Raw genomic sequence first — 72,089 nt, forward strand, 5'->3', positions numbered from 1 at the left:
TGCTTGAGAGCAAGCGATCCCATCAGGTGGTGAGACTAATGGGCTCTGGCTGCAGGATATTTGCACCGGTCCAGTGGACATAATGAGACAGTAAATGAAGGGGGGTGGGGGAGGAGGGGTTGGAAAGTCCACATCTCTGATGGTAGTTGAATGGGGGTCAACAGGCTCTCTTTTGAGTTGGGGGAGCGGGCAATTGGGGCTCCATCGAGCAGGGATGCAGGGTGGGGGGTATCAAGAGAGAGGGGGGAGAACATCTGATCTTATAGCGGGTTGGCTATTGTTTATTACATCTTGGGAGGAACATGCAGAACGTATTAATGCGCTGAGTTCACTAACGGTACCCAAGACACATACCACAAATGTGACCAGTAGGGCCATATATAGAATGGGGGCACAATGCAGCTTCATACCTAAAACACTACTAATACTATGATGGCAGGACAGACACCAGTGGAACTGAAAGTGATGACATGGAATGTAAATGGGCTGGGCAATAAGATAAAACGGGGTATAGTCCTGCAGTTCATTAAGAGGCACACTCCTGATGTGGATATTGCAGGAGACTCATTTAATGGGGAACACATGTCGAGCGCTTAATCATGGGGGTTACGAAATGAAGATACATGCAGGATACACTTCGGGCTCCAGGGGCATAGGAATCCTATTGGAAAAAAACTCCCCTTGATCATTGACAAGACTTGGACTGACAGACTAGGGAGGTACGCAGCGCTATCTGGATCATGGGCGGGGGAGGTAGTAAACATACTCTCAATATATGTCCCCCAACACTGAAAGAATCCACATTGAAAGATTTAGGGGCTTGATGCTAACACTTCCCCCTGGGAGACTTCTCATGGGGGGGATATGACAGGATGTGAGGATTTGGATCATAGGCCAGTTAGGGCCCACACAGCTAAACCAACACGGCTGATGAAGTTCTTTGAGACTTTAGGCCTCCTGGATATTTGGAGGACCCTAAAGCCGCACCAGTGAGAATAAACCTTCTACTCTAGAGCACATAGGAGCCGATCACGTATCGACTATCTGATTACTTCAGCTGCACACTTCACGCATTTTACTGATGTTGCTGACATGGCAAGGGGAATTTCTGATCATTCCCCCATTTGGATGACCTAAAAGATGGCACAACACGGGACAAGGGCGCAATTCCCATTAACCACTGGTATCTGAAAATATCTTTAATGAGAAAGGGAATTATTAAAGGCACTAAATACTACTTTAAAGAAAACGTTAACTCAGTTGACTCAGCCCAGGTACCATGGGAAGCGTATAAGACAGTGGTTCGTGGGCAGGCTCTATCGTTGATAGCAGGGCAAAAACGGGAACGAAAAGCGAGTTGGTGGAACTCGAACAAGAGATCATAGAGTTGGAACGTCGCATAGTGAATGGTGGAGAGGAAAATTTACAACATAGATTGGAAATAAAACAGCAGGATTACTCCAACTGGGTATCAGAGGAAGCTAAAAACAAAATTTAAGCAACACAACACTAAGACTACGAAGTGGGAGATAAAACTGGGTAGCTGTTAGTGTGGCTTGACCAGAGGGAGCGTGCTAGCCAATGGGTGCCTCAAATAACACTCAAAACGGGAGAGGTCCTGCGAGATCCACAGGAGATTGCAGACACCTTCGCAGATTATTATTCAAAGGTCTACAAGTCGGGTTCAGAGGCAACGACTCAGGAAGCCTTGGAATTCCTAGCAGATATCCCTCTCCCAATAGTCACAGCGGAGGATAAACTACTTTAAGAGGCCGAAATCACAGTAGAAGAGGTGACGCAAGTGCTTAGAGGCCTTAATTCGGGCAAGGCGGGGGATCCAAATGGACAGCGTCTGAAACAATGCAGCATCTCTGAACTATGTTTGAGAAGAGTAAAACGAGGGGTTGCCTCCCTATGGGCCAACGTTTGGGGAAGGTGGTAGTGATTCATAAAGCAGGGAAACCCAAGGACCAGTGCTCTTCATACCGGCCAATCTCGCTTCTTAATGTAGAAGTGAAGATTTTAGCCAAAGTATTGGCCATGAGGTTGGGCCCACATTTGTCAACCCTGGTACACCCTGATCAATCAGGTTTCATGCCCAGTCACTCCACTGCGTTAAATCTCAGACGCTTACACGGGGCTATGGGACAGGCCCATAGAATCCAGGAAGATGCTGCAATCCTTTCCCTTGATGCAAATATGGCCTTCGACCCCATTGAATGGCCATAAATGTTAGCTGTCTTGAGCCGAATGGGTTTTGGCCTGCAGTTTTTGTCCTGGATAAAGCTGCTCCATGAAAAACCCAGAGGTAGTGGTCAATGGAAGAACCTTGCGATGCTTCACCCCGTGTAGAGGCAAGAGTCAGGGTTGCCCATTGTCACCACTAATCTTTACACTAATGCTAGAGCCGGTAGCAACATGAATAAGGGGGGATCCTATAATTAGGGGGCTCCACTTGGCGGAGGACTGGGAGGATAGAATATCGCTCTATGCGGACGATATATTGTTATATGTGGCCTTTCCTAGGGCATCGATTGCGAGAATACTTAAAATGTTTACCTCCTTCAGTAGATACTCGGGAAATACAATTAATTGGACGAAATCTGTAGTATTTGTCTTTAGTGGACAAAGGCCGAATCTCCCAGCAGAATGTACACTACAGGTCATGTCGGGAGGATTTCGATACCTTGGGATATTTGTAAGGCACTATCCCAATTGATTCTATGATAAAAACGTGATGGGCCCTCTTGTAAGACTCCAAAACGATGTCCAGCATTGGCAAGCTGTCCCACTGTCGCTATTGGGAAGAGCGGCGCTCTTCAAGATGGTGGCGCTGCCAAGATTTCTGTATATGCTACAAAACACCCAGTATTGGGTACCGGAGTCTTATTTTAAATTAATAAATGAGACGGTTAGAATGCTCCTTTGGGATGGGAGGTCCCCCAGAATTGCACTGGTAAATGTAACCCGTGGTTTGTATGACGGAGGAATCGCCCTTCCTCACATAGAATCTTATTATCGGGCGGCCCAATTAGTGACGGTAAACCAATGGGTACACCAACCACATTCTGAACCGGCCTATAGAATGGACCACTTAAATTTTCACCTGAGAGGATACCTCCAAGCGCTATACACTAATCCTAGGAGTCAGGTCCTGGAAGGCCCAACAGCGCTGACAGTGAAAATATGGCACACAACTACCACTAAATTGGGGTGGAAAAATAAAATTACTAAAACATCCCCACTGTGGGACTTGAAACAGCATGGGCACAATGGGGTTGAAAGCGGGAATCGAAAAGTGGGATTTCATTGGAATCTCAAGAGTGAGTGATTTACACACAGGCACACACATGAAATCATTTGAGCAATTGCAAAAATCAAATGATTTAGACTCTAAGGAGGTTTTTCGAGATCCACCTCTTTCTCCCTTGCACGGGTGCCGCGCATCTGCAGAAGCAAGTCCTTCATCGCTGCCAAGAACTGGAATGAACTTTCTCAACACATCAGGACTGCTACTTCCTTTTCCAATTTTTTGCAAGAACTTAAGACCTTGCTGTTCATCTAGGAGCACCGCCCAGCCTACGCATCTTCTCCAGCGCCTGGATACCCTCACTGGTGATGAACTGCTTCATACAAATCGAACAGAACATACCATGACAAAACAGAAACTGCAGAGTGCTCTTATGTTGCATGAAGTAAAATAGATACAGATAATGCCTGGGCAACCAAGAAAGAGAGACTGATTAATTAATTCATCAGCTTCTCAATTTTACCTGTTTGTCAATATCCTTGGATTTATCTTGGGATTATTTCTAAACAAACATGGGACTGAGGCATGTAGGCAGAGCTTAATTTGAGCCGGTGCCTTCCGGTGCTCGGCATCCGAACTTAATAGTCAACACCAACGTTTATGACAGTATGCCACATGGTGGTGCTGTCTGTCTAATTTACAAATGAGCACAACAACAGTAGTATATGAATTCATTATACAATAAAAATGGCTAATAACTGCTTCCCAAGCCATAGTTATAGCTTTGGGGATCTGGAATAGTCTGAATTATATCACTTGTTTTTTCTTAAAACATTAAATGTGAAATGAGGGGGCTGTATCCTGAAGACTCAGACCCTCATTCTGTACCAATTAACATGCACAGAATTGGACTGTGAACCATTTAAACAATGGAATTAAGCTGTCTCTCACACATGCACAGCAAACAGAGAACAGGCATATTGAGAATTCCTTCATACAGCACGCTAAGCTTTTGTGCAGCTGGTTCCAGAAATACCCAGCAGTGAGTAAACCACCACTTTGCTAAGCTATCTGAGGCTATGGCGGGTACACCCAGAACATTGAGATTTTGACATTGACCTAAAAAGATATGACTGCTGAATATTTTCTACCACCAAATTGTCAATGTAAGTATATATAGTTATGCTATGCAGATATGTATAGAACAAAATTACCAGAAATAGGTAACTATAGATCTGCTATGCTTAACTCCACATCTGTGTACCTTGATGACATATACATCTTCAAGATGAGCAGATGTGGAGCTAATAGAAAATCCACACTTACCTTTACATACCTTGATAATATAATGGTAGTCTGAATTCTGCAGTCGATATGCTTCTAGGTCGATATTTGCGATGTCAATATTCTGACATACAACCGCACTAGCTCTGACTCACAGATTTCATAAATTATTCCATCCACTGCAGCTGCAGGCAGTGCAATGTTATATTTTTAAATGGTGTACATCCACGTTTTGCACCTTACAGACCTATGCATTTTCACAATATAATCCTAGAAGCTGGGAGTAGAATCCAGGACTTACGGCTCAACTTTGGTAATTTAGCCATTGGCCATCAAGGGTAGCAGTGATATTCTAATTAAACCCAAGGGCATATTACCAAGCCCCTATTGCTACCACAACGTCACTTTTTGTGACGTTGTGGTGGCAATATGGTTAGCGCCCTATTACCAAGGCAGCGTTAAACCACATAATGTGGCTAAAAGCCATGTTAAGTGGCTTAACGCTGCCTTGGAAATAGGGCCCCTTTCACACTAAAATCAGCGTGAAAGGGGCGTGCAGTCGGTGGTGCGGCATTCCACCGCAACACCCATTCACTTCGACGCTGCCACCTATTATCAAGAGAGGCAATAATAGGTGGCAGTGCCGAAATTAAGGTATTATAAATGAGTAATTTAAATGTCCTCCCGGGTCATGTGCGTTCTCCACAATGGTAGAGAGGAACACACAGTGTTGTTAAAATACCCCTCACACACCAAAAGGGCCCTTGGTGTCATGCTTCATCATAGGGGTCTTCCCGCCACTCTACGGGACGGGGCGTGCTACTACCTACGACTACGTGGGAGCACCTTTTGGTCTGTGAGAAAACGACTATGTGTTTCTTGAGGAGTGAGTGTGAGGGTCAGAGGTTAATGGGTATATGAAGTTAAAAAATACCTGGCTCCTCAGTTATAAAGAATTTTTAATGGACTTGTGAGCTGGGATCAGTAAAAATAGGGGGGCGGAGGTGAATATGCCTCAATGAGCTGTTCCTCCTAGGTATGTCTACATGCTTCTTCAGGACTTGAAAGATCCCTATCTACACTCACGAATGTAATATGTGCTGCAAAATTATGCTAAGAATCATGAGGATTAGGGTGCATATCGATTCCCAATGCAGGAACAGGAATGACCCATCTCTGTAACCACCTTCAATATGCATTCCAACCAGATTACTAAGGTGGTCAACAAGCACTGGAGACTCCTCAATAGTTGCCATTTATATTTCCCGAAACCAATGTTTGCACATAAGAGAGGGAGCAATCTGAAAGACATGCTGGTAAATACCAGACCAAAGAAGAAGCCAACCATAAGACCTGCGGATCGACTTCTCCCCCCAGTCCAGGGCCACTACCCTTGTGGCAGCTGCAGTACCTGCCATTTAACCTGTAAAAGCAGATTTTACAATTCAGAAATGGCAGCCAATGGGAACAAAGGAGTTTCACGAATGGTAATAGTAAAAACATCATCTAAATTATCACATGCCCATGCCACCTCGAATACATTGGAATGTATTCTAGACCTGTTAAGATTCGTATTGGGGAGCATAGGAGCAACATTCACTGCAAACGTAGTACAACTAAGATGGCCACCCACTACCTAACCGAGAATCATGGGACAAATGACCTGAAGTGGACTGTGATTGAACAAATGAACAGTGAGGTTGGCCTCCTGGAGAAAGAGCAAAGATGGGTTTTTCGTTTGGGCACAAACACCCAAGGGCTCAATGATGAAATACCGTGGAATCAATTTTCATGATCCACCTCAATAAGACCACCTGTTTTGCGTGTAAAGTTCTTCCTTGCCTGCACCCAATGGGCTTACTTACCCGGAAGGACTACACCCCTGCACTCTTTGGCTCCGATGCTAAAAGGGGTACACTGCCAATTTTCCCATGTGTTTTTTTTTTTTTTGTCATATCCGGTCCCCCCCTTTTTTACTGTTTCTTTGTAGCACCCCCCTTTTTATTTTGTACCTAATTAGGTTTTTACGTGCTTATTTTCGCCCTGAGTTCACCCATGGGATTTTTTCTTGAAATGTCCTTTTTTCTTGAAATGTCCTCTTTATTATCGTTTAAACACCCTACCTGACCATGGAGGACTGAGATGTTTTACACGTCTTCTTTTCTGATAACAATATTAATCTGTTTAAATATCATAACCACTTTTTTCATGGCACTCGTTATCACGTGCCCCGTAGCTTCATGACCCCAGCGCACTATCCATTAATTAACCTATTAGGTTAAGGCATTGGTACGCTTTCACCAACAGCGCTCTTTGCGCTGCCTTTAGCAACCTCGCGCACCTTTATGTCCTTTGTCTTCTGGGCGACCCACGAACCGGAAGTATTTTCCAGTACTCCGCCGGTCGGCGTCCTAGCTTTCCGCCTTTCCTTGCCAGGGCGGGAACACCAATCAATGATAGTATAAATAACCTCCACCCACTAAACCCCTTGTCCATCGGAGCCGCGGGGGGACCTAAGACTACGGGGCACTATCCCAGTAACAGTGAGTACGGCACAGCCGCTGACCAGAACTGCTCAGTCATTTTGACGGCACGCCGGAGTTCCTTTTTCCGATACCGAGGTCATTACGCTTACTTTTGTTTTCTTCTTAGGTCGACTATATAGGCACCCCGTTAAAAGCTCATGGGGCGATTTTACCTCGTAGTTTGAGTAGGTGTTTCCTTTCTTTTCCCTTCCCTCGCCCCCCATTTTTCCAACATTATGCGCTGGCGACACTGGCATTAATCCTTCTTCTTTTTTAACAACATAATGGATATTCCTAACACACCTAGGGATCGTGAGTCCTGATCCTTTGGCATTAGTGTGTGTGCTTTATGTTTAATGTTCGTGTGTCTTTGTGTGTCTTCTCTTTCTTCCTTAATCACAGCGGGATGTGCCGCCATTGAACTGCACTTTGATCAACGATATAGATATACATGATCACTTATTTTCACTTCTTTTACAGGCATATTTAAGCTTATCATGCTTGGCTATATTATTTGTCGCACTGTAAATATTTATGTACCTCCCTTCTTTATTTCAGAAGAGCTACTTCATGATACTTATTTAAGTATCCAACCAATGCATTGGGATTCGATATGCACCCTAATCCTCATGATTCTTAGCATAATTTTGCAGCACATATTACATTCGTGAGTGTAGATAGGGATCTTTCAAGTCCTGAAGAAGAACCTTGGGGAGCTTCGAAACATGTAGACATACCTAGGAGGAACAGCTCATTGAGGCATATTCACCTCCGTCCCCCTATTTTTACTGATACCAGCTCACAAGTCCATTAAAAATTCTTTATAACTGATGAGCCAGGTATTTTTTAACTTCATATACCCATTCACCTCTGACCCTCACACTCACTCCTCACGAAACACATAGTCGTTTTCTCACAGACCAAAAGGTGCTCCCACGTAGTCGTAGGTAGTAGCACGCCCCGTCCCGTAGAGGGGCGGGAAGACCCCTATGATGAAGCATGACACCAAGGGCCCTTTTGGTGTGTGAGGGGTATTTTAACAACACTGTGTGTTCCTCTCTACCATTGTGGAGAACGCACACGACCCAGGAGGACATTTAAATTACTCATTTATAATACCTGTTCTTAAGGGTGGATCTTTATGGTTTATAAACTATTGAAGGAGGATGTATCCACTTCCTACTACTGTTGTTAAGTAGTACCTCTCCACTCCCCTTTTGTATTTTTCGGTGCTGAAATTAAGACAAGGAAAATCTTGATCTGAAGGTGGCGAAACAAGGAGAAATGCTTCATTTCTCCTCGTTTTTGCTTTTCCCATGTGTGCTGCCTTGTGCAGCACACATGGGAAAAGCAAAATGCCAAGGTTTTTTATGTACAGGAAGGTGTCCCTTCCTGTACATAAACAAACCTATTTTTTTAAATGCCATTTTGCAACTTACATGTGTGCTGCATGAAGCAGTACACAAGTAAGTTACAAAATGGCATTTTAGGTTTGTTTATGTACAGGAAGGGACACCTTCCTGTACATAAATAAACCTCCCTGCTCGCAGACACCCTTGCACACTGGTGCAAGGGTGCCTGGGTTGGCGTTAAGTCATGAGACTTAGCGCCATCGCAGGGGGAAACGCCAGGCTGCACCACATCCTTGGTAATATGGTGCAGCCTGGCGCTTCTGAAGTGGCGATGAGAGGCGTTAAGCCTCTCACCACCACTTTCTAGATAATATGCCCCTAAACGTTTTATTTACATATAAAATGAACTGTAATGAAATAATATAATATCCATCTGTAGCGCTAAAACACACAGGGGGATATGTACAATGAAGTGGCGGAGCATGTCATTAGCCTCCTTGGCTTAACGACACGCTCCGCCACTTCGGAAACGCAAGGCTGCACCATATTTACAAGAATGTGGTGCAGCCGTGTGTTTCCCCCTGCAATGGCACTATGTTCAACAACTTAGCGCCAACAAAGGGACACTTCCACCAGTGCAAGGGTGTCTGTGTGCAGGGGAGGATTGGTTATGTGTAGGAAGGTGTCCCTTCGATGCCAGCAAAAAATGCCTGGGATGGTCTTAAAGAGAGCACCAGCAGCACCGGCTGCCACTGCTTGAAGTGTCTTTCAGGGGTTTTTCTCAAACACTCAGTTAATGAAGGAGACCGGATTGGGATTCTGCAGTCTTACCGCTGCCATTTCAATGTAGATGTTTTATCGTGAGAGGTGATTTTTTACCAATTGTGATAAAGATACTCCACGTGGGCAGTGTGTGAGGTGTTTGACGCGCATGGCCGAGTGTGAGAAACTTTGAGGGGAGCCCGAGCTTGAGTCGCTTGACGACGGTGTGAGAAGCTAGCCTAGCTCGGATGTAGACGACATGTTGTGTCGGGAGCTTTATACTTACGTTACGGACACTATGCGGTCTGCGGAGTATTCAGCACATAGCGCGTGTGGCTTGGGGCAGAGTGAGGAGTTAGGTTAAGGTTAGGCGTGGAGGAATGGCGTGAGGAGTTTGATGCACGTGAACAGCGCGGGGAGCTCGCAGACAGTGTAAGAGCTACAGCATGTCCGACGCAGTCACGCAGGTAACTTAGTCTCCGAAGAGTCCGAAAATCAGCTTACCCTTTGACAAGATGGCATTTTCATCTCCAAAAATATGTATTATTATTTAATTTTTTCAGTTGTATTTCTTTAGTACATATTTCCTTATTGTTTTCTCATTATACAGTACTTACTTCAGCCCAGGTACTTTTATGCAGTGATATCACGAGTTTTTCACGACGACACACGACGAGTCACTCAGTCACGACGGGTCCTGACTCTGAACGCACCGCCGCCACGAGGTTATGAGCAGACAGTGTCGCACCACCGCGTGCGTGATGACGCGACCGACTGCTGGAGTGCGCACCTCATGGCCAATCACTGTCACTGTGTTCAGACATAAGCCACAGTGATTGGCCATAGGTGCGCGGCACCCAATTAGCAGTTACTCGTTGCTGTATCAGGCTCTCAGCCAATCCAGAGACGCTGCATTATCAGCGCCTGCCCTGGATTGGCGAAAGAGCACGGATAGGGCTCGCCCGGATACCTAGAGGGGGGCTGCTGCAGAGGCAACCCTCGGCCTCTCGGCCCCCTCCTCTCAGTACAGTAGTCAGTGGCAGACAGTGCGGCGAATGCGCATGCTCGTGCTTGTCGTGAGACAAACTCGAGCATGCACAATAAAATTGCGAGCCGCTGCCTGTCTGTCAACTCTCAACTGTCAGTGCTCGCCCCCCGGCCCCACCCCCTTCATGTCTGACGCAATGCATCATTTGCATTGCCATTGCTGCCGGTCTGGGGATTGATTTGCGTGCATGTGTGGTAAGTGGGGCTCCGCCCCTGCGCCCCAATGGACGCACCGCCGCTGATTTCTCCTCGTTTTGCCAACTCAAGACCAGGATTTTCCTGGTCTTAATTTTGGTGCTACCTCCTATGTACGCCACCCTTGTACATAAGAGGCAGGGTCAAATACAATGGGTGTTACGGTGGCACGCCCACAGCAACACCCGTTGCACGCCCCTTTCACGCTAACCATAGTGTGAAAGGGTGCCTTATGTACAAGGCAGCGTTAAGCCATGTTAAGTGGCATAAACGCTGCCTTGTATATAAGGCAAGGCTGCTATCGCCACGGGAACATCATAAAAAGTGACGTTCCCGTGGCGATAGGGACTTGTACATATGCCCCACAGTTTCAAACCGCTGGCAGACCTAAAAGTTACCCATCTTCTCACAAACCTTTCTCTTTTGTGTGAGGGAGCAATAGTAAAGTGGGAAATGAAAAGATGTTGGCATATCTAGCTGCAGGCTGACCTCATTACGTTATACCATTGTTGATTGTACGGAACCAAGTGCAGTATGCTGAGGTATGTTTTTCAATTATCTGCAATAAAATATTTGATGAAGATCTGCAGGCGATATCATAGACATTCATTCGGGCTCTTGAAAAGGGAGGCTGATTTATAAATAATGCCATCTGTTATCTTGGCAACAATAAGATGATTAGATGATTGGTACCGAAATAAATAATTGGAAATCCAGAGATATTGGCAGCTGTGAGCTAGTGGCAGTCAGTCTGTCCAAATGTTGTTTAGATCAGTAGGAGGCCGGAACTTTAGTTCCAGAGATGCTAGGCCATTTTGTCCTGGAGGTGGACAGCATTACAAGATAAACATTGAGCTACTGTTAAAGATATGTGAACACTTAGAATGATCAGTTGATTACTACGCCATGAGAGTTAAGTAGAGTGATCAGATTTTCAAAACAAATAGAAAGATATTTTGCAAAAATAGAAAAGGGTCTAGAACTGTACATCATGCGTGGAGCACAGAATGTGCTCATTAACACTGCGAGCGTGCAGGTGCGTGATTTACAATTTCCCATCTGATGGATCTTTTTAAGCTGACTGAGATGCAATGGAGATAACAATAATAAAACAAAACAACTTTTGTGAAGCCCAGTTGGCCCCACAATAAAGACCAGGAATCATTAATTCCCATTTAATAATCAAACCAGTATATTTGCATATCAAGAGAATATTAAAAAGATACAGAATTCCAGCTGGCAAACTGAAATATCACAATAGGTTCAGTCTCAGTAAAATAAAATATTAAATATTAACACCAATACAAAAACTGAGAAATAGAAAATAATGTTCCTTAAAGAAATTCTGATTCTTTCTCCTAAACATGAATATGTTCTAAAGTTATCTAATCAAGGCTCTAAGTTTAGCATAAAGATGGTTTGTAGAAATGGGGTCTCAAGGAAATTTGAAAGTGCGAGAAGGTGCAAGCTTAATAAAAACCCAGTAGAAGTCTTTCATAATTGGATAAGTGTTCAGCTTGAAGCTTAACACCTGCAAGAATAAAGTAAGCAGAGAAGTCTGCACCCCTCAAATTCCAAGGGAATCTGCTCGAACTTCCAACAGTGAGAGCACAAATTAAAACTGATAAAACTTCAACAACAGTAACATCTCTTCCCACATCACCAGGAACCAATGATATCAGCTCTCATGTTGTGCATTTGCAAAATTACCTGTGTTTCCCATCCCACAGAACTTGGACAGTTACTGCAACTTGAACATTCTCCATTCCTGATAAGCGCTGAGTAGGAGGCTTCACCTGCTTATTAGGTCTTCACGTTTCTTGCCAAGCTGTCTCTTCTCAGGTCAAACTATCAAGAAACTAATACAAATAACAACACTCCTTTCTATAGCTAATGAAACCTTGAGAATGCACCTGGAAAGAAAAAGGACATTCTTACCAAGAAAAATACATTTCAAAATCAAGGCCTTTACTGGCACATGCATCAAAAATGCCATTTGCAATTCCTTATTAGCGAAAAATAAGGATTTGCTAATAAGGAATTGCAAAAGCCTATGCATGTAGGAATTGCTAAAAAAAATAGCGATTCCTACAAATTCCTTAATTGTGACTCGCAAATTGCGAGTCGCAATTAAGGAATGGCTTTCCATTCATTTCTATGGACCTAGGAATGAATGGGAATTGCATGCGCAATTTGCGAGTACCCATTGCAATTTCAAGGGTGCAAGGGTGTCAAACCCTGTTGCACCCCTGCAAATGTAAGTTAAACCCCTGTTGCGCACACACATGCGCAAGGGCATATGTGTGGGTAACATGTAACTTTGAAAAATGCACTTTAGTGCATTTTTCAAAGTTTTTGCAAATTACCGACCTGTTTTATTTTTTGGTAATTTGCAACCCCTGATAGCAAAATCGCTATTTTAAATTGATTCTAGCATTGCATTTAAGAAATCGCAATTTTTGATTCCTGAAATGCAATTGCAATATGCGATTGATGCATCCCAAATGCAAAAAAAACAGTCACAAAGGGGCAGATTCTGAGAATCTGCCTGTTTGCGACCGGTTGATGCATACAAAATTACACTTTCAAACTTGACTTTCAGAATATATACAAATGCGACGTCAAGTATAAAGGCACACATGAATACAGAATACATCTTCATGTTTAAACTGAACATTAGTGCACATGTTTATAAAACTCTCATTTCTACAGTAAATACATTTCATTAATGAGTTCAAATGTTCACACAAGTTAATAAAATAATGGCACACAGTAGGTACATAAGGGCAATTCTGTGATGTGTAAGGGTGGAGTCTAACTTGTGCTACTCCAATACCCCCTCTGATGGCGATGTTAGCCATCACAATATAACAATATGAATCCTTATCAGGTGAAATCAAGACAAAGCCTTGATGTCCACAACAGCTTCTGTCTAGTGTTTTCCAGGTGCGTCATGTCATCATAAAATCTACACTGATTCTCCTCCATTTCCATATCCTGTCTAGTCACTTTCAATCCCTTCCCATGTTGTCCTTCCTTTCTCGCTTTTATACTCTTAATGTTCCTTTGAAGATAATGAACAGCCATATCACACAGATAACTATGAAAATAACAGGTCTCAAGATAAAATACACAATTTCACTTCCTAGAGTTCCAAACCATCTGTCTATTGCAGAAAATCCTTTTCTAGCTGCTTCTCAAGCACCTGTAGCTTCAAAATTCCTTCAACTCTTCTTTTATATCAGTAATGTTCTTAATATAGTTTTTTTAAGTCCTCACTCTTGTCAGGTATATAGGTAAAGAATTGCAGCACCTTTAACATCTTTCAGACTATGCCCTCTTTCATGACAAGGATGTCTAATGCAAGATGATTCTGCAAACACATGTCTCTCATAACTACCATTTCAGTTTCTACAGCCAACAAGGAACTTGCTGTACTTGTTGCCAATTTAAACACTGTGGTGGAAAACTTTCTAATCATGAGATCATTCAAGATTACACCTACAGATGGAATAATTTCCCCAAAAATGTCTCCCACACTTTCAGCACCACTACTACCTCCTTTAGTTCTAGTTTTTGTCTCCCACACAGGATCATTCAAATGTTTCACATGATAAATCTTTGCGAAAACTATGCCTAAATAACATGTATCATACCACCCCTTGGGCAGTTTGAAGTATGCTTGCTCCCTACAAACAAAATGAACTCCAGGAAGAACAGTTCTGGTTCTCTGTGCAGACTTGTATTTGTGCTTATTTGTGCTTATTGTTGTTTTTCCGCCGTATTGCCTGTAGAATTGTATTTGTGTTCATTGTTGTTTTTTCCGCCGTATTGACTGTCTTTTTCCCGCCTGTTGCCGCCCTCCGTCTTCCCTCCCCGCTCCCCGCTTCCCGCCACCAGCGCTGACCCCGCCCCTTTTTTCCTTCTGTTCCCTCCCCGCTCCCGCCTCCCAGCTGCTCCGCCCACCCGCGCACTTGGCCATATATGGCGACCGTGCGACGCAGGTGAGTGTGACCTAGTTTTAGGACACCCCCGCGCCGCACGGCCACCAGCTGCTGCGTGTGCCCCCCCTTCCTTTGTGCCTCGCTGCCCGACTGCCGGCTCGTGACCACGCCCCCTCCTTCGAGCGGCGTGGTCCGTGATCAGCGCTCCTCTCCCTGTGCCCCTGGTTCTCTGTGCAGACTTGTATTTGTGCTTATTTGTGCTTATTGTTGTTTTTCCGCCGTATTGCCTGTAGAATTGTATTTGTGTTCATTGTTGTTTTTTCCGCCGTATTGACTGTCTTTTTCCCGCCTGTTGCCGCCCTCCGTCTTCCCTCCCCGCTCCCCGCTCCCCGCTTCCCGCCACCACCGCTGACCCCGCCCCTTTTTTCCTTCTGTTCCCTCCCCGCTCCCGCCTCCCAGCTGCTCCGCCCACCCGCGCACTTCGCCATATATGGCGACCGTGCGAACGCGCAGCGGTCACGCGCAGCGGGCGCGCCGATTGTGCGCCAAAGGCGCGCCAAAGGCAAGCCCGTCTACGCCCGTCCGCGCCCAGTGCCAGGACCCCTGGCCCACGAGGACCCCGGCCAGCCCGCCTGACGTACACCGCCGCCACCCTCAGCGCACTCAACACCGGTCGACTCCCAGGATGCTACCAAGCCACCCCACGACGCACCCACGGACCCTTCAGCTGCCACGCCTGCAAGTTCACCTGCATCCAGACCTGCCTCGCCAAGCCGAAGCCGAACACCAGCAGCAACCACCTCAAGTGCATCCTGCTCAACACCCGCTCCGTCCACAGACACGCCATCGAACTCTGGAACCTCCTAGACGCCACAGCCCCTGACGTTGCCTTCATCACGGAGACCTGGATGAACGCCTCCTCAGCGCCCGACATCGCCATCACCATCCCAGAAGGCTACAAGATCACCCGGAGGGACCGCAACGCCAACCAGGTGGGAGGAGGCATCGCCATCATCCACAAGAACACCATCCGCATCACGACCAGCACCGACAACACCCCACCCTCTGCCGAACACCTGCATTTCCAGATTCACACCGACCCGAAGACCACCCTCAGAGGCACCCTGATCTACCGACCTCCGGGACCACGCACTCAATTCAGCGAGGACATCGCCGACTTCGTCAGCCCGCACGCCCTCCCCTCCGCTGACTACATCCTCCTGGGGGACTTCAACTTCCACCTGGAGAACAACAACGACTGCAACACCAGCACCCTGCTCGACAACCTCGCCAACCTTGGACTCAAGCAGCTGGTGTCCACCCCCACCCACCTCGCCGGACACACATTCGACGCCATCTTCTCATCCAGCAAAGACATCGCCTTCAGCCACGCCACAGAACTCCACTGGACGGACCACAGATGCATCCACTTCACCTTCAGAAGAACGATGATCCACCACCACCAGCAACAGGTTGCCCGAAGAAGCTGGAACAAGATCACAGCCGACCAGCTCGCCGCTTCCCTGAGCCAGCACCCTCCGGCCAGCTCAGCGAACCCCAGCCAGGCCGCCGACAACCTCTCGAAGTGGATCAGCAAATGCGCAGACGAACTCGCCCCTCTGAGGACCCCGCCCAGCAGACCCGGCAATAAGAGAGCCCCATGGTTCACCGACGAACTCAAGAGCTCCAAGAAGAACTGCCGAGCCCTCGAGAAAGCCTGGAGAAAGGAACCCACGCCGGACAACAGGACCACCCTCAAGCTCGCCACCCGGAACCACCACCAATTGATCCGCACCGCCAAGAAAACTGCATTCAAGAACCGACTGGACAACAACGCACACAACTGCAAGGAACTCTTCAACATCGTGAAAGAGCTCTCCAACCCCAACGCCGGAAACAACGACATCACCCCATCGCAAGACCTCTGCAACTCCCTCGCCTCCTACTTCCACAACAAGATCGCGGACATACACAACAGCTTCAGCACTCAACCGACGCACGCCACGACCGCAGCAACGCCACCCACCACCACCCTCCGCGCCTGGACCCCGGTCAACACCGAAGACACCGTCCACATGATGAACTCCGTCCACTCCGGATCTCCGACCGACCCCTGCCCTCACCACGTCTTCAACAAAGCCGACGCTGTCATCGCACCCCACCTGCGGGACATCATCAACACCTCATTCGACACCGCCACCTTCCCCGAGAGCTGGAAGCACGCCGAACTCAGCGCTCTACTCAAGAAACCTACAGCAGACCCCACCGAACTCAAGAATTACCGCCCCATCTCTCTACTCCCGTTTCCAGCCAAAGTCATCGAAAAGACCGTCAACAAACAGCTGGCCACCTTCCTCGAGACGAACGGATCCCTCGACCCATCGCAGTCCGGATTCCGTGCCAACCACAGCACCGAGACCGCCCTCATCGCCGCCACTGACGACATCCGAGTCCTGATGGACAACGGAGAAACAGCGGCCCTCATCCTCCTAGACCTCTCCGCGGCTTTCGACACGGTCTGCCACCGCACCCTAGTGCAGCGCCTCAGCAACGTCGGAATCCAGGAGAAGGCACTGGAATGGATCGTCTCCTTCCTCGACGGAAGAACACAAAGAGTCCACCTACCACCGTACAAGTCAGAGGCCACCGAAGTCATCTGCGGCGTCCCTCAAGGATCCTCGCTGAGCCCTACTCTCTTCAACGTCTACATGAGCCCCCTCGCGGCCATCGCACGCCAACACAACCTCAACATAATCTCCTACGCCGACGACACCCAGCTGATCCTCTCCCTGACCAACGACCCCGCCGCCGCCAGAGCCAACCTGCACGAAGGGATGAGAGAGGTAGCCGAGTGGATGACGACGAGCCGCCTGAAACTGAACTCAGATAAGACGGAGGTCCTCATCCTGGGCTCCTCGCCCCCCGCCTGGGACGACTCCTGGTGGCCCCCCGCCCTGGGCACCGCACCCAAACCGACGGACCACGCACGCAACCTGGGTTTCATCCTGGACTCCTCCCTCTCCATGACCAGGCAAGTCAACGCCGTCTCCTCGTCGTGCTTCAACATCCTGCGCATGCTTCAGAAGATCTTCTGGTGGATCCCCACAGAGACCAGGAAGACCGTCACCCAGGCCCTCGTCACCAGCCGACTGGACTACGGCAACGCACTCTACGCCGGAACCACCGCCAAGATCCAGAAGAGACTCCAGCGCATCCAGAACGCCTCAGCCAGACTCATCCTCGACATCCCACGACACAGCCACATCTCCGGACACCTAAGAGACCTGCACTGGCTCCCGGTCAACAAGAGAATCACCTTCCACCTCCTTACCCACGCACACAAAGCTCTCCACGATCAAGGCCCGAGCTACCTCAACAACCGCATCAACTTCTACGCTCCCAAACGCCACCTCCGATCTGCCAGCCACGCCCTCGCCGCCGTCCCACGCATCCGCAGAGCCACTACAGGAGGAAGGTCCTTCTCCTACCTGGCCGCCAAGACCTGGAACTCCCTCCCGGCCGACCTGCGCCTGACCCAAGACCACCTCTCCTTCAGGAAGAAGCTCAAGACCTGGCTGTTCGAGCAGTAGCGGCACCCCCCCCCCCAGCGCCTTGAGACCCTACGGGTAGGTAGTGCGCTCTATAAATGTCTTTGATTGATTGATTGAGTATCTTGTCCTCCCAAGAAGAGAAGCCAAACACCTACATATTCAAAAATATGACCACAGTCACTTTTACCCATGAACTTAGTGTTGAGTGACAATTTTTCTCTACTCACACATAATTTCCCTTTATGTTGCCAATCTAAAAGTAGTACAGGCATAACTCCTGAGTTATGTGTTATGTTAAGAAGCTTATATAGCATGGCAGCTATCCACTCAGGTTTTTCTGGCACATTTAGCAACAGGTAAGGTTCCTCAGGCCCAGCTAGTTCAGAAAAACCAAGTCTTTAGTTGTCTGCGAAAGGTGGTCAGTGAAGAACAGAATCTCATGTGTTCTGATAAAGTGTTGAAGAACTTAGGGCTGAGGAACGCAAAAGAGCTCCCTCTCATGCGGATCAGTTTGATCCTGGGAACAGTGCTCAAGGAGAGTTTGCTGGAGCGTAGATAGCGAGCCAGCTGATGCAGTTTTATCAAGCCAGTGGAATGGTGGGTGTAGACTTTGCCCTTGCTTTGTAAACATAGCATAGAGCCTTGAATTGGATGCATTTCTCCAACCTCAGCTAGTGAAGCTTCAAGAGGAGAGAAGTTGGCGATGCGTATTATGGCAGTCTATAAATGAGCCTAGCGCTGCATTTTACACCACCGGTAGACGTCTCAAGGAGGCTTTATCAGTGCTCAGTTACCATAATCTGGTTGGAACAGAATAAGTGCCTAGATGACAGTTATTTCATATTGCCCAGTTGGTTGACCAGGTCTAGTATAATGCCTCATGAGTGCATTAAAAAAAAATAGCAAGGGTTAAATTTGATATTAACCCTTGCAAGTTTTTTAAATGCACTCTATGGGGCAGATTTATGAGGGACTTGCGCCCCTTTTACGCCGCTGTTGCGTCACTTTTGTGACGCAGCGGCGGCGTAAACCCTGCGCCACGTTGCGCCACATTTACATCGTGACGCATCTATGGGATGCATCACGGTGTAAAGCCCTGCGCCACGTGAAACCTGCGTCAGGTTTCACGTGGGCGTTTCGACTCAGGGGGGGGGGCGTTCCGTCGCAGGAACGCCCCTGAAAAGTGACTCAGCGAAATCTATAAGATTTCACTGAGTCACTTTCCCAACGCTGATGCGTCAAAACCCTGCACCTGCTTGAAGCAGGCGTAAGGCTTGACGCACCATGTTAGGGATAGGGTAGGTTGGAACAGTGCTGGAGTTGCGTCGCGCTTGCGACGCAACTTCATCACTGCGCCAACCTTACGCTGGCAGATGCGTCGCGTATCTGCTTGCGCTTGCGCCACGATGCACCGCATTGTAAATGCGGCGCATCTGCGGTGGCGCATGGGCAAACTTGCGTGACGCATCTTCCCTGGCGCATCCATGCTGATTTGCAGGGATGCGCCAGGGAACATAAATCTGCCCCTATGTCTGATGCAAAGCGGATCATGTAATATGCAGATGACAATATTTTTACTTTATGTTGCCAGATAAGTGGGTCACTGCTTTTAACACAGAGATAGTTGTTATCGACAGTTCATAAATCGTAATCCTTCTAATATAGCACAGTGAGCTATAAACAACATGCAACTCTTACACCTTGTGTCCCTCACTCACTTATGTAACACAACCTGTACATTCATTTACACACTCATTTTCATAAAGCGCAACTCCTTACCCATAAGTGTTTCAAGCAGTTTGGGGGTGAGGGGAGCGGGTGAGGGGAGCTGCGGTTCAGTCGAAGAGCCAGGTCTTGAGGTCCTTCCTGAATTGGTCCTTCCTGAATTGCGGACGTAATGGTGATTGCCGGAAGTGGACAGGCAGGGAGTTCCAGGAGTTAGGAGAAGGATCTTTCTCCAGCAGTGGTCTTGCTGATACGTGGTATGGTGGCCTGGCCCAGTTGGATGGAGTGGAGATGTCTGGTGTATGTGTAGAAGGAGAAGTGGTTGTTGAGGTATCAATCCATCATGTGTTTGTTAAACGCGACTACTCACCAGTAAGGGTCTCAAGGAGGAGGGGATGTGCAGGTTCCAGTCCATCAAGGAGGGGGTCTGTCGAAAAGCCAAGATTTTTAGGTTTCGCGTGAAGATGGGAGTGATAGTGTCTAAGGTGGAGCGGTAAGGCATTCCAGGCTCTGGCCGCGAGGAAGAAGAAGGAGCGGCTTCCCGATCTGGTTTTTCTGGCACGGGGGACAATGGCGTAGGAGAGCTGGGCTGATTGTAGGGCACTTTTGGGTGAGTGGAATTTGAGTCGGCTGTTTAGGTATGCTGGTCCAGTGTTGTGGCGGGCTTTATGTGCGTAGGTGAGAATCTTGAAGGTGATTCTAGCCTCGATGGGGAGACAGTGGAGTGTGAGCAGGTGCTGGGAGATATGGCAGTGTCTTGGCAGGTTGAGGACCAATCTTGCGGCGGCATTCTAGATGTTTTATAGCTTGCGGGAAAGGTTTTTGTTTATTCCGGCGTAGAGTGCGTTGCCGTAGTAGAATCTGCGGGTGATGAGGGCGTGAGTGACGGTATTTCTGTGCTTGAGGGGGATCCATTTGAAGGTCTTAGATAGGAGGCAGAGGGTGTGAAAGGAGAATGCAACGGAGTTGACCTGGCGGTCCATTTTGAGCTCGGAGTCCAGGATGATCCCAAGGTTGCTTGCGTGGTCCATGGGTGGGTGGGCTTCCGAGGGCGGGAGCCACTAGGTGTCGTTCCAGGCGTCAGGGTGTGGGCCCATGATGAGTACTTCTGATTTGTCAGTGTTGAGTTGTAGGCAGCTGCTTTTCATCCATTTTGCAACAGCTTTCATGCCTTCTTGAAAGTTGTGTTTGGCTGCATTGGGTTCGCTGGATAGGGATAGAATGAGTTGGGTGTCGTCTGTGTATGAAACAATGTTAAGTCCATGGGTTCTGACGATGGGGCGAGCGGAGCTATCTAAACGTTGAAGAGCCTTGGGCTGAGGGAGGACCCCTGGGGGACTCCGCAGGTGGTTGGTGTAGGGTCCGAGACGAAAGGTAGGAGTCTGACCCGCTGTGTTCTGCCGGAGAGGAAAGAGTGGATCCAGTCGAGGGCCTTGTCCCGGATCTCTAAGTCATGGAGGGGATGCACTGCAAGATCTTATGAAGTAGATGGAGCGTGCGGAAATAGGAGGATGAAACGGCGTTGATTTGGGGGTTTATTGAGAGCGAGGAGTCCAGGAAGATGCCAGGGTTTTGCGCGTGGTCAGTGGGTAGTGGTCATTGTGGGCCCCCTCTGTGTGTATAGGGAGGTGCACTGGGGGGTACCATGAGTTCCATGCACCAAATGGCAGGCACTGCACGGTGCCTGCCACGTGGTGCAGGGAAATGCTGGGCATGCTCTTTTGACATTGCAGACGGTGCTGCAGCCAGCAGCACCGTCCGCAATGTTAAAAGGCCAGGATGCACCCGCAGTATGGCTGACACATCCTAATTGCACTGGTGGGACTGCCGCACGTCTGGCGGGTGGTCAAAACCATCATAATGAACCCCTTAGGTCTTGTTTGAGCTAAGCTTGAGGCAGCTGTCCTTCATCCAGGTGGAGACTGCTTTATCTCCTTGTGGAAGTTGCTCTTGGTGGCTGTGGGTTCTTCTGTAAGGGAGAGAATCAGCTAAGTATTGTCGATATAGGAGACAATGTTGAGACTGCGGTTTCTGATGATGGCTGCAAGTGGAGCCCTGTAGATTCTGAAGAGGGTGAGGCTCAGGGAGGATCCCTGAGTCCCTTTGCAGCTGATCTCAGTGGGTTTTGAGTTGAATGGTGGAAGTCTGACTTTCTATGTTCGGCCGGTGAAGGAGTTGATCCATTCAGGGCTTTATCGCGGATGCCAGCGACGTGGAGTCTTGCTCAGAGGTTTTGGTGGGAAACGGTGTTGAAGGAGGCTCAGAGGTCCAGGAGGATAAGGGCAGCTGCTTCGCCTCGGTCGAGGCATTTGCATTTAGGTGTGAAGCTCTAGATAGCTCCCTGGAACAAAAGAATGCCAATGGCCCTTTAAATTTGGCCTGATAGAATCTGATAAGCCCCCCCACCCCCTTTGCACGTTGCTGCTTGGAATAAAAGCAGACAACCTGGAGACGCTGCTGAATGTGTACCTCTTACAAATGGGGATTTTGGTTGGCTAGGGTATACACCTAATCCAGCAATAACCCACCATTATAGTCAGATTAATTCAGATACACATGTAAGATTACCTCTGGTCATCGTCTGGTAGCTTGGCGAAGAGCAGGCAGGCTTATCAAAGAGGCAATGTGTAAAGTATTAGTGCAACACATAGTAAAGTAACACAGTAAAAGACACCACAAAAAAACTTCACACCAGTTGTAGAAAAAGAGGCCATCTTTATCTAATTAAAGCTAAGCCTAAAGGACAACAGTCTAATAAGTGTATTAAGAATTATGCCAGTAGTAAAGTTAATTGCTCATTCTCCAGGGCCATCACAAAGCAAAGATGCAGGTGCTCCCTTTGAGGGAGTCATAGTGACATAGTATCCTCAAATGAGTCCACTGGTCACCTCCGCCTCGGAAAGGTCTTCAATGCAATGGGGGTTGAAGTCAGGCCGTGGGCCCTCGAGAGAGTACCTGGGGCTTGGAGTCGCTGCTCTGGCTGTCTGCGGTCTTGCACACGGAGTCCACGGGGCGGGAAGTTGAGTTGGGTACCAGCATGGCCGAAGGAGCACAGTCAGGTCTATGGCCCCATACTGCTGTGTTGGAAGGCCTCACACATGGAGCCAATGTTGGTAAGAGGCACAGAGGCAGGCAGGGCTAGGGTTCAGCCACAGTAGAGTCACATGAGGTGTTCCCATGACTCTGCTCACTAAACCAACAGGATTCTAGAGTTCATGCACAGCACCACAGGCACTCACTGCAATGCACACATACTAAAACATACACACACATTGGTTCACATATATTCGTTTAAACGTGTATGCACTTCTTTGCAGAAACCAGCAACTTTACACAAAATTACACAAATCACAATGCTTGCAGAGACCCAGGATCTCACTTGCACTCATGCACATTCTATTAAAACCACCTGAATTTATTATCTTAAATGTTTGTGTTTATTTGTTTTGTGTAAAAGAGTATTGTACAGGTAGCACATTTGCTAGAAACATTACATGAATACAGTGCAGTAATTGTTGGTAATAATTCTTGTTTTAATTCTTTTAGCACATGAGAAATTGGAGTTAAGACTGATCGTAATATAATCACATTCAAGATCGGTACTGCGAGATATCGAAAGAAGACACGTGGTGGCTCCGGCCCTGCGGCGACAGAACCTTTATCGAAACTCAGCTTCCTGGTCCTAGACCTCAGGCCAGAAGGTAGGACATGCTTTTGTATTTCCCGCAAAGGTCCACATTCAGCTATGTATGGGTGCCAAGTGTGTGGTCTTTAGGTGTGGAGGCCTGTTGGTTTATCCTAGCAAAACAGTGCAGAGAGTATGAGGTTGAATTTTAAGGGGATAATTTTGTGTTTTTTCATGATTAACTATGAGAAGTTCAAAAATGTTGATTTTTAAATCTTTTATTATTGTATGCTCTCTTTCATTTATCTAACTAGCCTAATAATCCCTTACTATCCCTTAATGCTTACCGTCCCTAAAGATATTAAACCCCAAACTGCCCATACATTCTGTCGTTTCTTGATGCTTAATAAATGGACTACTCTTTAATGCTACCCTGATTCATAATAGCCCTGAACTACTCCTTAGTGCTACCCTAAAATCCCATAATTATCCATTAACGCTAACTTGACCTGAATCATTACAATTCATTGCTAGTCTCCTGACCCTTATTTTAGATGCTCCTGTCTACTTTGGGAGGATGGCCCTTAGCCCTGCTACGAGTACACTTATGTTTCTTGTATAATGCATGAAAGCCACTACTTATTTTCATTCTATTTTTTCAGTCAACAATGTTTTTCACACCAATGTTTTTCAGTCTACTTTTTCCGTACCATGGGGCAGATTTACGTTTCCTGGCGCATCCCTGCAAATCAGCAGGGATGCACCAGGGAAGATGCGTCACGCAAGTTTGCCCATGCGCCATTGCAGATGCGCCGCATTTGCAATGTGGTGCATCATGGCGCAAAGACAAGCAGATGCGTGACGCATCTGCTGGCGTAAGGTTGGCGCAGTGCTGAAGTTGTGTCGCAAGCGTGACGCAACTCCAGCACTGTTCCAACCTGCCCTATCCCTAACATGGTGCGTCACGTCTTACGCCTGCTTGAAGCAGGCATAAGGATTTGACGCACCAGCGTCGGAAAAGTGACTGCGTGAAATCTCGTAGATTTCACTGCGTCACTTTTCCGAGGGTTTTGTCGACGTAACGCCCACCCTGCATACATTAAACCTGACTCAGGTTTAATGTGGCGCAGGGCTTTACAACGTGACGCATCTCCCTAGATGCGTCACGTTGCAAATCTGTCGCAGCATGGCGCTAGCTTTGCGCCGCCGCTGCGTCACAAATGTGATGCAACGGCAGCGCAAAAGTGGCGCACAGGGCTTGTAAATCTGCCCCAGAGTATGTACAGTGAGTAGGATATATAAAATCTATCTAATGTGTTGTGACAGTGTGACTCCTGTCCATTTAGTAACAGGATCACTGATATGAATAGCACTGTCTAAAGGATGTAATTATAGTCTGTCTTGTGTGTAGAATACCTCCATCCATATATTTTTTGAATTTGGAAATAGTCTAACTGCAATGGTAAACTCTTAATTGGAAAAATATACATTTATTTTGCTGTGCTTGGTACAGACGGCTGCTGGATATATCAGAGATCTGCCTAGAACTCTTTTAAAGGGTATTGCTCAATGCAAGTCGTATGCTTTTTACAGAAAATTTCAACATGTTTTGTATTATTTGCCATCTAAAGTCAAGTCCAAGTGTATAAGTACTTTGTTTTAGGTTTACTCCTAACATATACTGATTTTATTCTTCTAATAGTAATTCAAGGACCCCATAATTGGAATATACCCTTTAAATTCTAGGCAGATCACTGAATTGACATGCTTAAGCTTTTCAATCGCCACTGGTGTTGTGCATGCAATGGCACCTAGCCTCAAAGCTTACATCATATTTTAATTATTAACAGGATCCCAGGAGGAATTCTGAACTAGTTACAAGGCTATACCGCTTGGGGGACAGCTGTACGTGCTGCTGCAGTTGCATTCCTGTCAGAATGAGGATGGATGACTAATTGCTGTTACTATTGTGTGCATGACAATTCATATTAGTGTATTCATTATTTTGCGTGATATAGTTTTTGTGTCTTCAACCTAGGGAATATTTAAAAACAGGTTAGGTTTTCTATTTCCAGTCTGATCTATTGCTAGATACAATGAACACAGTTGACAGTTTACTCGTAAACCCCTTTTTGGGCTTGACACATGCTGATAAACTGCAAGTGAAAACATTAGGAGCTGATAAACCTGAAATTAAAATTGAGCAGTCTGCAAAAGATAGGGGACAGGGTTATACACGTCGGTTTACCAGAACATGGTATGATAGGATAGAGTGGCGTACTGGTAGAGCTTCTAAAAATGCTTTATTCTGTTTCCCTTGCTTACTTTTTGGAGGTGAAGTTGCCTGGACAAAAACAGGAGTTACTGACCTAAAGCATCTGGCTGAAAAAATAAAAAAACATGATTCCTGTAAATCTCATTTGACAAATATGTTGAAATTATCTCTTTTCGGAAAATCGGACATTGTACAGCAATTGAACGAAGCATACCGTGTGGGAGTAAGAAAACATAATGCAGAAGTAGATAAAAAACGATACTATTTATCAAAATTGATTGACTGTATTCATTTTTGTGGTGTCTTTGAATTGGCATTACGGGGCCATGATGAAACTGAAGAGTCTCTAAATCCTGGCGTGTTCAGGGGCCTTGTTGATTTTGTCTCCAGCATTGACAGTGCTATGGAAACACATTTAAGAACAGCCACAGTGTTTAAAGGCACGTCTAAAACTATTCAGAATGAATTGCTGGACTGTATGCTGGAAGTGATAAGAGAATATATTACACAGCAGTTGAGAAGCACTGATTATGTAGCTATCCAAGCTGACGATACAACTGATGTCTCTACTAAGACACAGTCAGTTCTAGTCTTCCGCTACATTGATGGAAATTGCAAGGTAGCTGAACGATTTTATTGTTTCACACATCTAAAAGACTCATCTGCAGAAACAATTGCCTCAGCCATTCTTAATGAATTAAACATTGTTTTCCCTGACCAATGTGCTAAAGGAAAACTAATTGCTCAAAGCTACGATGGGGCCAGCGTCATGCGTGGTGCAACAGGTGGGGTGCAAAGGAAAATCAGGGATGTTTACCCAAATGCACATTATATTCATTGCTATGCCCACCAACTTAACCTAATTATGGAACAGGCTTCCTCCAAAATATCTAGAGTTAAAATTTTCTTTTCAGAGATTGGAGGTATAACAGCATTTTTTGCACGTTCCCCGAAAAGGACTGATATTCTTGAACAAATAGTTTCAAGAAGACTTCCAAGAGGGTCTGCAACTCGCTGGAACTTCAATATTCGAGCAATATTGATAATTTATGAATACAGAGACGATCTTCTTGAATGCATGTCAACCATTGCAAACAGTGGTGATTTTGAGTCAAATACTATATGTGAAGCTAAGGGATTTAGTAGAACATTAGATGATAGAGAGTTTATATTCTTTCTGTTTCTTTTTCACTGTATAATGCCCCAGGTAGACATTTTATATAATCAATTGCAAAAGCGAGACATTGACACTGTATATGTCCAGAAATCTACTACAGACTTTGTGACAAGCATCACCAAAGTACGGGAATCCATTGACAGTTTGGATTCTACACTGCCACAAGAATGTACATTTGTAAACCGAAGACTGCAAATAAATACTTTGACCCAAGAAGCAAAAGAAGTCTGTGACATTATTGTGGTCCATGCCAGAGAGCGCTTTGCATTCACAAAGCATCTTGTAAGTGCAACACTATTGCGAAGTGACCTTTTTGAAAGACATGACAAATCTTTCCCAGCTGAGGCACTCGCAGAAACAATAGAAGCCTATCCTATGTTAGACAAGGCTAGATTGCGTACAGAACTTTCGGTCCTGTATGGAAGACGTGACTTCCGTCAAACTACTGGTGGTGCCATGGCTTTATTTAGCTTTTTGTGTGAAAACAACTTAGAGAAATCTTTTTCTGAGACCATAAAGCTTTTAAGAGTTGTCATTACTACACCCATGACAACAGCAGAGTCTGAGAGATGTTTTTCCACACTAAAGAGGGTAAAAACGTTTTTGCGAAACACTATGACTCAAGCTAGACTTAATGCATTGGCTATGCTGTCAATGGAAAAGGAGCTAATAAAGGAAATACCAGAATTCAACAAAAGAACAATTGAAAAGTTTGTTCATATTAAAGATCGACGAGCAAACTTTCTATATAAATAGAAAATATTAATCTGATGTGTAATCATAGTTTCAGGTGTTTATAGCTCGGTTTGTTTTGTTTGATAACATTAGGAAGTACTGTTGGACATGTACTCATTCCATTTAATATTCATAAAACTCCTGTACAGTTGATATGTATTTATATATGTGTGTTTATGTATCTGTGAATTTATAGATATTTGTTTTCATATTTTATTATTTTTTAAAATATTTTTGTTGTTAGTGTTTAAAAATATGTTGGTTTTGAGGGTATATGTCTTTATATGTACAACATTTAGTTATTTTCGTAATTTATTTTTATTTAACTGTTTTCTACTGTACTAACAGGGACAAGAACCCTTCTACCTGTGATTGACATGCAAAGTATTTAAATATTATTATTATTTTTTTAATTGGTTAAAAATATCATATTGGTTTTGAAAGTTCTTAAAATGTACATTTATTTATTTTCATAATTTCTTTTAATTCAATTTTTTCTGCTGTGCTGGCTGAAGAGCACAAGGACCTGAGTGTGGCATGCAACGAATTTATATAGTATTATTTAAAATAATTGTGTTTGTGTTTACAAATATCATATTGGTTTTGAAGGGATATTTCTTAAAATATACATTTATTTAATTTCATATTTTATTTTTATGTAGCCATTTTCTACTGTACTGACAGGCACAAGGGACTGAGAGTGGCATGCAAAGTATTTAAAAATAAAGTAAAACGTTTTTACCTAGCCTGATTATACATATAAAGTTTGTGTTGTTTCTTTCTAAAATAAATTAAAGATTGTTGATGGATATTTCTTATATTTTAAGCAATGCATATTACACTCATTTCATAACTCATTTTTATTTAGTGGTTTTCTAAAATACTGATGGACCTAAGGGCCTCAGAGCGCTATATGAACTATTTTAAGTACAATATTTACTTAATTTTGCAAAATTGCCTCGCTCAAAAATGCAAAGCTTTTGCTGACTTCATAAAAATTAAATGTTTGTTTCGAATGGATATTTCTTATACTTGTAGCTATTTAATGTCATGAAGATTACTGGGCAATCAACATTGAATAGCTGATGCAGAAAAGGAAGTGGCCAGCCTTCATTTCGGGTAGGAACAAAATTACAAGTGTTTTTCTTTGCGGATGTTTATGCACCTATGTTAGGTGTTTTCTATTGGAATGGGTAGAGACAAAGCGGTTTTGCTTAGTACCCCTAGCCCTCTTCAGAAGTCAGACTTGCTTGGCAACACAGAAATTCTCTGAAATAATGTATGAGTTTTCTTTTATGAATGCCTAGAAGAACTGATTTTTCAGTCCATTTATCACATAAATAGTGCTGAAAATTGCACCAAAAAATGCCAATTTTTAAAAAATTTCTTCACGGGGGGAGAACCCCCCCGAACCCCCTTATTGCCGTCGGGCTCGCTCGCTACGCTCGCTCGCTCCCATACGTTCATGCCTTTTGAAATACGCCTCACCAGTTTCAAATTCCACCAGCCGCCACTGCAAGAAACTAATACTAAAACTAATACAAACAACAATGCTCCTTTCTCTAGCTAATGAAACCTTGAGAATGCACCTGCAAAGGAAAATACACTGTAATGGAGCAAAATACATTTCAAAATCAATGCCTTTATTCAGACTAACTTTAATAAAACATTTAGATGTGCACTTCAAATACATGGTTATGTCTGTGCACATGTAACTCAAGAACAAATGCAATACGTGACTAAAAGCATACATGATTACACTTCAAATATGCAAAATGACAAAGTATAAATGCAAACATGAATACAGAATACATCTTCATGTCTAAACTGAACATTAGTGCACGTTTATAAAACTCTATGCTCTACAGTAAATACATTTCATCAATGTGTTTAAATGTTCGCACATGTCAATAAAGTTATGCCGCACAGTATAGTGTCACATGTAGGTACATAAGGGCATTTCTGTGACGTGTAAGGCTGGAGTCTAAATTATGCTACTCCAACACAACACAGAAACACAGACAATGAGTACAAGGAAATAACACAATCATATTTTTCAGCCCAGCATCTTACCTGTTAATTTAAATGCTGGCTGATGAGAGATGCTAACTGGTCCTACTGTAGAACACATAAGAAGTTGCCTCACACTGTTTTCAGTCAACCTCTCTGAAAACCTAGACATGAGTCAAATGTGCTAAAATCTGCCAGGACAGCTGGTGAAAAACCAGGAATGTCCCAGCAAATCCTGAACGCCTGGGCACCCTAGAGTTAAGTGCATTTAAGGCATGCTCACTCTGACTTTGACCATGAGATTCAGCGATTGGGGTTAAAACATCTCCTTGTTTCAAGAGTACTGTGTCAGTGCAGTATCTGCTGGCCATCTCAAAAAAGCCTAATCTCCATTGATTTCACTGGTGCCCATGCACCTGCTTTGCACGCACCACTATATTTACATTTCTAACACCATTCCAATCACAGTTTTTTCACACGGATGCATTTTGAGTGCATTCACTGTTTCCTTGTACTTTACATCATACTACCATAAAAAAAATGCTAGCAAATATTTAGTTTTTAAATGATTTTGGCCTTTCCTTGAATCTCCCACCCATGATCCTTTATTAATGTAAAAAGTAAAGTCGAATATAAGACTCACCCCACAAAAATAAGGAGGCCAGCTCTCTGCATTGAACCTTAGAGGTCTGTGTGAAAAATGCAACGTAAAGGTTTTTTGTTTATTACATTGTTGTTTGTCGGAAACATTTATATAGCTAAATACTTCAGATGCACAAATTGCCCTTTTCATGGTAAAGATATTCACCACTGTGAGAAAGTGGTTTAGAAGGTGGTGACGATTGGTGTCCACCACAAGTAATAAACTCACTACCTTTTAGTAATTTAAACCTGCATTTAACCCCTAGTAACTATGGAACAGAACAGACAGACTTAATGAAAAATGTGTAACGCATTTAGAAATACCAAAATTGCTAAAGAAATTAAAAAATACAAAACAGTAACAATTCCACTTCAATCTATACAAATAGATAAAAATTGAATAAGCAAATTAGCGCCACAGCAACACAAATCCAAAAAGGGAAACCAAAGATAAGAGTTTTTAGAAATTGAAGTAAAAAATGTGCGAAGTACAAAGTAAAGCCCCAATCATAGTCAGTGGTCACAGTAGACCGGGACCAAGGTGCAATTTCAGGTTGTCCGTGATGGAGCCTGGGTCAGATACACCAAGTGCTTTGGTCCTGGTGAGAGTCTGGAAGTCTCTTATAGATTGTTGTGTCCCTATAGCCAGAAAGGATGTCAGCTAATTTATCCTTTGTGTTCACTTCCTCGGACCTGATATTTCTCGCCTCGGTGTCTATTCTAATCATGGGTCCCACTCTGCAACTCTGGGCAATAGCTTGCTTAATCTCCACAATGGCCCCAACAGCGCTGGGATGCCGGGCTTCACCTTGGGGGTACCCAGGAGTGAAAATAACTGTTATGTCCTTGTCACAGTAGGGACATATTAACATATATTTTCTACATTTCCCACATTTAAATACCATGCACCTTACATTGTGGGCTACAAGGCTTCATAAGGGGTGCCGTCCTAGTATTTAAGTGAGAGTCTTTTATCAGTCAATAGGGATAATTTAAAAGGCTGCACTGCAGGTTTAAAGTGCAGCTGCCAGGATAAAATGGTAGGGCTGAAGCCATGTTTTCCTTCTTACACTACTGCATGGCACAGTAGGAGCTGCCATCCAGAAGTGACATTTAACTTTCCATGCCATAGGAGCAGTTTCTACACCACGTACACTTTTTAATTTTTTTTATTAGTCCTCATACATGACACAGGCCCAGGATCTAAGGTGTAAAAGATCTAACTGGGGCGAACATGACTGAGATTTGCTCGACCACAGCATTCTCCTTCAATAGTTGGGATGTGTCTTGATCATTGGACAGTTAGAGATGTTTCAAGTAGGTATTCAAATAATACATTTCCTCTTGAGTGGGTTCTAACTATATGTCCTGTAGTGGAGCCCACATTCGTATCCTCTTGGCAGGCTTTATACCATCAAACCTGCATATATATCTAACAGATGTGATCCATTCATACAGTGATGGTGCGTTCTGAACTACCCATTTCGTGCAGATTTCCCTCTGTACAATTATTATCATTTCATATAGCCGGTGAGCCTGAGATTTCTTCAGTAGATAGTTTCTACCACCCCCAAGAGAGATCCCAAATATAACCAGTTCAAGGCTTACCTCTATTTTGGCCCCAAACATTCTAGACACAAAATCACCCGCCTCTTGCCAGAAGCGTTGGATTGCCGGACATTGCCATAGCAGATAATCATCATCCGCATTTTCCAGCATACACTTGGGGCATTCTCTTCTCTTGCTTCCACTCATCTTAGATAACTTCTTTGGAGACCATTACGCTCTGTATGGAGTAAAAAGGTGGTTCCTCCTCAATGATGGGGATCTAACTATTTACCAAAGTGTAGCCATTGGTACTTGCCATAAACTTTGTATATCTGACTCCGGCATGTCCGTCCTCAATATCTTCTCCAGCGTCTTTAGGGTGTGATCCTCGGTTTCCACCATTATCCAATACCAATTGGATACCTCCTTCACATAACTTTGATCTTTCACTAACTCTCCCACTCTGTTTCCAGCCCAATTTATGGCTGATTATGTGACCAGCTTGTTAACTGATGGTCTTTAAATCTTGATAGTGCGAAGTTGGTTGCTGCTGCTAATATGTCCCATGCTATCAATAAGCCTTGATCGAAAAGCTGCCCCCATTTTGTTAAACCTGCTGCTAATAAAGGGAAGGCTAAGGCATCCAAGAGACACTCAGGAGTGCCTGTTGAGTTCCAGATCGGGAATTATAGCTATGGTAAGGTATTCCCAAGATCCGTTTAACTTGGACCCATATTTTACAGGCTGCTAGTAGCACCTTGAACTTGATTTTCTTAAAACAATTGGGGTGCCCGTACTTAAATAAGAAGGAGTGTCCTTTATCCAGGAGATTCTTTCTCAACACCCGTAAATGAGGGGGAATACTTTGCGTATTGTCCATTAGGATATGTCTGGTGTTTTTTAGAAAAACAGCTCAATGATACAATCTGCAAATGCTTTCGCACCGTCTATTTTCTTTTCGCACAATTTTTTCCAGGCTATTCACACCACTTTATTTTTCCCTATGAAACTGCTCAAATCTCCTTGCAATTTCCTAAACCATTCGGTCTTAAAATGTAGCGGTAAGGTATTGAAGATGAAAGTAAATTTGGGGAGGATCATCATCTTAACCAAATTTGCTCTCCCCAGAATTGACAGAAGTAGATGCATCCATGATACCAAAAGCTTCTTAGTTTCCAAATAAATTCTATTAAGATTGATGAACGCCATGCTGTCCAAATGCTTGACTATTCTTACACTAAGATATCTGATCTCCGGCTTTTCTAATAGAGAGTTTGCTAAGCCATTCCATGTCATGGTCTCCATTTTGTCCTTATTTACTAAATAGCCAAAGATTTTCCCAAAAGCTTCCATTATTGCCATTATAAGAGGTAGTGATGCCTCCCTATTGGATGTGTAAATCAACAGATCATCAGCATATAATGCTTCCTTTTTTGCCCAATCCAGATATCTAAAAGGAGGGATCCTGTTTTCTGGCCTAATTCTCCTGGCATGGGGTTCTATATCCAAATTAAAAAGTAGTGGTCACAAGGGGCGCCCCGGTCTGGTGCCACGTCCTATCATGATCTTAGATGAAAGGGACCCGTTTACCACTAACCTTGTAGTTGGCGCATCATATATTGATAGTATGGTTTCCAAAACAATGCTGCCTAGGTCGTTTTGTTCAATTACTCCATATAAATAAGGCCAGCTGACTCGATCAAACGCTTTGGCCATGTCGATCATTATGACAGTTGAGGGAGACTTATCAGTGGTTGCTATGTCAATTGCACTAACCAAATCATGTGTTGGGTCATGAAGCAGCATGTGTTTCATAAAGCCTTTTTGGTTCTCATGAATAATATTACCTAACACACTATTTAACCTTGTGGCTAATATGTGCGTTAAAAATTTGTAATGACTGTTCAACAAAGAGATCGGTCTATAAGACTCACACTTTAAGGGGTCTTTAGTTGATTTAAAAATTAATGTTATAACTGCCTCTTTCAATGAGGCTGGAAGAAGTGCATGATGAACATAGATGCTATTCAATAATTTATTCAGATGTGGAACCAACACTTATTTTAAGACCTTGTAGAACTCATTAGGAATGCTATCTGGGCCTGCCGCTTTTCTTCTTTTTGAATGGGGAACATGGCGGCCAGCTAGCGAAGGAACTGAATTTATATCTGAATTAATTTCAAATAACTAATCCCACACACCTTTGTTTATGGCCTTTTCTTTCTGCGGGGTTCTGAGAATCGACTTTGGCGTCCCGGACGCCTACGACGCTACTTGGGAGTGCCTGGCTGTTCTGCCTGGGGTTGGCCCCTGTAAGACCTGGGGTCTCCAGGCCCTATGGGGCGGTAACGTGACACGAGCGGTCGGGCCACCAGAGGACTGTGTGTAAAGCAACCATACAACACGCACCTCACATGCGACGAGGAACACACACAATAAGTGACGCCACACTGTAGGAGTTATGTAAATACTCAAGTTTATCCAAGTAGATCACGTAAGATGCAGTTCATGAGGTAGCAGTACATTTCATAAGCTGATAATACAATAGCTAGCGATGTACATATCAGTCAGGAGCTATAAAGGCGGTTCGTACCATGTAAGACCTGGGGTCTCCAGGCCCTATGGGGCGGTAACGTGACACGAGCGGTCGGGCCACCAGAGGACTGTGTGTAAAGCAACCATACAACACGCACCTCACATGCGATGAGGAACACACACAATAAGTGACGCCACACTGTAGGAGTTATGTAAATACTCAAGTTTATCCAAGTAGATCACGTTAGATGCAGTTCATGAGGTAGCAGTACATTTCATAAGCTGATAATACAATAGCTAGCGATGTACATATCAGTCAGGAGCTATAAAGGCGGTTCGTACCACATATGCAATTCATGAAATACCAGTACAGCCTGGGGCACAACTACCACTCACGTAGCTGTACACGCGCGTTGGGTGCGCTAACCGGTGACGACCTCAGAACGGGGCACCTAGCATGGAGAACTACTCGTAATCTCTGGCACATAGCACTGTAATAGGGAATATAAATAACAGAGCGCTACTCGTAATCAATAGCGTTCAACACTTCAATATGGCACATGAATAATAGCGCGCTACTTGGAATCAATAGCACGTAACACTTCAACACGGCATATGAATAACAACGCGCTACTCGGAATCAATAGCACGTAACACTTCAACATGGCATATGCATCACAGAGCGCTATTCGGAATCAATCGCACGTAAGACTTTAAAGCAGGGCATGTAAAAACAAAGTGCCACTCGTAATCAGTGACTCTCAGTACTTTGGAGCGGAGCGTATAACACAAGGCGCCACTCGTACTCAATGACTCTCAGTACTTTGGAGCGGAGCATATAACATAAAGCGCCACTCGTAATCAATGCCTCTCAGTACTTTGGAGCGGAGCATATAACATAAAGCGCCACTCGTAATCAATGCCTCTCAGTACTTTGGAGCGGAGCTTCCAGCGGGGAGCGCCACGGGACTTGAGGAGCAAGTCTCTGGGCTCCGGTGCAGTTCGTCGGGCACCGCGCTTCAGTACCGCTCGAGGGGGGCACACGGAAAGGATCCCTCGGCGGGGTCTCTTCCGTCGCGAAGTCAGGGGGGGGAAATCCCACGGCGAGGAAACCCGGCTAAGGGTGCGGTGTGGCTCCCAACCCGCAGGGGGCACACAGGGGGCGATCCCAGCCTCCGGGCTTACCTCGATCTCGGCATCAGCAGGCGTCCGCTCCCACGATGATGGGGGAACTCGGCCCCGGCCTCGCACACCTCCTCCCGCAGCTGCGACGGCAGCGACGGGGCCCCGGGCTTCTCCGCGGGCCTCGTGACACGGCAGGGCACTTCTCCAGGCCTCCAGGCCACGGCGGTGAGCGCGCTGGCTTCATCGTCACCGGGGGGGGCTCAAATTAAGGATGGGGTTCTGTGCTCAGCGGAGCACGCTGCCGGGGGTCCCAGGCCAGGGCAGGGAGCGCAGGGATCACAGCGCTAATACCTGGTCGATCCCCGGTGGTTCTCCAGTCAGCTTTGCATCAGGGTTCAGGGGTCAGTCTGGACACGCAGTCTCAGTGCTTGGTGGACAGGTTTTAGAGTTCAGTCTGGACACGCAGTCTCAGTACTTGGTGAATAGGTTTTAGAGTTCAGTCTTGGTTCTCAGCTGTTAGATTAAGTCTTATTGGCGCAGATGTATCTGGCGCCCTTAAGGGGTTCTGTTACAGGGGGTTAGGAATGGAGAGGGCGACTAGATCCTTCCTAGTCAGGCCGGGCAGAGAGTCTCTGGGTCCTCCTACTGCTGGGCAAGATCAGTGGGTTTCACAGGGTCCCTCACTCACTTAAGAGGCAGCACCTAGATCCTGTCACTCTCAGAGGCATAAGTCCCTGGCTAGGCCCTACCGCCTACACTCCTGGTGGATTCTTCCAGCTCTGCTTCACCCCAATGGCCAACTCACCACAAAAGTTTCCCTCCCTCTCTTAAGTAGCCCTAGGTCAGGTGACCTCTGGCCAAGGCGGCAAAAGAAAAACCACACCTCCCTTCTAGAAGGTTCCAGCACATTCCAGGAGCTTCCCCACACTACCTATGGGATAAAAAAGGCGGGCTGGAGTCGCAACATTGTTGTGGGGTTCCAGCCGGCTCCTGGCAGCTAGGGTGCTACTATGAAAGACCACTCTGCAGTAGCAGGGGCCTGTGGCAGCCATCTTGGGAGAAGGGAGCACCTGCACCTTAACACTGATTGGCAATGAAAAGGCGCCCGGAGACCTAGTCCAACATAAAAATGAGGGTGGAAAAAATGAGGCACGATACAAAAATAGAAGGGGAGACCACCCTAGGGCTGACAGGTCCAACATCCGTCCCCCCCAGCCGAAAGAGGGGAGAGCTACCCAACCTCTAGGGAGTTCTCATCACTAAGGCGGAAAAACCTGGAGAGACCGTCAGCATTGGCGTGGTCAACTCCGGGCCGATGTTCTACCCGAAAGTCCATCCCCTGTAGGGAAATGGACCACCTCAACATCTTGGGGTTTTCGCCTCTCATCTGCATAAGCCAGCGAAGGGGCCGGTGGTCGGTCTGAATAAGGAAGTGAGTGCCAAAGAGATATGGCCTCAACTTCTTCAGGGCCCAGACCACCGCGAAGGCTTCTCTCTCAATGGTGCTCCATCGCCGTTCCCGAGGGAGGAGTCTTCTGGATATGAAGGCCACTGGTTGATCTTGGCCCTCGGCATTGAGTTGTGAGAGCACCACACCTATGCCGTGCTCTGAGGCATCTGTCTGTACAATAAATTCCTTGCTGAAATCTGGTGTTGCTAGTACTGGAGCGGTACACATCGCATGTTTCAGCGTGTCAAAGGCTTCTTGGCATGCAGCTGTCCATATGACCTTGCGAGGTTGCTTCTTTGAGGTCAATTCCGTCAAGGGGGCTACGATGGTACCATATCCCTTGACGAACCGGCGGTAATACCCAGTGAGGCCGAGGAAAGCTCGGACCTCTGTTTGGGTCTTGGGGGGCTCCCAAGCCAAGATGGTCTCTATTTTGGCCTGGAGGGGTTGCACCTTACCTCCACCCACCAGGTGTCCCAGGTACACGACAGATCCCTGTCCAATCTGGCACTTGCTGGCTTTAATTGTTAAGCCAGCGCGTTGCAGCGCCTGCAATACCTCCTGGAGGTGTTGCAGATGGTCCTCCCAGGTGCCACTGAAGACAGCTATGTCATCCAGGTAGGCCGCTGAGAAGGACTCCAGGCCAGATAGTACCTGATTCACTAACCGCTGGAATGTGGCCGGAGCATTTTTAAGCCCAAAGGGCATCATTTGAAACTGGTAGTGGCCCTCGGCGGTGGAGAACGCTGTCTTCTCCCTTGCTCCGTCGGCCATGGCAATCTGCCAATATCCGGATGTCAGATCAATGGTGCTGAGGTACCGGGCTGCTCCCAGCCGGTCCACCAGCTCGTCTGCACGTGGGATGGGGTGAGCATCTGTCTTCGTGACAGAGTTCAACCCCCGGTAGTCCACACAGGACCGAAGCTCCGGTGTCGTACCCGGTGGGGCCGTTTTCGGCACCAACACCACTGGACTAGCCCACGGGCTGCTGGAAGGTTCTATCACCCCCAGCTCCAGCATCTTTGCCACCTCACGCTGGATGCTATCCTTCACTCGGTCAGAGAGCCGGTAAGACTTGTTCTTCACCGGGGGGCTGTCCCCTGTGTCCACATCATGGGTACACAAATGAGTGATTCCAGGCGTGAGGGAGAACAACGAGGCGAACTGTCCCAGGACATGGCGAATGTCCCTCTGTTGCTCTGGGGTCAAGGATGGGGAGAGGACTACATCTTCCACCGAACCATCCTTCTCTTGTACCGCTAGAAGGTCAGGAAGAGCCTCACTCTCTTCCTCTTCGCTCCCATCCGTCACCATAAGGAGAGCAAGCTCTGATCGCTCATGGTGCGGCTTCAGGCGGTTGACTTGGAGCACCCTGAGGGGCTGACGGGGGGTTTTTACATCTACAACGTACGTGGTCTGGCCTCGCCGCTCCACAATGTCGAACGGGCCAGTCCACCGGTCCTGGAGGGCACAAAGCTCCCCAGGTTCCATAACCCACACCTTCTGTCCAACGTCTAACTCAACCGTCCGAGCGTTGCGGTCATACCACTCCTTCATCACGGTCTGGCTAGCCTCCAGGTTCTCTGTGGCTGCCTTCCACAGCTTGGCCATCTGGCTGCGGAACGCCAGCATGTAGCTGACAATGTCACGGGGAAGCTTCTGTGAAGTCTTCTCCCACCCCTCTTTCACTAAACTGAGGGGATCCCTAACGGGATGGCCATAGAGCAATTCAAAGGGGCTGAACCCGACTCCCTTCTGCGGTACCTCCCGGTAGGACAATAACAAGCAGGGGAGGAGGACGTCCCATTTACGCCTCAAGCCCTCTGGTAGGATTCGGATCATCCCCTTCAATGTCTTATTGAAGCGCTCTACAAGTCCGTTAGTCTGGGGATGGTAAGGAGTGGAGAACCGGTAGGTCACCCCACACTCCTTCCACATGGCCTGCATGTAGGCCGACATGAAATTTGTGCCCCTGTCCGACACCACGACCTTGGGGAATCCTACACGGGTAAAGATCCCCAACAGTGCCCGCGCCACCACCGGTGCAGTGATGGTCCTCAGAGGAATAGCCTCTGGGTACCTTGTGGCGTGGTCCACCAAAACCAAAATGAACCGGTGTCCCGCTGCGGTCGGAGGGTCCAATGGCCCAACAATATCGATACCGACCCTCTCAAAAGGGGTCCCGACCACGGGGAGCGGTTCCAACGGGACCTTCAACTTAGTCCCAGTCTTGCCACTGGCCTGACAAGACTTGCAGGTCTTGCAAAAGGTGTCTGAGGCAATCCTCATCCTGGGCCAATAAAAATGGGGGACCAACCGTGCAAAGGTTTTGTCCTGACCCAGGTGTCCGGCTAAGGGTATCTCGTGCGCTAACTCCAGCAGAAAGGCCCAGTAACATTGGGGGACCACTATGGCCCTCGAAGATCCATGTACCGGCACCCTGGGCTCACTGTATAGGAGACCATCCTCCCAATACACGCGATAACCTCCCAGTTCCTGACTGGCCACTTGGGCTACGGCCTGCCGCCGCATGCCTTCAAGCGTGGGGCACGCCCTTTGTGCCTGACAAAATTCCTCCCGGGTAGGCCCTCCTTCCACATGCCAGTCAGCAAGGGTCGGCAAGTCCTCCACAGGAACGACATCTACCTCCGCGGACTCCGGGGGCACCTCTGCGGCCTCCCCATCCATCTCACGGGGCAAGTCCTCTACCACCTTCTTCTTTCCACGTTTGGCTTTGGGTTGGGCCATGATTCCAGGCTCCAACCCAGGGTGAGTTCCATGCCGGGCAGCCATGGACCGCGTGCTGACGCAAGTCCACCCTGGTAATCCCAGCATCTCGGTGTGAGCGTGAAACTCGACGTCTTTCCACTTGGTGTGCTCCAGGTCGTTCCCTAGCAAACACCCCACAGGCAAGGCAGGGCTCACAGCAACTCTCAGTAGGCCTCTGACTCCTCCCCACTCAAATGGAACACGAGCCACTGGATAGTGACTCATACTGCCGTCAGCCAATACGGCCGGATGGAACTCCTCGGGGACTACTTGGTCTGGGGACACCAGCCGCCGCACGACAGTGGTCATGCTGGCCCTTGTGTCCCTCAGAGCTTCCACCTCCTCCCCATTAATTCTCACCCTCTGCTGATATTTAGCAGTGTTCAGGGGCAGGGACACTACGGGGACCACCTCTCTATTCCCGAGTGAAACCAGCGTCAGGCCTGTCCACTCCCCTTCCCTATCTAAGGGCAGCTCCACCCCAAGCGCTATACTACTCACCCCGGGACTTTTCCCGCCCGTTGGGGCTGGTGGTCGCTTGCGACACTTGGGATCTCCCCTGTAGTGTCCAATCTCCCCACACTCGTAGCACCGCACAATCCTAGGCTGCTGACTCCTGTCAGGGTAAGTGGGTCTTGTGGAATTGGACGGGGGTGGGGTTCCTACTCCCTTCCCAAACTTATTTTGGGGACCTTTCGAGAACTCCACCTTTTTATCTCCCCCCTCTTTCTTCTGGGGGAAACCCTGTCCGCCTCTCGAGCCATCTCCCCCGGGGCCCTTGTGAGACACCCGGGTGCTCACCCAAATATCTGCCTCCTCCGCAAGCTCACGGGGATCCATTAACTTGCGGTCCACCAGATGTTGGCGCAGCTCCGGAAAGCTCTTATCCAAGAGGTGCTCCCTTAAAAAAAGATCGTACAACCCTTGGTAGTCCTGCACCTCGCTGCCACGCACCCAACCATCTAGTGCCTTCCTCGCATAATCAAAAAAATCTACCCATGTCTGGGTGGACAGCTTATGGCTGCCACGAAACTTTTGCCTGAACCTCTCGGGGTTGAGACCAAACTTTTTTAACAAGGCCTCTTTCATGGGGGCATACCTTACCTGATCCGCCTTGGCCAAATATAGCAGGGTGTCCCTAACATTGGGAACTATATACCGGTATAAACCACCTCCCCAATTACTCTCGGGTACCCCATGGGCCGTCAAGGCTACCTCGTATGCCTCCAACCATTTCATGATGTCGTCCCCCACTGTGTAATTGGCAATTACCTCTTTAGGTAGGTAGAACTTTGATTCTTGAGGTTCCTTAGGTATGCTGCCACCATTGTCCTTATTGGACGCGTTCAATTGGAGGGCGCGTAGCTCCAGCTCTTTTAGCTGAAGCTCGTGCGCCAGCTTCTTCTCCTCCATTGCCCATTTCTTGTTCTCTCTTTCCCTTTCTCTTTCATGTTCTAATTTCGCTAGCTCCCATTTTAGTTGCCTCTCTTCCCTCCTGTCCTCGTACTCCTCTGGGGACGCGCTCCTTCTAGACCCTGTCCTACTACTGGCCCCAGAACGTCTCCCTGGGGGCACATTTTCCGACATATCTACATTTAAGATGGCTAATTCTTCCTGGGCGCTCTCCTCCTGAGGTGCATCTGGCGCCTCCTGGCCCTCATCCTCTTTCCCTTCTGGGTGGGCCTCTACCCATGCCCTAATGGCGGTGCGGAGTTCCGGTCCTTTGGCCCTCCGTACCCCAGGCACCCCCATCCCCTGCCCGAACTCCCTTAGTTGCTTCACCGAGTACCCCTCGAGGTCAGCTAACCGGAATTCCATTCTGGCAGGTGGGGACCTAGACACTAAGGAGAAAAATTCCTAGGGGATAGGCAACAGTTCTCAGCTAACCAGGCTTCTTGTACTCTCAACCTGGACAGTGGAAATAACAATGCAGCAATCAATGGTTTCAGAGCTCTGGAACAAATAGGCGTTTAATTGTGGCGCCCTCCGCCTCACGGAAGGGGGCTGTATGGTCACAGGTCCTAAGGATCCCACCGCTCGCCAACAATGTAAGACCTGGGGTCTCCAGGCCCTATGGGGCGGTAACGTGACACGAGCGGTCGGGCCACCAGAGGACTGTGTGTAAAGCAACCATACAACACGCACCTCACATGCGACGAGGAACACACACAATAAGTGACGCCACACTGTAGGAGTTATGTAAATACTCAAGTTTATCCAAGTAGATCACGTTAGATGCAGTTCATGAGGTAGCAGTACATTCCATAAGCTGATAATACAATAGCTAGCGATGTACATATCAGTCAGGAGCTATAAAGGCGGTTCGTACCACATATGCAATTCATGAAATAACAGTACTGCCTGGGGCACAACTACCACTCATGTAGCTGTACACGCGCTTTGGGTGCGCTAACCGGTAACGACCTCAGAACGGGGCACCTAGCATGGAGAACTACTCGTAATCTCTGGCACATAGCACTGTAATAGGGAATATAAATAACAGAGCGCTACTCGTAATCAATAGCGTTCAACACTTCAATATGGCACATGAATAATAGCGCGCTACTCGGAATCAATAGCACGTAACACTTCAACCTGGCATATGAATAACAACGCGCTACTCGGAATCAATAGCACGTAACACTTCAACATGGCATATGCATCACAGAGCGCTATTCGAAATCAATCGTACGTAAGACTTTAAAGCAGGGCATGTAAAAACAAAGCGCCACTCGTAATCAGTGACTCTCAGTACTTTGGAGCGGAGCGTATAACACAAGGCGCCACTCGTACTCAATGACTCTCAGTACTTTGGAGCGGAGCATATAACATAAAGCGCCACTCGTAATCAATGCCTCTCAGTACTTTGGAGCGGAGCTTCCAGCGGGGAGCGCCACGGGACTTGAGGAGCAAGTCTCTGGGCTCCGGTGCAGTTCGTCGGGCACCGCGCTTCAGTACCGCTCGAGGGGGGCACACGGAAAGGATCCCTCGGCGGGGTCTCTTCCGTCGCGAAGTCAGGGGGGGGGGGGAATCCCACGGAGAGGAAACCCGGCTAAGGGTGCGGTGTGGCTCCCAACCCGCAGGGGGCGCACCGGGGGCGATCTCAGCCTCCGGGCTTACCTCGATCTCGGCGTTAGCAGGTGTCCGCTCCCACGATGATGGGGGAACTCGGCCACGGCCTCGCACACCTCCTCCCGCAGCTGCGACGGCAGCGACGGGGCCCCGGGCTTCTCCGCGGGCCTCGTGACACGGCAGGGCACTTCTCCAGGCCTCCAGGCCACGGCGGTGAGCGCGCTGGCTTCGTCGTCACCAGGGGGGGCTCAAATTAAGGATGGGGTTCTGTGCTCAGCGGAGCACGCTGCCGGGGGTCCCAGGGCAGGGAGCGCAGGGATCACAGCGCTAATACCTGGTCGATCCCCGGTGGTTCTCCAGTCAGCTTTGCATCAGGGTTCAGGGGTCAGTCTGGACACGCAGTCTCAGTGCTTGGTGGATAGGTTTTAGAGTTCAGTCTGGACACGCAGTCTCAGTGCTTGGTGAATAGGTTTTAGAGTTCAGTTTGGACACGCAGTCTCAGTATTCAGTCTTGGTTCTCAGCTGTTAGATGAAGTCTTATTGGCGCAGATGTATCTGGCGTCCTTAAGGGGTTCTGTTACAGGGGGTTAGGAATGGAGAGGGCGACTAGATCCTTCCTAGTCAGGCTGGGCAGATAGTCTCTGGGTCCTCCTACTGCTGGGCAAGATCAGTGGGTTTCACAGGGTCCCTCACTCACTGAAGAGGCAGCACCTAGATCCTGTCACTCTCAGAGGCATAAGTCCCTGGCTAGGCCCTACCGCCTACACTCCTGGTGGATTCTTCCAGCTCTGCTTCACCCCAATGGTCAACTCACCACAAAAGTTTCCCTCCCTCTCTTAAGTAGCCCTAGGTCAGGTGACCTCTGGCCAAGGCGGCAAAAGAAAAACCACACCTCCCTTCTAGAAGGTTCCAGCACATTCCAGGAGCTTCCCCACTCTACCTATGGGATAAAAAAGGCGGGCTGGAGTCGCAACATTGTTGTGGGGTTCCAGCCAGCTCCTGGCAGCTAGGGTGCTACTATGAAAGACCACTGTGCAGTAGCAGGGGCCTGTGGCAGCCATCTTGGGAGAGGGGAGCACCTGCACCTTAACACTGATTGGCAATGAAAAGGCGCCCGGAGACCTAGTCCAACATAAAAATGAGGGTGGAAAAAATGAGGCACGATACAAAAATAGAAGGGGAGACCACCCTAGGGCTGACAGGTCCAACAGCCCCCCTCTGCTACGTGCAGCGTATCAGCTGTGGAGAGGTCGGCGGGCGGTGGCGCGTTTGGGATTTCAGGTTGCTGGGGCTGCAGGGGATGTGAGCGAGACCAGTTGCAGGAGCCTGGGCCGGCGGACAAAGAACCACAAAGATTACAAGGAGGTGAGGGGGGCTCTTGAAAGGAAAGAAGAACCCAGTTTTCGTACAACTTGAGCAGGGCAAAACCTCCCAGCCCCAGTGTCTAAAAGGAGGTGGGAGTCATAATAACCATATGACTCCAAAGAAAGGCAGCAGAGGACCCCCCCAGGAAGAAAAAGAGTCTCCAAAACCCTGGTGACTCAGGTGTACAAAGAAAGGGCGTAGAAGAAGCAGGGAAGTAACAATCAAGCATTGATACAACCACCAACCTCCCAGGGGTTAACTCTATAACTGAAACTGTTGGGACTTGTAAAAACAGATATTCTCTATGAAATTTAGAATGTGCATGCTTATTAGCCCAAAGAGAGGGGGAACCAAATAAGGACAAAGGTTTATGTTCAACACTAGTCTTCCCCCCTTGGTAGTGCAAACGAAGACTGCCTCACAACGGTTAGACAACATTGGAAGACCGTAGAGGGTGTCAAGAAATAATAACATCGATTTGGGGACAACTAGAGTTACACCACCATTAAGGTCGTACCTCAAAATAAAAGAAAAAGAGCCTCTAAACAAAAAACCCTCTCCAGACCCCAAAACAGCTAAAGCAGTTAAGGCCATGATAAGGTCTCCTGGGGCTTGACAACCACAGCCAGCAGCCTTTACTGACCTTCCCACATCCAATAAATATACTGCTCTATCGGAAGACAATATGGGTGTATGTGTCGGGGTGCCCCCAATACATACTTCCCTGGAAAATGTAATGGTTTCCAGTGATCAGCTATCAAATTCACAGGCTCCAGATATGGGACTGATGTTAATATCACTTTCAAAGGAGATTAAAGAAAAGTTGGCGATCTCTGAAAACAATCAAGCTAAAATTCAGGAATCTTGTGAGAGTTTGGATGCTAAAATGGCAGCTATTACAGCAAGGCTAACAGTAATAGAGACAGTGATTGGAGGGTTGCAGGAGGAGGTTAATGCCAATCATAGCGAAAATCAAACTCTAATAGGCATTGAAAGGGAGATCAGAGACAAGCTTGAGACACCAGAAAATAACTCAAGGTGAAACAATTTGAGGTTGCTAAATGTCCCGGAAGGATTGGAAGGGACAAATCTGAAAGACTTTGTGGTAAGCATCCTTAAAGAGTCAATGCTGGAATTTCAGACCTGGGACTTGCACCAAGCTATACAAAGAGTACATAGAGATCCATTCAGACGGGATACAAAAAGGGACAAACCAAGGAAAATTCTGTGAATTTTCACACTTATGTCATGAAAGAGGCAATTCCTGTCAGGTGTGTTGTGTGGGTTGACCTGGCACTTGTATTTTTTACTTGCCATGTGTCAGTGGGGTGTGTTAGGTGTGGTTGCCTTGTTGTGTGTTTCCTTTCGACCACCATTACTCTTCCCGAGCGACTGCAGCGGTCGGAATACAACAGCCCTTCCCCCTGCTCTCCCATTCATCACTAGTTGCGATTGGGGCGGTCTGAAACAGCTGATCGTTCTGCTCTCACCGCAATCGTATCCTAATTTCATGAGCGGTCAATCCACTGGCCGTGGGGCAGTTTTGGGTCTTTCCGCATCAAATCCGACCACCGCGAACAGATTTTCGCCTGCTCCGCACACTCCCAGTGCACTTTCGTGGAATCCGCCCGCCGCGGTCAGATTTTTCTGGCAGTTCATCCCTAATCTGACCATCGGTTTTCCCGTGGAAAATGCAGGCAGTTAATTTATGCTACGATGGCGGTCGGAATGCTTTTCTGACCACTATCCTAATTGACCCCTAAGTGTGGACTTCTCCACAATTGCCAAATTTGTCAATGACATAAAAAAACTCATTGCCTCAGCCTGTGTCCTTGTAACAGAAGTAACAACTACTACAACCCTGCCCACAAAGTAAAACGCTTTCAGAAAGACGATTGGTCTCACACTATTAGATCAGACATAGCAAGAACAACACAAAATCATCAGTGGGAACTTAGGAAATACACCCAAACCTTGAAAACATTGGGGGCAACGGCGCAGCTAAAATTCCCTGCCACCTTAAAAGTTATGTGGAGAAAACAAATGCATAACATCAGGGAGGTCTCGGAAGTCGAGAATTTGATTAGTCAGATTAATGCACAAAAATAGGTACATGAATAGGTACATGAAATTGGTCGGAGCATCAGGGGTAAATGTACTACCCATATGGATCAAGGGAGGGTTCACTAGGGTTGGTGGGTGGTGTGTTAAAGCTCAAGGGGTCCACACTTTCATTTGTAATTATGAGCACTGGGTAGGGAGCATTAGGGAAAAAAATATGAAAAGATTATTCTCATACATGACATTGGCCAGCCTACTAGAAGGAGGCGACAAGAGGGCAAGAAAGAAATAGGAGATGTATAATCAGCAAATTAGAATATTATCTTGGAATGTAAACGGGCTGAGGGTGCATAGGAGAGAGAAGAAGATCTTAGAAATATTTAGGCTCCCCCAAAATTATATAATAATATTACAGGAGACGCATCTTCGACAAGAGGAATGGGATGAAATTCTTAAATCAAACATGCGGATAATGTAGTCAGTATGCACTAAACAGTCATGTAATGTCAAAGGAGTAGCTGTACTATTTAAAAAAACCAGCAAATGCTAAAATAGAGAGCTCTGTGGTGGACAAATCGACAAGCTAGGATTTACCTTGGTAGGATATTATGGTCCCAATATGGATGACCCGTCCCCCCTTAGTGAGATATATAGGCACCTTTTAGATGCTAAGTATAATATTTTCATGGGGAAATTTCAATATTTTGATGAATCCTGCAGTGGATAGATCTTCAACCAAACACACAGTTAATGCCCCAAAAATGAGAAAGAGCATACAGCAGTTTGTAAAGAATCTCGGTTTATTGCATATTTTAAGACGGAAAGCGGGCACTAGGAAAGAGTTCACGTATAAGAATAAGAAGCATTCGCATGCTTCCAGAATAGATGTATTTCTTGTTGACGTAGGATTGAGTACAAACATTCTTACGGTTACGCATCAACCAGAGCACCTTTCAGACCATGCGGCAGTGAGGTTAGTAATCTCCATGAAAAAACAACAAACCAAGTATAGATGGACATTAGATAGAACACTTTCGGGGAACCAGGAGTTGGTAGATGCTCTAAAAAAAGATGTACAGTCAACTCTTTTATCTGTCCGAATTGAATTTTTATTAGACCATTCCTGTGTCTTATTAATTAAAAAATTGATCAAAACAATTTTTGGGACTGAAAAAGAAACACAGACTTATCAAATTCACACATGAACTTACACGTATATACAATTCACATTAACATACACTTAAAGACAAAAATGGTCTTAGACACTGTGAAAAAATGATGCAAAAACAGCATCAACCCGAACTAACTCTCTCTCTTGTACATGTAACTAACTTAGTGAGTACCTTTTTTTCTAGAGATGGAGCGACCGCTCCAGCTCGTTTGCTCCAAGAGTTTTTGGCTTTTCTGCCACTGGACTCGTTTCCACTCCCGTAATATCCTGATTCTTCTTGCCCCGTGATCCCGACCCGTGTGCTGGGGTGTCTCCGGGGGTCCCGAGGCTCCAGCCGACCCAGCAGAGAAGTTTGAGCCCGATTGGGGCTGGTGCTGGGGCAGGGCTCCGGTCCCCGAGATCTGACCGCTGGCCGGGCTGTGCAGGGCTCGTCCCGGCTGGGGAGAGAGACGACGTGAGACCGCGGCTGCGGCCTGTTTCCCCCGGCGGCGGTGACTTGAGGCTCGGCGCCTCTGGCGGCAAGGAATTTGAACCCGCCCATGCCTGGGGAGTGCCCTATCGCCCGGAGACTCCAGTTGACCCGCCGGATAGAATTGGGCAGCGGAGCGCCGGACCCGGGGAGCGAGCCGGTCGGCTGCCGGTGACCGGGAGGTGAGGTGGCGTTAGGCCGCGGCTGTGGACGGTCTCTCCTAGAGGTGGGGACTTGGGGCCTGGTGCCGGCGCCGGTGCCGCAATTGGGCCCTATGCAAACGGGCAGACTTCCCCTTTGTTTGAAATAAGTGGACATTGCTGGTTGCTGTGGGGCCCTGCCGGGGGGGTGAACCCGACCGTTACCTCGGCGCGGCCTGGATGGATGGCTGAGGAGATCCTCTCATGTGGCCGTGTGTCCCGCTGATGATCCAGGGACATCGGTTCTGGTGCAACTGGCGTGCTGGCCCCGGGCGGTGGGAGTGTGCCCCCTCTTCTGGCTCCTTTGCCCCGGTGGTCTAGTGGTGCAGTGACCCGCGTCGTTTAGGAGGACCCCGGTGGGGCAAGGACATCCTGGGGTCTGCCCAGCTCCGGTGCAGCGCTCCTTGGGCGCGGTGGGTCGGGACCTGCTGAGAGGCCCTTGGTTCCCAGCTACCACTGCGTAGCGGACCGCGGACGACGACTGGGTGTGGGCTCAGGGCGGCCTGCTGATCTACGAGATATCCCGGGAGGTGGCGACTCTGCAGGACGATTCGGCGCCGTGACGGAGTGCTCGTCGACGGCGCCTGGCTTCCCTGGGCCAGCAGTGACGGCTGGAGCGCTAGAACATTGGAGAGACGTGTTGCCCGTGCAGGGAGCGGGGGCCTCCCCTATCTTTGATCCATTACTAGGTGTCCGGGCCTTGGTGGAGGGTCCCCCCAGCGGAGGTGTATCCAGCGAAAGCCGACAGGCCGGTTGGCGTGGTCCACGGCAGGCGGCGGGGCGTAGCTGGTGCGCCCAGAGGCTGGGGATCGCCGCCTAAGTTGGGACGATGCAACCGGACGGAGTGGCAAATCAGCGGCACAGGCTAAGTTGGAGAAGTTCACGTGGCAGCACCCACAGGGTGGAGAGCAGGTTGTGGCGCCGGCCTCAGACGGCAAGGTGGAACCGACGAACAAAACCTTCTGAATGCGATCACTGCAATCAAGGCTTCCCTTGAAGCACGGATAGACACTGTGGCCACGGATGTGGGACTGATTCGTGAGGACGTGAGGAAGATTGCCGACCGTGTGGGAGCGGTGGAGAGTGTAACCAAAGAACTGACTAGCGACACTAGCCTTCTTAAGCGAGAAGTCGCAGACCTACGTGCTTCCCACGAACTACTAACTCGACAGCTGGATGACTATGAATGCAGGATGCGCCGGAACAACGTCCGCATTATTGGGGTCCCGGAACACGCGGAGGGGCCGGCAGCAGACCTCTTTGTCGAGGAGTTGGTCCTCAAGCACCTACAGCCCCGTGGGCTTTCCAAGTGTTTTTCGATTGAAAGGGCCCACCGGGTGCCGGGTGGCCGCCCTCGGCGGGGGGCGCCCCCGCGTCCGCTCCTTGCCCGAGTGTTCAATTTCCGCGACCGGGACACCAATCTTCAAACTGCAAGGACGGCCCCGCCTCTCACTGTTGAGAACAGCAAAATCACGTTCTTTCCTGATTTTACACAAAGAGTCCAGAAACAGAGACGAAGCTTCCTGGAGGTAAAAAGAGCTCTCCGTGACTAGGAAGTTAAATACGCAATGATGTTCCCAGACAAACTGCGTGTGGAGGCCGAGGGCAAATCATGGTTCTTCACACGCCCGGAGGATGCTTGGGACTGGTTGGAGGGCTGGCGTACTGTGGACAAGGGGAAAAAAAGGGGCCATCGGCGGCGGAGAAGGCCGAGGATTGGCGCCATCGGAGACAGCCTTCGTCGCACTCGGACTCTGATGCCCGGGTCCGCCGGGGAACACTAACTCTGGATGATGGTAAGAGGGTGTACTGCTGGTGTGGCTCTGTTGGAACTCACTGCAGCGTTCCTGGTGATGATCTCGTGGGACTCCTGCAGTTATGATGAACGTGATGGGTTTGTCCTGGGAGGGGGGTAATACTCACCCCTTGATACACTGACACTAAAGACATCTATTGATGACAATGGGGGGATGATAGTCTGGTTTCCACCATTATGGAGTTTCCTTTCATCGACTTTCCAGTTATTCATGAGAACGGTTTCCAGAGTAGACACTGCTGTTGTATGTGTTGTGACATTGGGGCTCTGTTTGAAGGGTTCTGATTATCCGGGCTGCGCTGGGGGGTTTCTGCTCTGGTGGTGTTGTGGTCGGGCGGGGGGTAGGATTTTACGAAATGTCAGTTAATATGTAGGGAGTGGGGCGGCACACGTTTCCTCGAATTGTTCTTGGGGGGGCGACCGGTGCTCTGCATGTTGGGGGAGGCGGGCGGTTTTAGTCCCGTTGTGCAGGGAGGCAGGGTGGGGGGTATGTTCTTATGGTTTTTGGTTTGTTTGATTTGGGTTTTTGGGGGTGAGGTTTTTTATTGTTTTCTTGCAGCAGGGCTGACTGGCATTCTCTATCAAAATGTGGTACGAGGTACTTACCTCCAGTCTACTGGTCACATCTTCTTTATCCTCATGCAGGGCAATAAGACGATGAATACTGTATTTATAGCAATGGCTGAAGGGCATTCTTGCATGGGTCACTCCGAAAATTTCATCATACTGCTATCAGGGTCCTATGGCAATGAGTCAGAGACTTAGCCTCAGGACCTGGAACATCAACGGGCTTGGGGACAAACTTAAACGGGGCATAGTACTGCAATATATTCATAGGCACCAATTAGACTTCGTGCTGTTCCAAGAAACTCACCTCATAGGTAACTCCTGCAAGGCCCTGGACAGAAAGGGATACCGTATGGTGGCACATTCTGGTTTTACCTCAGGATCCAGGGGGGTGGGGATCCTCCTACGTAAGGGCTGCCCCTATGTGATTCAAACTATACGGACCGAACCACAGGGTAGATATGTTGCTTGCTCGGGTAACTGGGAGGGGATGGTCCTCAATGTGATCTCTGTGTACGCCCCACCGGGCCTTCAACGTCAGACTTTAGCAGACGTGGGGACGCTCCTTATGACCTTGCCCGAGGGTGTCCTGGTGAAGGGCGGTGACTTTAACTTGACGATGGACGGCACCAGGGACCGCGCTCCACCTCGACGAGACGCTCCACATGGCTCCCAACTACGTCATTTTACTGACGCTTTAGGGCTGGTAGACATCTGGAGATGGTCGCATCCCCGAGACACACTTTACACTCTCCAATCTGGTGTCCATGGCAGTCAATCACGGCTTGACTACCTGTTCACCCAGGCGCAACACATTCAAAACTTCACTGAGTCCACGTGTTTAGCACGGGGAATATCTGACCACTCCCCGGTAATAGCTACCTTTGGAGCCCATCGGGCACGGCAGCCAGGCCCCATTATGATCCAACCCTGGTTACTAAAAATCCCACACATTCGGGATTCCCTGCGGCAAGACACTGATCACTACTTTGAAGAAAATACTGGGTCGGTGGCGTCGGCGATAACGCTGTGGGGGGCATACGGGGCAGTTATTAAGGGAAGGGCGTTGTCCGTGATGGTGGGACATAGGGCTGAACGTAGGCTTGAGTCAGCGAGTTGGAGGCAGAAATACTTAACCTCGAGCGCGAGATTTCACAGACCTCATCCCATGAGACCCGGCACACACTCAATGTCAAGAGACAAGATTATAGGCAACTACTCTTCGAGGACGCTAACCGACGTGCCCTTGCTACCAGACACAGAATATATGAGCTTGGGGAATGTACTGGTAAACTGTTGGCATGGCTGGAACACAAGGAGTCCGCGGCGCGGTGAGTGGGTGCGATTAAGGGGCCGGATGGTGTACTGATCACTGACCCCCGAGACATTTGCAACATACTACGATCAGATCTATACTACGCCACAGCGCTCGCAAGCACGGTGGGCGGCGGACCTCCTTGCCACTATTGGAATGCAATGTGTCTCGCGGCAGGATAGGGAGGCGTCGGAGGCGGATATCTCGGTTGAGGAGATCCAAAAAGCCATATGGGATACCCGGTCCGGCAAGGCCATGGGCCCCAACGGAATCCCGATAGAACTCCTGAAACCTATGGCTATGAAGCTTGCGCCCCACTTACTAAATTTGTATAATGTATGTTATGAGACGGGCATCCTCCCTGCAGATATTCGCACTGCCACTATAGTGGTTATCCGTAAGCCTGGTAAACCAGCAGACGAGTGTGCATCGTACCGTCCCTGATCACTGTCGAGGCCAAAATTTTGGCCAAACTGCTGGCCAATTGTCTGCTTCCATATCTCACTGCATTGATCCACCTGATCAGTCGGGATTCATGCCAGGCCGTAATACTGTGCGTAATCTCCGCCGTGTCCACGGGGCACTGGGTCGGGCTGCAACACTCCAAGAGGAGACACTTCTACTTGCGCTCAATGCCAAAATGGCATTTGATACAGTGGCTTGGGAGTATCTCTTTGCTGTCCTGGCCCGTGTTGGGTTGGGGCCCCGGTTGATCGGATGGATCAGACTTTTATACCACTTGCCCATGGCCCACGTATCAGTTAACAATCACCGCTCGGGCTCCTTCTCCCTATGCCGCGGCACGAGACAGGGTTGTCCGTTGTCGCCGCTTCTCTTTGCTTTGGCCCTTGAGCCGCTCGCGGTCTGGATCAGGGGCGACCCGGAAATCAGAGGCTTTAAATGGACACCAGATCATGAAGACCGTATCTCCTTATATGCGGACGATATTTTGTTGTATCTAGCTTCCCCGGCGCGCTCGATCCGTCGTGTACTTCATATTTTTCATATCTTTGGGGCCCACTCCAGTTACCAGATTAACTGGTCCAAATCCCAGATGTACCCACTCTGAGGTGACCCACCAAATAGTCCCAAAGGCTACACCATACCGGTGGCGCCACAGGGTTTCCAATATCTTGGTATCTTTATAACATTAGATTCAACGCTATTTTATGATCGGAATCTATTGGGCCCATTGCAGAGGTTTAAAGCAGACGTGGTTCATTGGAAGACATTGCCCCTCACACTATTGGGCCGTGCATCCCTATTTAAGATGCTTGCCCTCCCACACTCTCTCTATGCGCTGCAAAATATGCCATATCCAATTTCTGAATCTTATTTTCTACAGATCGAGGCTGCTATCAGAGACTTGTTATGGGATAACGGACCGCCCCGAATTGCGATGCAGAAACTTACCATGGGGTGGTATGATGGTGGAATAGGATTGCCGGATTTGCACCTTTACTACCAGGCATCGCAATTGATAGCAATTAACCAGTGGATGTTTGGGTCCCATGATGATCCCAATTTCCGTACTGATCGCTGGCTTCTAGGGAGGGGAGGGTATAATAGAGCACTATACTCAAACTATAAAAATCTCAATCTAACTGGCCCGACTGCCCGGACGGTGGAGATATGGCACAGGCTCCAGCGGCGCATGGGTTGGTATGGGCGGTTGACTAAGGCCACCCCACTCTGGGAGCCTGATTGTCTGGGGAGGCTGAGTACCTGCGCAGGGTTTGACAAATGGGACCTGATCGGTATCTCTACGGTGGGGGTTATGTGGGTCAAGGGTAAAAAGGCGACATTCACGGAGCTCCAGCTTAAATACCAGCTCGCACCGTCAGAGTATTTTCGTTACCTTAAAATTAGTCACGCTATCGACGGCGCCCTTCCTGTTGATGCCCCCCTCCCAGACTATTCTCCTTTGGAGGATAGGCTACTGTTGGACCCAATGGACCGCAAGGCTATATCCCTGACTTATAAGAAGTTAATTAACAATAGGACCAACTCAATGCGGAAAATTAGGGCTCGCTGGGAGACGGACTTGGGGGAACTGGCTGACGAGGACTGGACAGATGCGTTAGCTTCCCCTAGAGAGGTAGCAATGCCGATGCGACTTCGCCTTGTTTAGATTAATATTCTGCATCGTGTATATTTTGACGCAAAACTATTGTATAAATTGGGAAGGCGATTGGACTCGCTCTGCCTGTGACACTGTCACCAGATAGGTAAATTTTTCCATATTCTATGGGCATGCCCCCACATTCAGAAGTACTGGATAGACGTCACCCTACAGATGGCGAGCTCCATAGATAAGCCCTTGTCCCCCTCTCCCCAACTCTGCCTCCTTAACATTTGGGAAGCTACAGACCTCACTCTGGCGGAGCAAGAGTGGTCGGCCATGGGGTGGGCCATAGCAAAGAGGAATATTGCCCAGAAATGGGGGGTGGACACCGTACCACAATTGCATGCTTGGGCCACTGACATGGATCAGGCCATGGTGGCGGAGAAAACAGTATACAAAAGTCGAGGATGCCCACGGAAGTGGGATCACAAGTGGGGACGTTGGAACACCTATCGGGGGGGCCTCTGTATTTCTCCTACTGTGGAACTAAGGAGGGAGAGACTGGAGGCATTGGACAAGACTGGGGCAAGCGCGGTGACCTGAAGTCTCCGGGCTACCGGACATATGCTGGGGGTGGGGGGGTTCCCCGATCCCTGGGTGAGCACGGAACCACCTTTAGGCTGCCTCACTAATTGGTTTGACCGGTTGCCTAATGCCCTGAATATATTGTTTGTAGCTTTCAATGCCTGAATGTACACTCCGCCAGTGGTGGGGCTAATTAAGTGTCCATATTGCTGCACTGTTGTGATTTTTATTTTCAATAAAAATTGTTTAAAAAAAAAAACTCTGAATGTAATGGACTTTCCTTTTGCTCAAATACGGGTATGCTTTCCCTCATGGGTATTATCTATAAGTACAAACGTAAACGCATTTAAGCATACGGTCGTATGTTTTTTAGAATTGTAGTTTTTAACCAAACAAACACAGGGGCAAAACAGTGGCTTACTTTTCACACAAAAACGAGAAGGAATATTCAACTTGTGCACCATGCTGGTTGTAACTCAACTCGGCATCTCAAACCAGAGCACTTCCTGTTTGGAGAGCTATGATTCATGGGAAAAGGAAATTTGCCCAATCAAAATGCTCTAAAGTCCCTCTTTTTGCAAATGCTCATGAATTGCATTATGGGATTTGTAGTATACACACTACACTCTAGATAATTCAGTCATACCATTCAATCCAGTAGAAGCACTGTCAAATGTTAAAATAAGATAAGCTTCCTTTCTCAATAATGCGGCATCAATATCAAAATAGCGTTTGGTTGTTTCAAAGCTTGACAAAGCCGTCCATTTAAAATCCTTCTCGGTATGGGAATTGTCAATAAAGTGTTGCACCATAGGGGCAGTCAACATTTTCTTTTTAATCCTAGAACGGTGCTGCGTGATCCTTTGATTTATTTGTTGATTTGTTTTCCCAATGTATAATAAGGCACACGGGCAGACAATTGCATACACTATGTTTTTTGATTTGCAATTAGTGAATTATGAATGGCGCCATTTGGTACCATTATGGGAAAATTCAACACCTTCAATGGTTGAATCGCAAGCTGAACACGTTCCACATTTATGATGGCCCTCAACTGGTTTCAATTGCCGTTGCGATCTTAAAGACTGTTTATTTTGAATGGGAAAGATGTCTGCTCGTACTAGTTGTTGACCAATACTCTTGTTTTTTCTCATTGCGAACAGGGGTTTTGGAAAACCGCATTCAAATTTTTCAAGCAAGTGCAAATTTTTCATTATAACTTGCCTGAATCTGTTTGTATCCGGACCAAAAGTGGTCACACAAATCATACGTTCCAATGGTGGTTTCTCCTTCTTTTGTAAAAGATCTTTCCGAGGCGTGTACCACGCTCTCTTTATTGAATGCTTCAAGAGCTTTTTTGGGTACCCACGAAGGATCATCTGTTCTTTAAATAATGCCGCATCATGTTCAAAATCTGATTTTGATGAACAATTTCTACGTATTCTTAATAGTTGTCCATACGGAAGATTTTCTTTCAAGCTCCTAGGATGGGCACTTGTATGGTGAAGGATGGTATTTTATCAGTTGCCTTTCTATGCAAAGTAGTTGTTAACTTTTTATCATTGGACGCTACTTCAACATCCAAAAACATCAGCTTTGTCCTGGTCATGGTAAATGTAAATTTGATATCCTGATGGCGGGTGTTTAGCCAACCATAGAAACTTTCCATCTCTTCCTTAGACCCATTCCACAAGCACCAGATGTCATCTATATAGCGTAATCATTGAGCTATATGCTCTTTAAATCGATTGTTGTTAAAAATAAATCTATCCTCATATTTGGCCATAAAGAAGATCGCCATTTCTGGCGCAAACGGACAGCCCATAGCTGATCCTTTGATCTAAATAAAAAAGGAATCATCAAATCTGAAATAATTTTTCTTTAAGGCAACCTCTGCTAGTTGACGAATAAACTGTGAGGGTACCCTATGAGGACGAGGTCTTTCTTCCAAGTAGGCCTCAATCACTTGAAGTGCCTCATCTTGTGGTATCTGCGTGTATAATGAGTTGACGTCAAACAACACCATCCATTGGGTCAACTCATCAAATTCATGGTCTTCAATCTTATTGATAAAATCATCCGTGCCACGCACATAAGAAGGTACCTCGGTCAAGAAGGGTTTAAGGAAAAAATCCACGTATTTGGAAATGGGCTCTAATAAAGAATCACTCCCGGACACTATTGGCCTGCCCGGGGGATTATCCAACCTCTTATGTACTTTGGGTAAAAAATATAAGACTGGGATCCTTGGGAACTTTTTGGACAAATATTCAAACTCTTTCGGACCCAAGAATCCTCCGTCGAACCCTGTTCTCAATATTTCAAAAATAACCTCTTGAGTAGACTTAGTTGGATCATCCTTGACCTTGCGGTACCACTCCTGGTTTTTCACCTGCTGCCTTCCTTCAGACACATACATTTCCTTAGGCCAGATGACTACGGCACAGCCTTTATCGGCTTGTTTTATCACCACCGATGTGTCCTGTTTCAAATTACCATCCTTCACCATACAAGTGCTCATCCTAGGAGCTTGAAAGAAAATCTTCCTTATGGACAACTATTAAGACTACGTCGCAATTGTTCATCAAAATCAGATTTTGCGCTTACGTTTGTACTTCTTATAGATAATACCCGTGAGGGAAAGCACGCCCGTATTTGAGCAAAAGGAAAGTCCATTACATTCAGAGTTTTGAATTGGTGAAGATGCGGTAAAGTAAGTCCGCTTGTTAATAGTGTTTTAAAGTGCTTCATGCATTTTGCCTGTTTGGATACGTTGTTAAATGAGGACAATATCGTTTTTTCATTTGTAGAACAAAGAGTCTTCAAGGAACTCAGTCCTGCCCATACTCTGCAGTAAAGGTACATATATTTTTGGTGCTTCCCTCTGAGAGGGGTAAGTCAATAGTAGCAGTAGATATATTCAATACTTCGGTTCTTTCATTTCAGAAATTCATACTGGCAAAGTGTTAAGGGAGCCTCGTAGGCAGTAACATAAACGAGTCCAGTGGCAGAAAAGCCAAAAACTCTTGGAGCAAACGAGCTGGAGCGGCCGCTCCATCTCTAGAAAACAGGTACTCACTAAGTTAGTTAGATGTACAAGAGAGAGAGTTAGTTCGGGTTGACGCTGTTTTTGTATCATTTATTTATTTTGTTTTTTGTAGAATATCCGGTCCATTTATATGAAGCCTTGATGATAGACCCAGTACTATTCACCTGGGTCTTGAAATGCGTTGGCATTTTGGGAGGCATATAGTTAATTCTGAATGCGGTGAGAGTTGAAGGAAATTATTGGATAAAGGATTGATATACTATTCAGACACTCTTTTGACGCTGGAGTTGGAATAACACATGTGGTTCATAACATTGGATATTTCATGTTTATTACTAAATTTTGTATATGATGTAAATTTTCCTAAAAATGTGTTTTTCATCAGATTAATGTATGAATTCATTTGCTGCTTTTGTCATGTTGCAAGCTGTTGCCAATAATTTTTTCACAGTGTCTAAATCCATTTTTGTCTTTAAGTGTATGTTAATGTGAATTGTATATACGTGTAAGTTCATTTGTGAATTTGATAAGTCTGTGTTTCTTTTTCAGTCCAAAAAATTGTTTTGATAAATTTTTAAATTAATAAGAAACAGGAATGGTCTAATAAAAATTCCATTCGGACAGATAAAAGAGTTGACTGTTCGTTACTCCTTGAGTAGTTGGAGTGTACGGTAGTACGGAGCCGGGTTCATTGTTTTGTGTTCTGAATTTTGAATAGCCCTACCTGGCCCCGGTCCGTTGGGCTTAACCCCTATAGGTTTAGGCTAAAAAAAGATGTGGCAGAACTTTTTTAAATAAATGCAGAGTCTGCAGTGCCATATATTGTGTGGGATACTTTTAAGGCCTATCTCCAAGGAAAAATAACAAGCTATGCAGCATTTAGAAGGAAAGAAGGGAGAAGGGAGTTAAGAGAACATGAGGTCAAAATTGAAAAAGTGCAGAAAAGTCTCTTTGATTGTCACAATCCCACTTTAAAAAATGAGTTCCAGGGTAAGCTAAATGAGGCTAAGGAACAACTAGTTGAGTTCTTGGAGAGAAGGGTTCAAGAGCGATGAGTTGCCAGCAAAATGGCCCACTATGAATATGGGGAAGGGTGCAGGAAGCTTCTTGCATGGAAGATAAAGCAAGACCAGCAAGAAATGAGATTAAAGAGGTGCAGAATGGTGCTACCCAAGAACAATGTGTGGATGACTATAGTATTGGGATGGCATTTAGGGATTTCTTCCAAGGTTTATATACTGAAGATACAGAGGCTACCCAACAGAACTGAATGAATGTTTGAAGCAAGACCCTCTTCCTAGGGTAGAAATTAATCAACAATCATTTCTAAATCAAGAACTTACCACCCTAGAGGTAGAGAAATCTATTGCCCATACACCACATACTATGGTCTTACACAAGAGTTAAATCTGTCCATCAGTGATTAGCCAATCTGTGTATGTTTTACTGGTCAGAGGACATACACTGGGCACTGGACTTCATTGCCCCAGTGTGTAGAGTCTTAAAACCAGCAAACAATGGGGGGGACCATGCACAAATGGGTATTTTCTCACAACCACATTACGATTTCTAACTATGTTTACATTATGAAATAAAAAAATACAACAAAAAAATGTATATGATTAAGAAGCTTCTAAAAATAATAGTAACCTCCCATTTTAAACTGGTTATGTGATCAAATTGTCATATAACTTATAATTGATTGTGCTCTAAGTGTAAGAGTCACCATGCATGGAGCTTCAAACAACATTTTCATAAGACAACTTTGTGAATCCGCAGCCATCTATAGCAAATGGGCTTCTCGTGAGAGGTCTGAACAATGCCTTGAAGTCCCTTGCTCTTTCTAATGTCTTCAAGAGTTTGTCCCAGACAGAGCAGGCTGATACATCCTCCTTTGTATGGACAGTCAAGTCAAGTCAAGGAAAGCTTTATTCGACTGCTTTTGTAAAGATCATAAAAGCACAGGAATAAAAACAAAATTACATATTATCACAAAATTACACACATTAAAAACAGCAATCCAAAATGACATTAAAATATCAGTTAATGTTGAAACTACAGTAATAAAAACCAGAAAAGTGTCAAATATCCGTTCTACTATAGTTCATTCATAATCATGATTTTCCTTTGAGCAAGTACCTTCTTGAAGTACATAGTTAAGCAACAGGCAGTTAATTCATTCTCTAAAAACTGTAGCCTAATCGATGCTGGGCGGCATTGCCGCAGTCCCTGTAGTTATAAAATCGGTAAAATCCACGCTTTCCTCGAAGCTACATAAAATTGACAAAATAAAACCAGATGGATGGTGGACTGGATAGAGAGATTGTCACATGGACATAAAGGCAAAACCTGTGACCAATTGTTGATTTTAGGGAAGGTCACAAGTGTATAAATAATATACAGCCTAAACCAAGTTAATAACCGCCTGTCCCAACTGCCAGGTACAAAAGTAAGGTAAGGTTCCATTTTAGAGGTGGTATGGACAGTCTTTATGGTATTCATATGTATATCGCCCAGGAGGTCCAGGCTCGAAGGACATTACAAAGGATTTTTAGAACTTTGCTCTAGAAACACAAATCTCTTGCCAAGTCGAGCAAATATACTTTCTTAGGAATATAGCTGAAGAGTATCACTTGAGTTTTCTCTGCAAAGTCAGTAAATAGTTGCAGGGCAAATAATTATATATAAAATATTTATATTGTTTTGAAGTGGAGCCACATCAGTGTAGACGTGGAACCATCAAGTTCCTACCTCCATCAGCCATTGCTAAACAACTGGGGAACCTGAGGCAGCTACCGTGGGTGCTTTTCTTCAGTACAAGAACGGGTTTTGATACTACATTTTTCAATACTTCACCATACCTTTTCTAGTCAGTCCCAGAAACACTTGTTCTTGAAACCCCTCTTTAAAGGTCTCAAACATGGTCTCCTAGACTCTTGGACTTAACCACATCAACAGTGTTATACTCTTCCATTTGTAATGAAGTCTTCAAAATCCCATTCTGACAGGCAAATACAGAGATAATGTACTAAATATGCTCCCACAGTGTAATGCACATGTTGATGTCTCATGGGTTTTAGTGCTATTAGAAGACACGTTTGATGTATCATTCATATGCAATACGCTCATATGAAAACATTAGCATTTTAGTATAAACCCATGCACATCTGCAGCAGTTTAAAGCTTTATTAAAGCATGGTGCCTGTTTTTAACTCCCCTGTTTGTCAGTGCAAACAGTCATGATTGTCAGCATTGAAAGACTTATTTTCAGTCTTTTTCAGCATTTCAAAATACATAGAAACAAGTGGTTTTCTGGCTGTATTTCTCTGGGTCTATCTGTATCTCTATTCTGCACGTGAAATCTCTTCAGTGATCATTGTATGTTATACATTCGCTTGTTGAGTCTGCAATGGGCATTAAAGGCAAAACTGTGCATTGGAGATGTGTAACTGCCTTTTGAGGTTAATCCTCAATATGAGGAGACTGCCTTGGCCACTGAGATTACACCTGATAATAATCAAGGCTAAAAAGAGAATATGGGGTGGTACGGAGCATTCAAGCACAGCTATTTATGCACTAGTAAGGTTGAACAGGGCAAATATGACTGCACCAGAGTATTTGAGCTATACCTGTGGTTGTTTATAACATAACACCCTTACTGGGTCCACCATCGGAAACACCTACAACAATGGCCTAACGGACTATTGGTGTAGGTGCATCGTACATCTGCCCTATTTAGAGTAGATGTCTGATGCATTTCTTTTTCAGTTTGGGACTGAAAATAAAGAAAATCTCCCAGAGTGTTTTGTTGGAAAACAAAAAATTATGATGAGCAGCCACATTAAACATGGTGGTCACTAATCAAACTTTAAGTGCATTCAGAGGAGCCACCATGATGCTGGGTCCTCTGAAAGAACAGGGATCTCCACAGGGTAAGCGGGTTCTCAAAATATTGCGGGCTGTCGTCCAGCCAGAGTGGAGAAAGAAATAACTTCTGCTATCTATTCTCTCACCCTCACTCTTTAACCTCTTTATTGAACCCCTCACTCCCATTCTAAATCAAGCTGGTATCAACTACCATCTTTATGCCGATGACACCCAACTCTATTACAAGATCAAAACACACGCTGACATCATACACCTTAATAACACCCTCACTAAAATCCAATCCTGGTTCCACCTTAATCATCTCAAACTCAACCCCAAAAAACCTGAAATCATCCTCTTCTCCCCCAAAAACAACCCTCGCCCCATTCAAACTTGGATCTCCGACCTCAATGCCCTCAACTGCTCTCTCTCCTTGTCCAATTCAGTAAAATCTCTTGGTATCTCCATCGATAACAGTCTAAACCTCAATGTCCACATCATAAATTCAGCTAAAGAAGCCCTCTTCACTCTCCATAATCTCAAGAATATCAAACCCTTTCTCCCAACTGAAGATTTTAAATTAGTGGTTCAATCCCTGGTCCTTTCACGAATTGATTACAGCAATGCCATCCTCACCGGAATCCCCAAGGTACACCTAGCTCCACTAAAATCTGTACTCAGCCTTGCAGTCAGGCTCATCACCGACTGCAAACGGTTCGACCACATTTCCCCAGCTCTCAAAACTCTAAAATGGCTCCCCATCGAAGGCAGATCCGCTTACAAAAACGCATGCATCACACACAAAGCCCTCCATCAAAATGCACCACCTTGCCTTGCCGATAAACTCTGCAAAGCGGGCAGCACACGACCCCTAAGAAGAACTAACACTCTCCTCCTTGTTCCACCCCTGCTAAAAAAGAAATCCACTCAATCCCGCTCCTTCTCTGGAAATGCCCCCTACATATGGAATGCCCTCCCCAAAGACCTACGATGCAACCCTTCCTACACCAGCTTTAAAAAAGATCTCAAAAATCACCTCCTCAATAAATATTGGGGGTGTCTACCTGCGCCTTAAACTCACTCTTCCATATCTTATAGATATTTCAACTCTTTTCTCAGAGTATCTGTTTACATGTTATGTATAACCTCAAGCCTTTTGTTATTCTCTGCCTTAACTGCTGTTTATCCTATAATGATGTTGTAAATGTTGTAATTTTGTTTTACCATATGTATCTCAGTCTTGTAAAGCGCTCTGATGTTTTTGTTATTCTTTGATGCTGTAATTTGTCTCTTACCGTAACTAGCTCTACCATGTAAAGCGCTCTGATACCTCTGGGTCCAGCCAGCGCTATATAAAACCTCTAAAATAAATAAATAAAATACCCTGATGGATGACAGGCCACCAGCCATAAGCCGTAAGCATTTGTCTTTTTTACAAACCTTTGTTATTTTATCCTGTCTTTATTGTAAGTTCTTTTACATCACTGATGTCTTTTTAGATGGCATAATCAGGGTCACAACTAACTTCATCACTAATTGTGAGGTTTTCAAAATAAAGACAATTTGTTTTTACTGCTTGTACTGGCAAAGAATGTGTTATGCCCATAGACCTCATTTGATAGTCACCAGGGATCACATGTGAGACCCCTGGCAGTACCCTTGCGACCTTTGGCAATGCCTTGGCTACCCTTAATCTCTGAGGGTAAAGATAGCACCAGGGACAGACAACCAGGAACATTTCACTTAACACAATTCTCTTGAATTCAGAAAACAGGTGCTATGCGTCTCAGAAGCTCACTGAGATAGTAACAGTTGAAAGTTACAAGTACTACAAGTCTACTTCTATTGTTGTGATTTACCACACACTGAAGCAGCATATGTTGCCACTGTCTACTTGGCGAGCATTTTCGACAAATTAAAGAAATATTTATTAACAACTTTGCCTATGTTCCATACGCACTTTTATATTTTTATCCTGTCCTTGGTAACAATTTGATATAGTTTGGGTTAATTATATTTAAAAGAGTTTATTTTGGGCGTTTTGCAGGTGCTCCAAGGAAATTTCGAAATGTTATAATTATTTTAGCATTTTATTTGATCTACAATGTCACCTCATGTAATGTTCCTTGTTTCAATGCGATACCAAAGAGGATGATGGACTGAGCGTTTGAGCAAATCAAACACTCACCCCCAGTCAACTGATCTGGGTTTATTCCATCATCAATCTTTAGCTCACACCACTACCCCAGTTCAGACATGGCCATATGCAAATTGGTCTGAACCTGTGCCTTGTGGGAACAGTCCAGCCCGAACTGCGAAGCCACGTCTTCGCTGGACCGGAAACAAGCATCCTGGGACCGGTTTCGGGTTCATAACCCTCATCAGCCAGGCTGTCTTCAATCCAGTGGCAAAGTGAGCAAGGGACCCACGTCTGGACATACCCTGCCAACTTAGGGCGAACAAAGCGATACCAAAGGGGATGATGGACTGACCGTTTGAGCAAATCAAACACACACCCCCAGTCAACTGATCTGGGTTTAATCCATCATCATTCTTTAGCTCGCTCCACCACCCCAGTTCAGACATGGCCATATGCAAATCAGTCTGACCCTGTGCCTCATGGGAACAGTCCAGCCCGAACTGCCAAGCCTTGTCTTCGCTGGACCGGAAACAAGCATCCTGGGACCGGTTTCGGGTTCATAACCCTCATCAGCCAGGCTATCTTGAATCCAGTGGCAAAGTGAGCAAGAGACCCACGTCGGGCATACCCTGCCAACTTAGGGCAAACAAAAAGATACGAAAGGGGATGATGGACAGAGCGTTTGAGCAAATCAAACACTCACCCCCAGTCAACTGATCTGGGTTTCAATGTTTCAATGCAGCATGATGAGTCAGAGGTCATGTGTTGTCACTTCCTGAGATTTCATTTGGATTAAGTGATGTCACTTCCTGTGCTGTCACAGAGTCAAAGGGAACATGATGTCATTTCCACTAACCCTGGTATTTTTGTGAATCAACGTTCATGGTGATGTCACCTATGCTACCCCTGGAATGTTGATAACTCTACATTTATACACTAAGAAGCATATTTATCAAGGGGGTGCAGGGCGAAGCAAAACCTATAATGATATTTTCCAGGCCATGCAAGGCCAACTTGCGTGGCCCTGCATGGCAAATCTGGAGTAATGCAAGGCCGGCCAAGTCGCTGCCTTGCGTTGCTATGACTCAGGGAGACGTTCCATGGGAGAAGTGTGGGTGTTCCCACGCATCCACCCAGGGATTCTGAAGCATTCCCAGATTTTCCAATACTGGTAAACCTGCGAATGAGTCAGAAGGATATGTCATCCCAGGGGAGGCGTAAGAAGGAGAAATATCTTTATTGCTCCTTATATTTTCCTCTTTATATGTATTTTGCATTCTGCAGCACACGTGGAAAGAGGAAAAAGCCTTAGAGTATTGTATTTGTGTAGGAAGGTCTGCCTTCCTGCACAAAAACAATCCTGCCTGTAATGAAGACCCCTAGCAGCATGTTGCAAGGGTGCCTGCATTGGTGCTAGGCAGCAGTGTGTGCGCCAGCACAGGCAGGGAGCTGGAATGTACCCTTTCTTGATAGATATGTTACATTCCTGCCTCTCTCTTTCATGCAGCGCATCAAAGTGCCTTGCTGCGTTGCCTGAAATAATGATAAATATGGCCCTAAGTCTGCAAGCTGTCTACTTGGCGAGTTCCTCCTTGGTCAGTAACCTCTAAGTTTTATCTTGGCTGCACTTCTGAGAATAATCACATGTTTGTCTGTCAACTCTCGCCAGCTGAACCACACGCAGGGAGAAAATTGAAAAAGTTCAGTTACTCACAGGGTAAATATTGTATTATTATATATTATATATTATTTATTTAGTTGAGAGTTGTAGCGAGCACTGTATGACTCCTTAGGATTACTATAGACCACTGACAGTTTTGCTAAAGTGAAAGCCAGCTTTGGCGCTTAAAAGGGTCATTAACAGGGCCAGCTCTAGGGTGGTGTAGCTCTTGCATCCCCACCTGGCACTGACTTCGTGGGGGCGGGGGGCATGTTTACAAATAACACAGGTTTAAAAAGGACCTGCTGCAGAATTTCATGTGTGTCCAGTTTTCAGGCAACAGTAAAAATATCAAGATAGCTGTGGTGAAGAGAGATCGGAGTTTTAGCTACTAGCAGTTTCCACTCATGATAAAGCAGCTCAGGGGGTTAATGTGCCTGCTGCAAAGAACATGTACCATGAAAATCACTGAACTGTATTTTATGTGGATAGCTCAGTAAATTACTGCTTTTGTCACAGAGATCCTTTTGTTACTTGCAGTTCTTTAAGTATCAACCCTAGTATAGCACAGTGAGCATACCTGCCAACTCACATGGAGTCCCAGTGTGACACACTATATCGGCTCCCATCACACGGCCACCTGGCGAGGAGCCAATATCACACAGTGGTAGGTAAAAACAAGTTGAAAACCACTGTAAATAGTGGTTTTCAGCTCATTTTCTGAGGCTTTGAACTGCAGACTCCCATTAAGGGGGAGTGAAAACACCCCAGGACATCAGCACCAGCCTCAGCTTTTTTTTTGGGGGGGTGGGGGGCTTGCGGGCAGGGTGGGGTTCAAAGGTGCCTCGTAGGTACCTCTCGACGCATGGCCCCACCCATTCAAGGCCCCGCCCTCTGCTCACACAGTGAGATTGTTCTTCAAGCTGACAGGTAGGAGTCAGTTATGATCTGTCATCAAAGAACTGCATACAAATTGCATGGTAAAGGCAGGGCCACTGGAATTATGTGGCAGGCCAGGGCCAAATTATATGGCAGGGTTGAGTAAATTATGCAGCAAGTTAAAGCAAATAATGTGATGTAATGCACCACATTTTGTGATAGTATGACTTCATTATTTTGACATTGTTAAACATGTTAAAACTATCTGGGCATTGGTTGCACCTCATTAGTACCATTTTATCTCCCAAATCTAGCAATAAGCAACAGAAAGGTGACCATTCAATGTTAGCAGAGAGACATTCACTGCAGCAACAGATGTTGCTGCATTTTTAGTAGCTTTTATACTGTTTGAACAAGAAAACATTGTTTCGTTGTTAAACATTGCAGATTGTGCACCAGATGATGGATTACATGGCAGATGACGCAAATCTATAGTTATGCAAAAAATCATAATTGCAGTGGTCCTCTGTATAGGATAGAACATCATGTTTTTTTCACCCCAGTCATACATTATCCTAATGTTGCTAAAAAGAGTTACATTTGGTTAGAAATACATTCTTAATAGCAAAGTGATGTGGTATGTTTACAATTCTGAGTTTGTGCTTCTCCAAACCAAATACTCTTAAAATATACTGCCTGCTAGTATCAGTGACATGTGACTCCTACACCTTGCAATCCTCATTGTCTTATATAGCATTTCTAATAGACATCTTTGCTCGTGTATGATTCATTGTCACTGTATAATGTGTGTCTGATGAAAAGTGTCCGGACACCCTACACTGGCATGAGAAGCGCTATGAAACAAATGAAATGCATGTGAGAGAGGGGCTGTGGGGAGAAGGGGGGCATCGATGGAGCATGTTAGTGAAGGAAATCTGGGAGAAGGGAGATTTTAGGAAGAGGGGGGACCGACAAAGATTGCCAACGCTAAAGCCGGCCCTGGTCATTAAAATCTAATCTGTGATGTCGAATTGTTCATGGTCCAACCCATTTGCTGCGTCGAAATCTCAAATGCAAAGAAAAAAGTTCAGTGAGCTTTGTATAAAGATGTCCCTATTCATAATATATGGCCGCCCTGCATATTTCACTAATGCATTTATCCATCGGTGCCGGCCGCCACATAGCACGCTCTCTCAACTCCGCCCCTTGGAGATCTCCAGGGGCAGTTTCATTTCACCAGCCAAACCCACCGCTGCATTTATCATGTTTAAGATTCAAACTACTCCTGCTGCTTTGATTGCCCTGCAAAGGAGTTTTATATGTCGAACACTGCTCTGTATTCACTCGCCATCCTTCAAGGGCAAAAAGCTGCATCAATTAAGGCTCTCTCCACTGCTGAAAATAGCTTGCAACTGCGCCGGGCTGCACTTTAAACCACTTCCATGCTTCCACCCTTGAAAATCAAACAGTCCATGTTTCATCTGATTTGCCCTATTTTACGGTTTTTCCATATGCAACGCTTCATTCCCCCTCAGAGGTTCTTGGAGCTGTAATGAGCCATTAGCACACTAACTAAAACACGTCTGAGCAAGCTGTCTGTTTCCCCATTAAAATCAGATTGTTTCACACCAGAAAACCTAAGGGGATGTACAGGGCACACAGGCGGAAAACCAGAGCCGAACTGCCAATGAATAAGGAGTGATGCTCTGCATTTCCAAAAGTCCCTGTTTACTCTGCGAAGGCAGAACATTGGGTATCTTGGCACTGATGTGTCATAAAAGGGAGTTAGATGGAATTAAACATCAGTTAATTATGCAGTTAGGCCTCTTTAATCAACTCTTGAAATTTTGGATAAAGTTCAGATCTGCATTTGCTCCCAAATCGCTATTTGAGAGCAGACACAAATATTGAACACTGAGTTTTTGCGCACATGCTTTTCGGTATGTGGTACCTGTAATAAAGTAAATCCAATTACAGTACCTGCTACAGATTGTACTGGTAAATAGTGCAATTGTGCTGTGTTTGCACGTTAAAGTGAGGAATAGCATGCGCCATTCCGATTGGCCACCGTTTTGGGTGGCCAATTGGAATGGTGGGAAATTTGGCCACCCAGTAAGAAACAAATACATCACAATTGACATATACTGGGTGTAAAGGTTTTATCCAGGAGTGCACGTTATTTGGGGTTCAACTGTTAAGCTACTGGACAGTATTTGTTTTCATTCACCCCAGGAGGGTCGACGTACACATTGACATGTCTGGATCTGAATATGTGACTAGCAGGGTACACCTATCCATTCTGAGTCTGAAGTTAATTGACTTATAGAGCTATAGAGAAAGGCACAGTAGGCAGATCAGCATAGCTCCTTTCTGAAAGAATGTGATTTATTTATGGATTGGTCTTAATTTATAGGGTGCAAACCTTGCCAAATTACCCAATAGAAAATGTACAATTTCGAAAAATACAAATATTTTTCCATCTTGCACCTCCTTGGCAATTTGTACCTATTTTTCGGCTTGGAATCATTCAAGACTCCATGTGAGCTGGAGGAAATGACCAAGAAAACAGTCACACAATGTTTAGCCACTGTCCATAATTAAAACAGGGCCAATGAGTAAGGTAGTAGCTTGGTATTAGGTACATTGTAGGCTCACTGCAATAGCCGAGTCTTCAATTTTTCAGTGGGATCTTTGCATGTCATGCACACCTGCTTCTGATGACAAGATTAGGCATTTATCGGGGTACTGGGGATGCAAACCTGAAACTCAACAATCACATCCCCCGCAAACATTCAACACAAAGCGTAAAAACTGGTTAGAGCAAAATCTAACATGCGCTTACCCTGCAACACACAGGTACACAAGAGGATCAGAAGGAACATGTGTGAATACATTAAATGCATCCAGCAAGAAACTATGAAATCCCTTCCAAGACCTCACCCCATGCCTTCCCGTGAATATAGAAGTCACAGGTACCCCAAGTTGACTGTATCAAAGCTTGCACAGAGATCTTGATATACAAGAGCCACACCATCGGTAGCACACAGAACATCATCCATCACCTGTAGAATGACTATCTCAGTACTATGGGCTTCATTTAACGTTGGGGGGGTGATGGAAAATCTGCCAATTTGAAGAGAAAAAAATAAATCTGGAGGAAACTCCCCTGCTGCATTTCCATCACTACGATTTGCTGGATTAAATTTATTTGGTGGATTCTCTCTGCACATGTTGTAAACGTAATGGTAGTTTATTGGTAGAGAACATGCACGTCCATACAGAAGGGGAACAGGGATAATCGTCTCCTCATGACATCGCTTGATTCCTTGATGCAAAAACAATCCAAATACTACATCACCACATGTCTCCCCTATTTTATGATCAAATACAACTTTTAACCTCACAATAATTGGGAACCAATTCTTACCCATAACCCATATCTAATAGCACCACCCCACTCACCGACTCAAAAACAAACACTGTATACATAAAATACAATGCCCAACAAAACACACACATATTTCTTTCCTTTTCACTGTTTGACAAAATCTTGCCATTAATTTAGGTGCATACATACTACGAGTACTTCTCACAGAATTATCATCCTTTTTCACCCTTGAATCATCATCATTTACTCTTTTGTGACTATTACTACTGTAGTCATCAGGAATCAAAGGAACTCAGGAAGTACTCCACTGATTGCTATCTGACAAATTCACAGAATCTTTCCAAAATTCGCATACCTGATCTGGCTCTTTGAATTTAGACAGCCCTTTCCCAACCAAAATTGAATTTCTAACATGCAACATGTTTTCAATTTCCACATTTTCGGCATCTATTCTTTCCAAATTCACCACATTTGACTTCCATTCAGGCATTTTCCACCACTTACCAAAATCTCCTTCTCTCAAAAAGAGCTGGACTATCCTAAAGGGACACAGTTCCGTGGCAGCTTTCTTCCCTCTCATGAACTTAAATAGAATTTTCCCAGTGGCACTATGTGGTGTGGTGCAATAGGTCAGAACTAATTCCTTGACTGCTTTACTTATATCCATGTTGTTTCTAACCATGGACAGCACACGTTCTGCTAAAACTCTATTGAAACTTTCCACTTTTCTGTTGCTTTGGGGGTGTTATAATGGTGTCCTTATATGTTTTACAGCACACCTATGAAGGAATGAAGTCACCTCTACAGAGGTAAACAGAACACCATTATCAGTCATGATTTCACCTGGCATTCCCTATGTAGCAAAAACCTTCTGATAACAATTAATCACTTTCCTTTTTGTAGGTTCACTAACTGGTTCTACTTCAATCCATCTCAAAAGATAATCAATCATGACTATGAAGAGTCTTATGTGACTGGACAAAATATGGTATGGCCCAAGAAATCCACACCCACACGTTACCAGGCTCTACTTGGGCTTAATGTGGTCGACTCAACTGTACCTTCAGTCATTAGAACCTTGTTGCTCACTTTACATTTAAAGCAGTTTTCCACAAAATCCTCAATCTCACCATCCAATTTGGTCACCTCTTACTTTCTGTTTCGTATCAGTCGAACCCAAATGCCCTAAATGTGCCAGTTTAAAAATCCGTTGGTGGAAACACAAGGGGGCGGAACCAGCGCACTAACTTTCCATCTTCCACAGACAATTCTTCTGAAATTACCGAGAACATTTTTAACACGTAAGACAAATATCTCTCTTTTGGCCAACAACTTCACTTTCAGAACTTGATCCTCCTCAATAGCCTTAATCTTCTTCCCGATCACAATTGCTTATGTCTCCAACATGAGCTATAAAACATTCCTCTATCTCACATCCCCACTCATGATCTTCATAATCCTCAATGGGTAGCCTTGAAAGGCAATCCACCCTCAAGTTTTTCCCACCCGGAATAAAATCAATCGTAAATTTAAATTCCAGAAACCTTGCTGATAACATTGCAATTCTACCAGTCAAGCATTTAAGTTTCTTCCCTGACAAGATGTCCACTAAAGGACGATGATCGGTCCTTAACACAAATGGCCTTCCACAAAGATACGGCTAAACTTCCCCATACTCCATACACACGCCAGAAGTTCTTTTTCAATGACCGAGTATTTCCGCTCTGCCTGGCGTAATCTCCTAGATGCAAAGCCTATAGTGTTTTCATGTTTGTACCCAAATGGGACCAAACTGCCCCAATCCATACTCATGATTCTACTGTGACCACCATCTTTTGCCCTTCAACAAACGGTTGTAGTACAGGTGCCTTAATGCCAACAATCGAATCAGCGAAGTGCCTTGTGCATGGGCAATGTTAGTTTTTCCACCAAACAGATGCAACCTTATTTATACCTTTTTCTGCAGTCTCAACATAGATTTTATTTATTGAGATTTCATTTGAGCACAGTGCGTTTTCTGATAGCTTTTCCCAATCAAGGTGGTTGGCATGACAACCTCCCGCCCTGCCCATGTAATAAGGTTGCAAAACAATCTACTTTGCACTTTGTTTTGTTTTGTGCACATTACAAAATTTTGAGCTCCAAATTTTTGCTTCCGATACTGAGGGCCTGCCACCCTTGTTCTTACAGAGAAGGTCTTATTTATTTATATTCGCTCTACTCTTTTGATATCCGTGTTGCTGTTTTACGTTTTATAAGAGGAGCGCTCATAATATGAGAATTATATGGATAAATTAGTGTATTCAATTGTAGCACGTGCTATAATGCATTTCTTTTTCTCCTTTTGTGTTCCTTGATCTAAAAAGTATGAAAGAAGATTTCCATTTGAAATTTTGCATATGCAATTTATCTTCCTTGCTAGACGAGAATGTGTTTGCATTTCTCATTGTTTCCCTTTGACTTAGCAACCTTTTAACTAATTTGTGTATTTTGCTTAAATCATGTACTTTTAATTTGTGACATATTTTATTGAATGAGTTGCTTTTCATATGCTTTTATGATTTGCCTGTCAAATCGAATAAAGTGTATGATTGATTGATTGACTTTAAAGCATTCAGTTACATTCACAAACATTTTCATAAATTTGGCATAGAACTCGCAAAGCCTTAAAAAAGATAATAATTGCCCCTTATTCTTAGGAGCTGGTGCCTCACCTATTCTTTTGATTAGACTGGGTTTAGGCTTCGCCCCTTGTCCAGAAAAGCCATGACCAAGATATTCAATTTCTGTGTTCTTAAAAATACATTTGTTCTTTCGTAAAGTAGCTCCCTAATTCTCAAGTACCCTCAGCACATTACTCAACACTTGTTCGTCCTCACTCTCACTGTTTGAAA

This window comes from Triturus cristatus, chromosome 2_1 (genome assembly GCF_964204655.1).
Source record: "Triturus cristatus chromosome 2_1, aTriCri1.1, whole genome shotgun sequence".
Classification (NCBI taxonomy): Eukaryota; Metazoa; Chordata; class Amphibia; order Caudata; family Salamandridae; genus Triturus; species Triturus cristatus.